At 44.0% G+C, this 71244-nt stretch overlaps 2 long non-coding RNA genes, 3 pseudogenes and 6 gene segments (V, D, J or C); 1 reads left to right on the forward strand and 10 right to left on the reverse strand.

The window, feature by feature from the left end:
- Positions 1–7004: 7004 nt before the first annotated feature.
- LOC115898218 lies at positions 7005–8382 on the reverse strand. The segment is given in 2 exon segments: positions 7005–8112; positions 8272–8382. Coding segments are annotated over 2 exon segments (473 nt in total).
- Positions 8383–10374: 1992 nt separating this feature from the next.
- Positions 10375–12129, reverse strand: LOC104681417. The segment is given in 3 exon segments: positions 10375–10532; positions 11396–11854; positions 11944–12129. Coding segments are annotated over 3 exon segments (708 nt in total).
- A 1865-nt stretch (positions 12130–13994) lies between these two features.
- On the reverse strand, positions 13995–14773 carry LOC115898172. The segment is given in 2 exon segments: positions 13995–14533; positions 14623–14773. Coding segments are annotated over 2 exon segments (630 nt in total).
- Positions 14774–16892: 2119 nt separating this feature from the next.
- LOC115898173 lies at positions 16893–17560 on the reverse strand (the record flags this gene model as incomplete). The annotated part of the segment is given in 2 exon segments: positions 16893–17212; positions 17302–17560. Coding segments are annotated over 2 exon segments (447 nt in total), but the record flags the coding sequence as incomplete, so codon positions are not given.
- A 1590-nt stretch (positions 17561–19150) lies between these two features.
- Positions 19151–26239, reverse strand: LOC115898224. Its single transcript, XR_004057913.1, has 4 exons — positions 26049–26239; positions 25794–25919; positions 24876–25088; positions 19151–19260 (listed from the first exon to the last, which is right to left on the reverse strand). It is a non-coding gene; the product is annotated as an uncharacterized LOC115898224 (long non-coding RNA).
- LOC115898221 lies at positions 20314–30529 on the forward strand. Of its 5 annotated transcripts, none has more exons than XR_004057905.1 (7): positions 20314–20412; positions 24921–25066; positions 25882–25978; positions 26233–27196; positions 27476–27659; positions 28363–28556; positions 29770–30529. It is a non-coding gene; the product is annotated as an uncharacterized LOC115898221 (long non-coding RNA). The 5 variants fall into 5 exon arrangements; XR_004057908.1 differs by having other exon boundaries at positions 26233–26828; XR_004057907.1 differs by lacking the exon at positions 20314–20412 and adding an exon at positions 23965–24443.
- Positions 27191–28348, reverse strand: LOC104681418. The segment is given in 2 exon segments: positions 27191–27863; positions 27974–28348. Coding segments are annotated over 2 exon segments (474 nt in total).
- A 313-nt stretch (positions 30530–30842) lies between the features above and the next one.
- On the reverse strand, positions 30843–31995 carry LOC115898174 (annotated as a pseudogene). Its single transcript, XR_004057877.1, has 3 exons — positions 31755–31995; positions 31402–31660; positions 30843–31288 (listed from the first exon to the last, which is right to left on the reverse strand). The product of XR_004057877.1 is annotated as a T cell receptor beta variable 3-1-like (transcript).
- A 5020-nt stretch (positions 31996–37015) lies between these two features.
- On the reverse strand, positions 37016–40833 carry LOC104681389 (annotated as a pseudogene). The gene is made up of 3 exons (XR_004057904.1): positions 40765–40833; positions 39736–40624; positions 37016–37160 (listed from the first exon to the last, which is right to left on the reverse strand). The product of XR_004057904.1 is annotated as a M1-specific T cell receptor beta chain-like (transcript).
- Positions 40834–44152: 3319 nt separating this feature from the next.
- LOC104681419 lies at positions 44153–44777 on the reverse strand. The segment is given in 2 exon segments: positions 44153–44535; positions 44624–44777. Coding segments are annotated over 2 exon segments (522 nt in total).
- Positions 44778–70745: 25968 nt separating this feature from the next.
- LOC104655107 overlaps positions 70746–71244 on the reverse strand; it is a 780-nt pseudogene continuing 281 nt past the window's right edge. The window contains exon 2 of the transcript XR_004057903.1: positions 70746–71212. The product of XR_004057903.1 is annotated as a T cell receptor beta variable 4-1-like (transcript). The remainder of the gene's footprint in view (positions 71213–71244) is intronic.

The raw sequence follows: 71244 nt of genomic DNA on the forward strand, positions 1-71244 counted from the left end.
AACCAAAAAAGATCACAAGTAGTTATATCTATATCAGATAAAATGTATTTCAAGACAATAACTATAAAAAGAGGCAAAAGTTACTGTATAATAACAAAAAAGCTAGCACAAACATACACATGGAAACTGCCACATTGCCGTTATTGGCACATACTTCTGAGCATGTACCCCAATGCCACCATTTGGAAAAAGTACTTTGGCTGGCATCCCCCATTGGAGTGTTGTTGCCAGTGGAATTGGGAATGCCTCAGTCCCTCTGGTGTAGCAGATGCTTTAACCTCGAGGTGTCAAAAATCAAAGCTCTGGGCCTAATTCCAGCACCACAGGCCTACAACATGCAGCCCAGAAGTACTGAGCTGAATCTTAGCCCCCTGAAATATTCCAGAAATGAAGCCAGTCTACTGAATACAGCTTATGTAACAGTCAAACCCTCAAGGGCATAGAAGAATATAAAAGCAAAAAACCCTTCCAAAATACATCAGCTTAAAAGATTAAAGAAACATCAGCCCACAGAGATGAGAAAGAACCAGTGAAAGAACTCTGGCAACTCAACAAGTCAGAGTGTCTTCTTACCACCAAAAGAACACACTAGCTTCCCAACAATGATTCTTAACCAGGCTGAAGTGGCTGAAATGACAGACATAGAATTCAGGAACAGGATAGAAACAAACGCTATCAAGATTCAGAAGAAAGCTGAAAGTCAATCTAAGGAATCTAATGAATCAAATAAAATGACACATTAGCTGAAAGATGAAATAGTTATTTGAAGGAAGAACCAAACTGATGTGATAGAGCTGAAAAACTAACCTCAACAATGTCAATATCATCAGAAGTATTAGCAGCATAATAGATGAAGCTGAGAAAATAATCTCAGAGCTTGAACACTTGTTTTTGAATCAATTCAGTCAGACAAAAAATAAATAAAAAAAGAAAAATGAATGAAGTAAACCTCTGAGAAATATGGGATTATGTAAAAAGACCAAACCTATGACTCATTGATGTGTCTGAAAGAGAGGGAGAGAGAGTAAGCAATATTGAAAACGTATTGGAGGATATTGAGTACAAAAATTTCCCTAACCTTGCTAGAGAGTTTAACATTCAAATTCAGGAAACACAGAGAATTCTTATGAGATACTATAAAAGACAACCACCCCCAAGACACATAGTCATCAGATGCTTCAAGGTCAACATGAAAGAAAAAATAGTACAGTCAGCGAGAGAGAAAAGGCAGGTCACCTACAAAGGGAACCTCATCAGGCTAACAGCAGGTTTTTCAGGAGAAACTTTACAAGGCAGAAATAATTGGGAGCCAATATTTAACATTCTTAAAGAAATGAAATCCTAACCAGGAATTTCATATCCAGCCAAACTAAGCTTCATAAGGAAAGGAGAAATAAGATCCCTTCAGACAAGCAAATGTTTAAGGAATTTGTGACCACCAGACCTGCCTTACAAGAGGTCCTGAAGGGAGTGCTAAACATAGAAATGAAAGATCACCACCAGCCACCAAAAAAACACACTTAAGTACGTAGACCATTGACACTATAAAGCAACTACACAATCAAGTCTGCATAACAACCAAGTAACAACACAATGGCAGGATCATATCTGCACGTATTAATATTAACCTTGGATGTAGACATGCTAGATACGGCACATAAAAGTCACTTATTATTAAAAGAGTGACAGTTGGATAAACAAGTGAAACACTAAACTGTATGCTGTCTTCGGGAGACCCATCTCATATGCAACTCCCATAGGCTCAACATAAAGCGATGGAGAAAAAATGACCAAGCCAATGGGAAACAAAAAAAAGGGCAACTGCCAGAATATTCCAAATTGGGCAAAATAACATTAAGTGTTGTTTGCATTCGTGCATCCATATCACAGTGATGGACCTCGGCTCACACTGAAGTTCCTGCTGCAGGAGGATGCACAGACTGAAAGCCCATTGTGGGGACATCTGAGAAGAGCTTCAAAAAGGGCAGCTTTTTCTCCTGGTTGAGACAGAGACCTTGGGAAGGATTGCCCACCTCCAGCCTGTGGCTGCCCGTTTTTGTGCAGAGAGCAGCTGACTGTGCAGTGCTGCGGATGCACTGCCACAGAGGTACAGAGGTCTGGCTGGTGCTAGTGGACTCCAGGGTTGGGGGAAAATGCTTGAGCTTGTTTCCAGAGATATTGTACCCTTCCTTGGCATCACCTTTGGTCATGCTGCTAACACTACCTGAATAATGGATCAGCCTCAGCCCTTGTTCTTGGTCTTATTGATAACAGAACATTGAATAATGGTTCCTAATCTGAGCAAATTTCAGGGTGATCTTTTTCCCTGTGTGTCTGTGGTATCTTGGTGTCTGGCTGATCCCCACCTCCATGGGGACTGTTGGAGAGGCAGGCAGAAAGTGAAGACAAGACTTCAGAAGCAGCAGGACTCTGCAGAGGAAAGGAAAAAAACGTCTTGGAGCCCAGACTTTGCAAACTTGTGAAAGGTGGGCCTGCTGTGTTACCCTCCATGCCTACAGAGTTCACCTAGTCCAGGAACTTCTGACTATTCTCATGGAGGCTGTCGCCTGGCAAGAGCTGCAGGGAAGACGAGGTGCAGCAGAGACTCACTGGGTTTAAGCCATAACTCCCCCTTCACTTTCCCATTTTCCTCTGAGACAGTTGCTCTTCTGTCTGCACCTGCCCCTGACACCAAGGCTGACAGGCCAAAATTCTTCAACTGTGGATCTCATTAAAGATGAGAGGTATTTCCTGCATTTGCATAGCTGTAGGTAGTCTAGAAATAACTGAAAACTGCTGCAAAATCTACATAATCTTGAATTCCAGCCCTAATTTTTCTTAACCCTTTCCCTCCTAGGCTGCTTTACAAACCTCTCCAGAGCCCCTTAGATCCCAGTGGACCACAGTGCCATCCTGTGGCCAATAAGTGAAGTTTCATCATTGCTTCTGCAATGGCCCAAGGGGATGCTGGGAAGTGTCTGCAGAGTGAGCTGAGACGTTATTCTAGAAATGTCATCTTGCATGTTTTATGAGCTACTTCCCTAAACCCCAACCCCAACATTAGTTTTAACCCTGACTGTTCCTTTGAGTTATCAAACTTAACATCCCATCCTCATTCTAAATAATTCTTACCCCATAGCTGCAGTTACAGTCTCACTGAATTTTCTCCCTTAAAACTATCTAAAGAGACAGGAATAGAATAGGAAGAATGGAAGGAAATAGTGTTTACTCTAAAGCAGGAATAAAACACAGAAAGTGAAGTGTAACGTTATTTCATTTCCATTACCAAAGATAAACAAACATGTCCCCCAAATGACAATGCCACCATAAAAATAAAGATTAGCAAAAGACTAAGCAGATAATGTGATGACCTTCAAGATGGGGTCAGATATGTATTAATAAAAAGTAAAACTGGGATATAAGAAATAGGATCTCTTGGCTGGGCATGGTGGCTCACGCCTGTAATCCCAGCCCTTTGGGAGGCCAAGGTGGGCAGATCAAGAGGTCTGGAGATTGAGACAATCCTGGCTAACACAGTGAAACCCCGTATCTACTAAAAAAATACAAAACATCAGCCAGGTGTGGTGGCGGGCACGTGTAGTCCCAGCTACTCAGGAGGCTGAGGCAGGAGAATGGCGTGAACCCTCCAGACGGAGCTTGCAGTGAGCCGAGATAGCGCCTCTGCACTCCAGCCTGGGCGACAGAGTGAGACTCCATCTCGGGGGAAAGACCAAAAAAAGTCCCTTGAAAGGCAATAAGCAATCGTGGAAGGAGCGTATCTAACGGGAAAATAAGGCTGGATATAATTAAGACTAGCAAAAGGCCTGCGACAGGAAAGGAATAGCTTGTACCACGCAATGTGCTGATCTGAAGAGCAGAGAGGGAGGAGATGATTCTGGAAGAGGTAGAGGAGTGGCGTGAGATGAGGGTAAGCTGCTGCAAAATAGTATCATACGGAAGCAAATCAGCCAGGGAACTGGGGATTATATGACCTTTCTATCCACCGTCTTCTGTGACAGACCAGAGGAACCATTTCCCTTTCCAGTGACTTGTTCTACAGCCCTTGCTCCATCCCAGTGAAAGGCTCCCAGAATTTCTCTCCTCAGGTTCTCATGGACCAACTCTTATTCCTTCATTGTTGAGCAGAGTGTAAAGGGGAGGTCATCTCTTCGTGCCCTGAAGTCCCACAGTAACTGGCATAGTCCTCTCTCGTGGCTTGATCACAGGCCCCCAAGTCTGTGCCTTTTCATTTCCAGTAGACTGAAAGTTAGGTGTGAGTCATGAACCTTGAACAATGCCTTTATCATAGGGCATGTAAGTGACTGTTTTCAAAATCATTGCTGTTTCTTTCACTGCCTCAGATTATATCTGAACAGAAAAGATGCATAATTGGAATGATTTCTTAAATGAATTTAAACACAAAAATCTTTCACAGTGCCATAAATAATGCAACCAAAATAATTGTTATCCTAAATGGTGACATTGTAGAGTGAAACAAAAAGCAAATAAAATTATATCAAGTATTTGAGAGGAGCCTCAGAAACCCAATCCTTCTTATACGAACATCACCATATGGCCTCCCTCTACCTGACAGACAACAGAGCCATACTCATGCCCTGCATCTGGCAGAAAAACCTTGCTGGAGCCTGTAGAGAGCTGGCAAGGGGGAGCCTTGGTGATTCTGCCCCAGAGCAGAGATTCTCTGGGAGCTCTGGATGACCTCCAGGGACTGAGATGGACGGGGGCTGTACTATGTGTTGGAGAGGAGGACATTTAGGGTGAGTGTGATCTGTGCCACTGAAGAATTTTCTGGCTGTAAAGTTGTTCACAGCCCAGAGCTGCTGCTTGCCCCATCCCTGTTCCCAATGACTGCAGCATCTACATATTCCATGCAAGGAAGGATAATGCGAAAATAATAAACTTGTTTACTCTATCCTTTAGCTACACTCAAAATAGTTGTCATGTTCTGGACTGGTGTGCTTACAAGAGATACGGACCCACAAAGTAAGGGAATTTGGAGATTGAATAGAAATAGTGTCAGCTGAGGTCACCTTAGGTCATGGTTTCTAAAAGCAAGAACAGAGAAGAGGTGAATTCGGTGTCCTTTTGGCCCCTCAAGACACGACGACTTAACAGGAACATCATTTTCTCAGAAAACATTCCAGTGATGTGCTGGAAAACTGTCTGTGGAGGTGGGCACATGCTTAGTAGCACTTACCAAGTTCTGTTGTATCAACAAAGGCACTATGGTGGATTTCAAGCTGTCAACATGGCTTCACTGAAGGGAAGAGTGTGCCTGTTTGTCTCTCGCGAGTCAGAAAAGCTGGCTCCAGCACATCCCTGGACTCCGAAGCACAACTTTCAAAGCTCTTCAGTGCTTACTACTCAACTCCTAGAAATGAGGCATCAGCAACAATATCGAAGCCCATTGTTTTCATAATAGGATGAGAGTGTGACCCTGGGTCTTGGGGTGGACAGAGGGAAGTTTGAGCCCAGAAAGGATTGAAGAGTTCTCTGAAGTTAGTTGCTCAGAGTGCAGAACTCTTAGGGTTGTGCTGGCTGATTTGGAAGCTTCTAGACTTTGATTTGAAATACTTTTATTGACGTGCTCCTTTTTTAACTCAAAGAGATTAGTTACATTCATTTAGAGCAGGGCCTTTATTGCTTCTTGTTTGCTTATTAATAAAACCTTCCCTTTGCTATCCTTCTATGTTCATTCTCAGTGCAGGTGGGAAACCCTGCCCACCTTTTTTACCACTTCTTTCAGCATCAGTGTTTACAGTTGTGGTTAATATTCTGTGCAAGCTTAAGTTTCAGAGCTGGTCCACTGTTAGGACCATTTGTCTTAGGGGTCATGCGGATAAAGGTGGGAAAAGTCGGAGACAGGGTCCAGCAAGGAAGTCCTTGGAATAGCATCCTAAGGTCAGGGAATTCCCATCTGTGCCTGGGACTTATGCACTCCCAGGACACACAGGGCAACTAAAAAAGGAATGATCTGTTGATGAAACAATTACAATGGGTTCAGAACAATCCCTGCCAACAATTATCATTTGCTAGAGAAAGAAATTTGGTATCTGAGCCACCACAATTTCTGATAAGTGAATTTAAAGATCTATAATTCCCCAACCAGCTCTGCAGGACTCGGAGCACCTCTGTCCTGGCTGGGTCTGGGGTATTCTACCTTAACCTTTGTGTACGGGGCTGTCTCTGAGGACTCCCAGAAACCCATGATCCATAATCATGTCAGCTCTAACCACAACTTGAAATTTCATATATGTGAACTGTAGCTTCACTCAAAGAGAGGTGAAGAATTTTTATTACAATATACTTATTTATATTTGCAACAAAAACTATATTGCAATATGTAAAATAACAAACAAAACAAAAGTAATGTAAGCATTATTATTTTTAAAACTCCATCTTCTTGAGTTAAAGACCTCAGGGAAATTATTTCAAATCAAAAGACTAGAGCAACAATTATCAGAGGCTGGAGTGGAGATGGGGTGCTGGGGAGATGTTGGTTAAAGGATACAAAATTTCACTCAAATAGGAGGAAGAAGTTCAAAAGATCTATTGTACAACACAGTGACTAGAGTTAGTAACAGTGGATTGCATTCTGGGAAAATGCTAACAGAGTACATTTCAAGTATTCTCACCACAGGAAAGGATAAGGATTGAGGTACTGCATATGTTAATTAGCTAGATTTAGTCGCTGCACCATGTACATACTTTTTTATTTTTTATTTTTTTGAGACAGAGCGTTGCTCTGTCGCCCAGTCTAGAGCGCAGTGGTGCCATCTCAGCTCGCTGCAAGCTCCTCCTCCTAGGTTCACGCCATTCTCCTGCCTCAGCCTCCCAAGTAGCTGGGACTACAGGTGCCCGCCTCCACACCCGGCTAATTTTTTGTATTTTTAGTAGAAATGGGGTTTCACCGTGTTAGCCAGGATGGTCTCGATCTCCTAACTTCATCATCTGCCCGCCTCAGCCTCCCAAAGTGCTAGGATTACAGGCCCTTGTGCACACATTTTTAAATGCAGGTTACATGGTATACATATGTACAATTCTTATTTGTCAGTATTCAGGTTCTAGAAACCCAATTTCCTAGGGAACCAAGCTGACACTGGAGCAGTAGTGGACGCAAGGTTCAGTCTCCCAGGACAGGAGCAGTGGTAAATGAACACAAAATAAAGAACACTCATTGCTTACACTAGGCAGAAGAAACGAAGTCTTATTGTTATCATGGCTGTATTCATCAAGTAACTGTCACAAAAGCCACAAAGATGTTTAAGTCAAACACGAAGATTGTTTTGCTCTGGTACTGCAGAGAACTTCCAATGTGACAGGGATAGAAGAGGCTTCAGAAGAAGGAATGTTCCTGTGGATGAAGCTTCAGACCTTGCAGATGCCAGATGCCCGAACCCATGCAGGGAAACAGGCCTCTTCCTTGCCCATGCCCAAAGCTTCTGTATGTGGGCAGCAACCTCCCAGGCCCCAAAGAAAACTGCATGTCCCAGCCCTGAAGGCCGAGGCTAAGACACCCAGTGCTTGCCTTAGAGCAGTGAGCTGGCTCTGAAGACTCCTAGAGTCCAGTGGGCCACGATTGCTTCCACCACCCACATTTACAGTTACTGTGTCTTAGGGATGAATCTGTGGTCTCTTTCTGCCCAAAGGACAGCTGAGGTCCAAATCTACTTGTTTCCCACGGGGAGCGGGGAGCGGGGAGCAAAGAGAGGCCTGTTAAAGGTCTCTAGATGCTGCAAGGAGAGAGAAGGATGAGGTTTGTGAACAGGAAGGAGGTGACCGTGCCACGCTGTGGCTAAGCTGCTGGCACAGAGATACACGGCTGAGTCCCCCTGCTGTGTGGGCTGATCTTCAGAGTGGAGACGGATCCCTCAGGCCTCTCTACAGAGAACCGACCACTGGGCAGCCCTGATTTGTCTGGTGCATCCTTGCCTTGGAAGTAAATTAAAAACTCCAGGCCCTTCCCCAGGCTCTGTCGGTACCAATAAAGGGTGGTATGACCTGAAATTGGATCACACCTGAGCACTACATCCTTTCCCTCCTCTGTGACCTTGTTCCTGGGGGACTGGGAGACTCCAGCACCTGTGTGATCTGTGGAGGCACAAGTTAGGAACAGAACAAGGGAAACAATTTTAGTCATCACACGAATCCCACCCCTCCACACACAGACACATACACATACAAACACCCCCTGGCACACACACACACACTCACACACACAATGAGACTGGTTGGTGTCTGAGGACTCACCTGCCCCCAGGAGGCACAGGGCTGCCCAGCAGAGGAGCCTGGTGCCCATGGCAGAGTCAGGGCAGGATGGGAGCTTTACCAGATCAGAGTCATTGTGAGCAGGAGCAGAGGAGGAGGGACGTCCCTGTCCTTACACGGAAGTTCCCACCGTGACATCACTTCCTCTCCCAATCTGCATGACCTCAGGAACACAGGATTTATATTAGAACACACTCGGATGATTACTTTAAATATTTATACGCTCCTTGTAAACAACGTTATTTGCATGGGACATCGCTTTGGGCTCCTGTGCTGTCTGGACCGAGAGGCTTCACGCTGCGTCTCCGAGTTCACCTTCTCATCTCACAGCCGCTCCTCTGTCTGCTGGGCACGCTCTGTAGGATGTGCCAACAGCAACCCCAACACCAGGCACCAAAGTGTGAGCTCATTGTCTTTCCTGCAAGTCGGGGTCCCCCTGCCATCCCCATTCATGCCGCAGCCTCCTCCATTCCCCTAGTCACACGTGCCCAATGGAATGCCCCATCACATGGGTTCCCTCACTAACTGCCTTCATGCCTTTCTTCTGGGATCATTTTCCACCCTCGTTAACTATAATTCAGAAAAGGTACCTTGGTGACAAACTCACAGAATTTTTTTAGTGTTCCATATTTTCTTTTCCTGTCCTATAGATTTTTTAAAATCAATCTGAATCTTCAATAACTGAGGACTATAATTCTGATTTAATGGTTATTTTTAATTCTCTTTCTTGACTTTAACTATTTCTCTCATTCTATTCCACTGAAAGATATTTATCTCTCCCTTTTGACGGCTGTTAAAATCTTCTCTTTGTCATTTGTGGTCTGCAATTTCACCGGGACCTGCCTATTCATCTTACAATTCATCTGAATTCTTGAACAAGGATTTCGGTCTCAAACATCTCAGGAACATTCTCAGCTAACATCATATACACAGTCATCTCAGGCCATTTGCCCTATTTTCTCTTTCTGAAACTTCAATTATATATAAGAAAAAAAATTTCAATAAAACATTCTATACTTTCTGATATTCTAAAAACTTCATTTTTTCCTTGTTCCTTCACTTTTTTATATTTTACATTTAATTTTCTGTGTTTCATTCTAGGTGATTTCTTGAGACCCATCTTTGATATTGCTACTAATCTCTTTAGAAGCCTTGAATCTGCTGTTTAGCTTCCATTTTGTTTTCTCGAGTAATCATAATGATTTCTAGACATTCTATTTGATTATTTCTTTAATGTTTTTTGATGGTTTGGGGCAGTCTCTTTTTTCATGTCCTTGTTTCAGTTCCTTCTTGTATTCATTTAAACGTAGCTCTTCAAACATCCACATCTTATGATGGCAGAATTTAAAATCTTTAAGATGTTCATCTGAATAGTTTATTGCTTCTGCTCACTGTTCCTGCTCGGTTTTTGTTTCAATATTTTTAATAGTGGGAGTGAATTGGTCTGCTGTTAATCTATAAAATTCAGGGAGAGGCCAGGGTTGAGAGTGCAGAACGTCAAGACTCCGTAGCTTTTCAACTGTCTCCAGTCTCACCCCCAAATGCATGGGGTCAGGAACTGTCTGCTGCACTCTGAGCTGCGAAATACCCCCATAGATTAGATTCCTCACATCACAGCCTGCTCTGAGGACAGCCCCAGTGTAGGTTCCAGAAGAGAATTCTGATTTTCTGTTTCTTTTTTATTACGCTTCCTTCAAAAACAGAGCCTGTAAGGCTGTATATGCATGAGGTTTTGTTTTTTTTGTTGTTGTTGTTTTTTTTTTTTTTTTTTTTTTTTCCTGTTCTTCCAAGGAAACCAAAGTCCTAGCATCAAGGATTTGTTCCACCATTAGCCAACTTAAGACAATTGTGGGACAAAAGTAGCTCACTATTTAGGTCCAACTTTTACAAAGAAAAATCAATATTTTTTTATTTGAAATCGTATGCTCTCCTTTGAGTAGAATAAGAGGTCACATTAATCATGAATTAAATCTGCTGGCTAGATCTCCCCTCCAGACCTTCTCTTCCTCAGCTCCCCCTACATTTATATAAGGTCTAACTCCTGTCATACATCCTCCTCTCCATAGTACTCTTAGTGGCTCTGTTTTATTGATGTAAACCTAATGGAGTTTCTGGTACCAGAAGTGGTTCCAAAATCACAAACCTGTGTGCATGGGTTTCTGGAAATGGATCTCCAATCTGTCTAGAGTTGTTGTGGGGAAAGAGTCCGAAGGAGAGCATAGAGACCTGGAGGAGGTCTGGTGCTACAGACACAGGAGGAATCTTACCCATGATAGTGACTCCTCGTTAATTTCAGGGACCTACCTTAGCCCAGCAATCAAACGGCTAAGATTTCTTATAGTTAATGCCAGATCTCTGCCAGGGTAAAATGGATCTAGGGTGCTCCTGTTATTTGTTCATCCATCCACCCATCATTCACTGCATCATTGAATCATTCATTCTCCTTGAAATGGGTCTCCCCCTGTGCCAGGCACTGCTGTTGGAATATAAAGCAGACATAGCCTTGGCCTTCATGGGGTTTAAAGTATCTGGATGATTCCAATTGTGCTAAATTCTACTGACTAACAGACACATGATAGCATGAGAGATTATTAAAGGGAAACTGACCTCAGCTGGGAGCCGAGGGAAGCATAGTGGTGATTATCACTAGGGCTGATCATGCTGAGATCTGAAGCACAGGTAGGTGTTGACCACTACAGAAAGGAAATCTCCAGCCCAGGGCACAGGAAGTGGACTTTGGAGTCTCTCAACATGGCAAGAGTAGAGAAGGGCAAGGAGGTCGGGGAGGAGAAACCCAGCAAGGTATTGGAGGGTGACTGTGAATATAGGAAATGCAGGCTGTGGCTAAGACGACGTTAGGGTTCAATATGAGGAAAATCATAGAGAGGAAAGCATCTGGTTCCCAGGTAGAGATGGGAGTCTAGATGGATCTGAAATACAAATCCTATTTCACCTACGAGGCCTCAGACTCAGGTGAATGACTAGGAAAGTCAGAGCTGAGAAAGCCCTGGTCCCAGCCCAAAAGGACAGCTCAGAGGAAAGACCAGAGGGGGACAAAGAAGACATCTGAGGCCCTGAGACCAGTCCTGGCCTGGCTGAGACTGACTGCAGAGGCACCTGGCACAGACCAAGGCTCCCACTGGCCAGGCACAGTGGGGATCCAAAGTTTCTGGTGGTAGGACCAAGGGCATTGCTGAGTCTGGGGTGGGGATGAGGGCAGAGCCTCTCCTGCCTTTATGTGCAGAGAGGAGACGGCCGTGCAGCACTGTGGCTTCACTGCTGGCACAGAAGTACACAGATGTCTGGGAGGGAGCAGCCGACTCCAGCCTAAGCATGAAATTCTGTAGGTTTGATCTGGAGACACTGTAGCCATCAGGGACTTCTCCTGTGTCAGTGCTACCTTTACCAACTGAGTAATGAATCAGCCTCAGTCCCATGCCTGGGTCTTGTCGATACCAGTACATGTAGTTATGGTTCATATCCTGGGCACACTGCAGTGTCATGCTCTGTCCTGTCTTCAGGATTTGGAATTTTGGGGTCTGAGTGACACCAGCACTCACTGGACCTGCAGAGAAGAACAAAACTGATGCTGCAGCCCCAGTGGGAAGGCGCTGGGCCTTGAAATCCATGCAAGGGGCCCTGCCCAGGACCCACCTGGCCACAGGAGAGAAAAGGCTGCACAGCACAGGAGCTTGATGCGCATGGCAGGTGCTACAGGATGGAGGGGTCTTCTGGGTCTGTGCATTGGTGAAAGGGAACAGGTCTTTCAGGGCATCATTCTGAGACCTCATTCTCCCTCCCGGGGCCCCAGAGCCTTCCTGTCAGGAGAGGCCACGCCCCTTCCCCAGATGGTCAAATTCAAGATAAATTCACCAGTGAAGAGTTTGGATGGGAAGAATGCCTTTGTCTGAATTGATGCAAGTCTACCATCTTTTTAAGATCTTTTGGTAATTAGTTTGTAACTCAATGTATATTTTTTATTCCCATGATGATGTAATTACTTGGCTGTGCACGCTGACCCACGCCTGTAATCTTAGCCCTTTGGGAGGCTGAAGAGAGCAGATCACTTGAGGCCAGGAGATGGACACCAGCCTGACCAACATGGTGAAATCCCATCTGTACTAAAAATACAGAAATTATCCAGGCATCCTGACGTGCACCTGTAGTCACAGCTACTCGGGAGTCGGAGGCACCAGAATTGCTTGAACCAGGGAGACAGAGGTTGCAGTGAGCCGAGATCATGCCACAGCACTTCTACCTGGGTGATAGAGTGAGACTCCATCTCAGAATAATAATAATAATAATTACTCATTAATACACTGATATTGGTTATCTAAGCATTACTATAGTCTAGAATCTTAGAAAAACTCCTCCTGTCTTCCGGGTGTTTTTGACTCCTGTGTCCCAAATACTCCTTCAAATATCCTTTTCTAATCTGCTTAATTGACCATAATCCTGTTCAAAATCCTTTGTCTATATTGGTTTTCTCTGTTATTAGCTTTCCAAATCCCAGGGGCAGGCTCATCAACATTGGAGTTGTCGTTTTGTTCTGTTTCTTGTCAATTTCCTGACAGATGGGACTCCTGACAAACCCAGCTGAGCACCTTCAGCTCCACCCAGGGCTGTTGCTTTCTGTGCCTGGGGTTAGACCGCAGCAGGCAGAACCACCTCACGCTGCTGACTGCCTATGTGGACGATGGTGGCTGCCCAGCACTGCCCATGATCTATAGGCACAAAGGTGTCTTGATGTGTAAGCGACTTGGGGAGACAAGGCTAACTTTAGGGTAAGGAAGAATGTTCTGGATGTATTGCTGCCATTAATTTAGTAATAAATACAAAGGAACCAACTCAAATACCCATCAATCAATGAGTGGATAAAGAAACTGTGAGATATATATATGAAATAGATATAATATATATGAAATAGATATAATATGTATGAAATAGATACAATATATATATGTTTCAGGGACTTACCCAAGCCCAGCAATCAAAGGGGTAAGATTTCTTGTAGTTAATACCAGATCTCTGCCAAGATAAAATGGATCTAGGATGCTTCTGTTATTCGTTCATCCATCCACCCATCATTCACTGCGTCATTGACCCATTCATTCTCTTTGAAATGGGTCTCCCCCTGTGCCAGGCACTGCTGTTGGAATATAAAGCAGACATAGCCTTGGCCTTCATGGGGTTTAAAGTATCTGGATGATTCCAATTGTGCTAAATTCTACTGACTAACAGACACATGATAGCATGAGAGATTATTAAAGGGAAACTGACCTCAGCTGGGAGCCGAGGGAAGCATAGTGGTGATTATCACTAGGGCTGATCATGCTGAGATCTGAAGCACAGGTAGGTGTTGACCACTACAGAAAGGAAATCTCCAGCCCAGGGCATAGGAAGTGGACTTTGGAGTCTCTCAACATGGCAAGAGTAGAGAAGGGCAAGGAGGTCGGGGAGGAGAAACCCAGCAAGGTATTGGAGGGTGACTGTGAATATAGGAAATGCAGGCTGTGGCTAAGATGACTTTAGGGTTCAATATCAGGAAAAATCATAGAGAGGAAAGCATCTGGTACCCAGGTACAGATGGGAGTCTAGATGGATCTGAAATACAAAGCCTATTTCACCTACGAGGCCTCAGACTCAGGTGAATGACTAGGAAAGTCAGAGCTGGGAAAGCCCTGGTCCCAGCCCAAAAGGACAGCTCAGAGGAAAGACCAGAGGGGGACAAAGAAGACATCTGAGGCGCTGTGACCAGTCCAGTCCAGGCCGGGCTGAGACCGACTGCAGAGGCACCTGGCACAGACCGAGACTGGCATTGCCCGGGCCCACTGGGGCTCCAAAGTTTCTGGTGGTAGGACCAAGGGCATTGCTGAGTCTGGGGTGGGGATGAGGGCAGAGCCTCCCCTGCCTTTATGTGCAGAGAGGAGACGGCCATGCAGCACTGTGGCTTCACTGCTGGCACAGAAGTACACAGATGTCTGGGAGGGAGCAGCCGACTCCAGCCTGAGCAGGAAATTCTGTAGGTTTGATCTGGAGACACTGTAGCCATCAGGGACTTCTCCTGTGTCAGTGCTACCTTCACCAACTGAGTAATGAATCAGCCTCAGCCCCATGCCTGGGTCTTGTCGATACCAGTACATGCGATCATGGTTCATATCCTGAGCACACTGCAGTGTCATGCTCTGTCCTGTCTTCAGGATTTGGAATTTTGGGGTCTGAGTGACACCAGCACTCACTGGACCTGCAGAGAAGAACAAAACTGATGCTGCAGCCCCAGTGGGAAGGCGCTGGGCCTTGAAATCCATGCAAGGGGCCCTGCCCAGGACCCACCTGGCCACAGGAGAGAAAAGGCTGCACAGCACAGGAGCTTGATGCGCATGGCAGGTGCTACAGGATGGAGGGGTCTTCTGGGTCTGTGCATTGGTGAAAGGGAACAGGTCTTTCAGGGCATCATTCTGAGACCTCATTCTCCCTCCCGGGGCCCCAGAGCCTTCCTGTCAGGAGAGGCCACGCCCCTTCCCCAGATGGTCAAATTCAAGATAAATTCACCAGTGAAGAGTTTGGATGGGAAGAATGCCTTTGTCTGAATTGATGCAAGTCTACCATCTTTTTAAGATCTTTTGGTAATTAGTTTGTAACTCAATGTATATTTTTTATTCCCATGATGATGTAATTACTTGGCTGTGCACGCTGACCCACGCCTGTAATCTTAGCCCTTTGGGAGGCTGAAGAGAGCAGATCACTTGAGGCCAGGAGATGGACACCAGCCTGACCAACATGGTGAAATCCCATCTGTACTAAAAATACAGAAATTATCCAGGCATCCTGACGTGCACCTGTAGTCACAGCTACTCGGGAGTCGGAGGCACCAGAATTGCTTGAACCAGGGAGACAGAGGTTGCAGTGAGCCGAGATCATGCCACAGCACTTCTACCTGGGTGATAGAGTGAGACTCCATCTCAGAATAATAATAATAATAATTACTCATTAATACACTGATATTGGTTATCTAAGCATTACTATAGTCTAGAATCTTAGAAAAACTCCTCATGTCTTCCGGGTGTTTTTGACTCCTGTGTCCCAAATACTCCTTCAAATATCCTTTTCTAATCTGCTTAATTGACCATAATCCTGTTCAAAATCCTTTGTCTATATTGGTTTTCTCTGTTATTAGCTTTCCAAATCCCAGGGGCAGGCTCATCAACATTGGAGTTGTCGTTTTGTTCTGTTTCTTGTCAATTTCCTGACAGATGGGACTCCTGACAAACCCAGCTGAGCACCTTCAGCTCCACCCAGGGCTGTTGCTTTCTGTGCCTGGGGTTAGACCGCAGCAGGCAGAACCACCTCACGCTGCTGACTGCCTATGTGGACGATGGTGGCTGCCCAGCACTGCCCATGATCTACAGGCATGAAGGTGTCTTGATGTGTAAGCGACTTGGGGAGACAAGGCTAACTTTAGGGTAAGGAAGAATGTTCTGGATGTATTGCTGCCATTAATTTAGTAATAAATACAAAGGAACCAACTCAAATACCCATCAATCAATGAGTGGATAAAGAAACTGTGAGATATATATATGAAATAGATATAATATATATGAAATAGATATAATATGTATGAAATAGATACAATATATATATGTTTCAGGGACTTACCCAAGCCCAGCAATCAAAGGGGTAAGATTTCTTGTAGTTAATACCAGATCTCTGCCAGGGTGAAATAGATCTAGGATGCTTCTGTTATTCGTTCATCCATCCACCCATCATTCACTGCATCATTGACCCATTCATTCTCTTTGAAATGGGTCTCCCCCTGTGCCAGGCACTGCTGTTGGAATATAAAGCAGACATAGCCTTGGCCTTCATGGGGTTTAAAGTATCTGGATGATTCCAATTGTGCTAAATTCTACTGACTAACAGACACATGATAGCATGAGAGATTATTAAAGGGAAACTGACCTCAGCTGGGAGCCGAGGGAAGCATAGTGGTGATTATCACTAGGGCTGATCATGCTGAGATCTGAAGCACAGGTAGGTGTTGACCACTACAGAAAGGAAATCTCCAGCCCAGGGCACAGGAAGTGGACTTTGGAGTCTCTCAACATGGCAAGAGTAGAGAAGGGCAGGGAGGTCGGGGAGGAGAAACCCAGCAAGGTATTGGAGGGTGACTGTGAATATAGGAAATGCAGGCTGTGGCTAAGATGACTTTAGGGTTCAATATCAGGAAAAACCATAGAGAGGAAAGCATCTGGTACCCAGGTAGAGATGGGAGTCTAGATGGATCTGAAATACAAAGCCTATTTCACCCACGAGGCCTCAGACTCAGGTGAATGACTAGGAAAGTCAGAGCTGAGAAAGCCCTGGTCCCAGCCCAAAAGGACAGCTCAGAGGAAAGACCAGAGGGGGACGAAGAAGACATCTGAGGTGCTGGGACCAGTCCAGTCCAGGCCGGGCTGAGACCGACTGCAGAGGCACCTGGCACAGACCGAGACTGGCATTGCCCGGGCCCACTGGGGCTCCAAAGTTTCTGGTGGTAGGACCAAGGGCATTGCTGAGTCTGGGGTGGGGATGAGGGCAGAGCCTCTCCTGCCTTTATGTGCAGAGAGGAGACGGCCATGCAGCACTGTGGCTTCACTGCTGGCACAGAAGTACACAGATGTCTGGGAGGGAGCAGCCGACTCCAGCCTGAGCAGGAAATCCTTTTTGTTTAATCTGGAGACACTGTAGCCATCGGGGACTTCTCCTTTGTCAGTGGTATTCTCAGCAACTGAGTAATGAATCAGCCTCAGCCCCATGCCTGGGTCTTGTCGATACCAGTACATGCGCTCATGGTTCATATCCTGGGCACACTGCAGTGTCATGCTCTGTCCTGTCTTCAGGACTTGGAATTTTGGGGTCTGAGTGACACCAGCACTCACTGGACCTGCAGAGAAGAACAAAACTGATGCTGCAGCCCCAGTGGGAAGGCGCTGGGCCTTGAAATCCATGCAAGGGGCCCTGCCCAGGACCCACCTGGCCACAGGAGACAAAAGGCCGCACAGCACAGGAGCCTGATGCTCATGGCATGGGCTGCAGGACGGAGGGGGTCTTCTGGGTCTGTACATTGATGAAAGGGGAACAGGTCTTTCAAGGGCATCATTCTGAGACCTCATACTCCCTGCCTGGGCCCCAGAGCCTTCCTGTCAGGAGTGGCCACGCCCCTTCCCCAGATGGTCAAATTCAAGAAAAATTCACCAGTGAAGAGTTTGGATGGGAAGAATGCCTTTGTCTGAATTGGTGCAAGTCTACCATCTTTTTTTTTTAGATCTTTTGGTAATTAGTTTGTAGCTCAAAGTATATTTTGTATTCCCATGATGGTATAATTACTTGGCTGTGCACAGTGGCCCACGCCTGTAATCCTAGCCCTTTGGGAGGCTGAAGAGAGCAGATCACTTGAGGTCAGGAGTTGGAGACCAACAGGGTGAAATCCCATCGGTACTAAAATACAGAAATTATCCAGGCATCCTGACGTGCACCTGTACTCACAGCTACTCAGGAGTCTGAGACACCAGAATCGCTTGAACCAGGGAGGCGGAGGTTGCAGTGAGCCGAGATCGTGCCACTGCACTCCAGCCTGGATGACAGAATGAGACTCCATCTCAAAATAATAACAATCATAATAATAACTCATTAATGCACTGATATTGGTTATCTAAGTGTTGCTACAGTCTAGAATCTTAGAACACCTCCTCATGTCTTCCTGGTGTTTTTGACTCCTGTGTCCCAAATACTCCTTCAAGCATCCTTTCCTAATTTGCTTAATTGACCATAATCCTGTTTAAAATCCTTTGTCTATATGGGTTTTCTCTGTTAGCAAGTTTCCAAATCCCAGGGGCAGGCTCATCAACATTGGAGGAGTCATTTTGTTCTGTTTCTTGTCAATTCACTGACAGATGGGACTCCTGACAAACCCAGCTGAGCACCCTCAGCTCAACCCAGGGCTCTTGTTTCTGTGCCTGGGGTGAGACTGCAGCAGACAGAACCACCTCATGCTGCTGACTGCCCTCTCTGTGTAGACGATGGTGGCTGCCCAGCACTGCCCATGATCTATGGGCACAAAGGTGTCCTGATGTATAAGGGACTTGGGGGGACAGGGCAAGACTTTAAGGTAAGGAAGAATGTACCTGCCATTAATTTAGTAATATATAAAAAGGAACCAGCCCAAATGCCCATCAATCAACGAGTGGATAAAGAAACTGTGATATATATAATATAAATATATAATATATATATATATATAAAATGAAATTCTCTGCAGCCATAAAAAGGAATGAATTAACAGCATTTGGAGTGACCTACCTGGATGAGATGGGAGACTATCAGTGAAGTAACTCAGAAATGTAAAACCAAACATCTTGTGTTCTCACTGATATCTGGGAGCAAAACTATGAGGACACAAAGGCATAAGAATGATACAATGGACTTTAGGGACTTGGGGGGGAAGAGCGGGAAGGGGTGAGGGATAAAAGACACAATATGGTGCAGTGTATACTGTTCGGGTAGTGGGTACACCAAAATCTTGCAAATCATCACTCAAGAACTTACTCATGTAACCAAATGCCACCTGTACCCCAATAACATATGGAAAAATAAAAATTAAATTAAAATGTAAAAAGAAAAATATTCTCTCATGGCCTGCAACCATGAACATGGAGTGTTTTTGGTTTTTGGTTTTGTTTAAAAAAAGGAGCTCCAAAACTGTACCTTTGGTGCACAGAGCCCCACATTTGGAAGGATGCTGCACTTAGTTTTAAACTCTGCTGTCATGATCTTCAAATTCTCAACAGTGTTTGGACAAAGGACCTGCCAGTAAGTTTTGCCACTGGTTGTAAATACATTATTTTGTTTCATATTCTGCTCACCTCCCCATGTGCTTGTTTCCTTTCAGCACAAGAGCACAACCAGGGTCTGGGTCACTCAGCATCTATGGAACTTAAGAATAAAGAAAACAGAAATTAAAGTCACAGCATAGGACATCTGGTACTGAAAGCCACAGCTGGGATCAAACAAGCCCATGAATAGGTTCCATATCTGTGCCCAGGACTCTGGTTCAGGAGACAGAGAAACACACAGCACAGTGGCCTGGTGCCCAGGGCAGGGCCAGAACAGGAAGATCGATTTTAGCTCAAGGCTCAGGTTTTACGGGTTGGACACTTGGGGTGAAGTCAAAGAGAACCCTTCTCCCAATAAGACATCGTCTGTCAATGTAAGTCGCTGTGATGATGGTTTGCTTGACCCCAGCATGCTCACTGTGTGAACACGAAGCCCAGCTGCATGTGTGTCTGATGGGAACGCAAAATAATTTCCTTAAAGATAATTAACTTTTGTCAAAAAGTAACATAAATTTGTTTGATTGAATGAGTTGATGAGAAACTAAACGAATGAAAATGAATAGATTTTGTAGAATCAGCTTCTATTAGCTGAAAAAACCTTTTGAGGTCATTTTGGCACAACATCCAACTACAGATAGAATTGTCCCTACCATGGGCCAGGTAGCTCACATGGCTTCAACCCCTTCTAAAACCAGAAAACCTCCCAGGAACTCCTCCCTGCCTTGATTATTTAGCTGTGTATTCAAGGGGATTAATCAGAAGAGGTTTGACATTTGCATTAAAAATTTTTGCGAACAAAATGACTCTGCAGGCCGGGCGCGGTGGCTCAAGCCTGTAATCCCAGCACTTTGGGAGGCCGAGACGGGTGGATCACGAGGTCAGGAGATCGAGACCATCCTGGCCTACACGGTGAAACCCCGTCTCTACTAAAAAAATACAAAAAAAAAAAAAACTAGCCGGGCGAGGTGGCGGGCGCCTGTAGTCCCAGCTACTCGGGAGGCTGAGGCAGGAGAATGGCGTAAACCCGGGAGGCGGAGCTTGCAGTGAGCCGAGATTGCGCCACTGCACTCCAGCCTGGGTGACAGAGCGAGACTCCGTCTCCAAAAAAAAAAAAAAAAAAAAAAAAAAAAAAAAAAAAAAACAAAATGACTCTGCAGTGATAGAGGTCACATGATTGGTCGTTGGGACGGAGAGAGGCATTGCAGAGGGGAGTGAGAGACTTTCTGGGCGAGGCAGATACGTCTTCATAGAGGTGGGTTGCATACGTTAATATATGTTGCTCAAAAATCACTGATCCGTTCATTTAAAAGGTGTCGCGTTTGCTTCATATAATTTATATATCAAAAATGTTGATTTTTAAATGTCTGAGGAGATATGTATGCTACATCCTCTAGTTAATTTTATCAAATGAATTATCAGGCATATATATTTCCATTTCTGTGACTTCTGAGTCCTCAACCTAAGATTCCTTTGCAGAATGTGTCCATATCTGTCTTTGCACATTGGCATGGTGGAAGCAGTTGTCTGAGACCAGCAAAGGAAACCAAAATATCTAGGCTTCTACTATATGCTAGATACTTTATGCCATTAAAGGTTATATAGATCTCTGCTGATGGAGAGTGGTAGTCTCATTTTATAGATAAAAAAATGTTAAAACTAAACCCTTTAAGATCTGGCCTCAGATCTCGATGAGCTGGTGTTAGAGTGGAAGTCACGGCTGGGAGTCATGGTGCCTCTTCAGACCACTTTCCCTACACCACTGTCTCCAGGGTAAACAGATCTCTGACTATGATGCTATTAGAGCCAGCAGGTCTAAAAGGGATGTAGAGGAAAACATTCCAATTTATTGTAGGTTGGCAGCTTTATGAAATATTTTATAGAGCTGTAAACACTGAACTTAGACTGGGCAGGGATGGAGTATCAGTACTACATCCTAATAGCTATTTAATTTGGTCAAGTTATTTAACCAATGGGCCAGTTGTCTCACCTGTACCATGAGAAAAGCATTTGTGTCTTAGGGTTTTCTTCTGACACTTGAATTTCTAAATAACTGAAACTTCCCAAAAGAAGGACTTCTATTCTGTGTATAGTAAAATAACAGTAAATGATGGAATCATTATTTTTTTCTAAGTCTTGCCCATGGAGTAGAATTGAAGTGTGAATGTGCATTAATGTAATCCATGCTTTCGGTTCTGCAGATGACTATGCCACTCATGTAACAGACGGTTTCGTAGAAACAGTGAAAGACCATAAATATGGTATATTCATACAATGAAATATTATTAAGCATTAAAAAGAAGAAAATCCAGCCATTCGTGATAGCATGGATGAAGCTGCAGGACACTGTGCTAAGTGAATAAGCCTGGCACGGAAAGACAAATACTGCATGATTCTGCTTATAGTAGGCTCCCTAAAAGTCAAACTCATGAAAGCAAAGATAAAAGTGGTGATATCCAAGAGCTGGGAGTGGAGAAAATGAGGAATTGCTGTCAGCAGGTATAAAAATTCAGTCAGCAAGATAAGTAAGATCTAGAGAGCTTCTGTACAACCTTGTACTTGTAGATTACAATACTGTATTGTACACTTAAAAATCTATTTAACATAAGGATCTCATGTTCCATGTTCCTACCACATTAAATTAAAATGCTGGCAAAAAATGGGGGAGGTAGCTAAAGAGAGAAAGAGAAAGAAGGAGAAATTTGTAGAATTCAGAAACCAAGTAAAGTACTTTGAATAAGTAAAACTAAAATAAAACAAAATAAATTTAAGCCTTAATACTCTAAAATGAAATATTTTTTATTAAACAGTTTTTGTCATGTTTTATTTTATGTCATAAAATATACAAAGAAAGGGCCTCAAAAACTTCATTGAAGAAAAGATACAAAATAAACTAACTAACGAATAACGATTATTCATGTTACTTTTCCTCAAGGTAGATTGCATTAGTTACAGAAAGTCTACAGTGTAGAAAATTTTATCTTTCTTTTTGCTGCCATGAAGGATGAATGGATATGCTTTAGCCTAGAAGTCATATGTTTCTTGGACTTGTCAAGGTAGAGGTTATAATGGTCACATAGGAGGCATGACCTTCCCCTCCTGCTAACGGGACCTGAAAGGAGGAAGCCAGATGAGGGGACAGATGTACAGAGTAGGGGAGGGTGGAGAGGTGTTGGAGAACACACGACAGCCAGTTATTAAATATGAGACCAGGGGCAGCTGCCTTCCCTCAGATACAAAAACAGGCAAAATAATAAATACTTGTGATTTCAGTGAGCTTTAAAGCAGATCACATATAGAAGCAGCAGGGAATGTCTGGGAAAGAAAACCCTGTAAGCTTGGCAGGGCCTGAGCCCCTCTGGCTGGAAGCACCTGCCTCACAGTTACTTCCTGAATGGGGCAGGAAAGTTTCTGGCGTTTCCTTGGAGAACTGGCCTTTCCCAGTTACTCTCTCTGCAGGCTACCCCTACATTCTGCTACAATCGGCAGGGCCCAGGCTTTGCTACGCCAGGAGATCTTCCTGTCCTACACAGCCCTGAAACTAAAGGTGAGACCGGTGGAACACAGTCCCCACATGCCTACGTCACATCTGCCTTTCCTCTGTCCTCCCTGTCCCAGGCCTGACACTCATTCCCAGTCCTTGCCATCCCAGCTCCTTCATCCTCCACTCCCCATGCAGAGGCAGAGACACTCCCTCCTTGGTGCAAACTGAAGACTCTAGCACCCCTGCCCTTCCTTGGCAGTGAGGGGTCTGTGCTTAACTCCACATGTCCAGGCCCTACTCAGGGAATCCCAAAGGGCGGCTGACGCCATCAGGCAGCCCGTTATCCCCTTCAGCCTTCTCCTGGCCACCCTCCAGTCCTACCCAGGGTTTCTTACAGCACTGTGGAGCCACAGCGCCACCAAGTGGCCAAAAATCCGCAGTCTCATGGATTCACATTTGGCCTAATGAGCTCAAGATTGTCCAAAGAAGGAACAGATGCCCTGCTCTCACTCCTGCAATCCCGACCCTCTCACACACCCCTCTATACTTCCCCAGAAGGGCCAATCTAGAGTTGACCTTAAAGTCCACCTTTAGCTAGCGGAGGCAAAAGTATGCATTAACCAACATTTTGATTGCAAAATAAACAATGTTACAGCACTGCAATTAGTATGCTAGGAGGGATGAGAGAAGCCTGAAAAATACAAGTCACAGATTTAAACAGTGTGAAGATATCAAATAGACCTAGCCTGGAAACTGTATTCAATCGTTCCTTTTGATTAATCAGACCCACGTTTCATATTTGTATTTAAATGAATTATTAGCAAATTTTACATAGTATATTTTAGAAGGAAAATTCTTAGATTTTTATAAATGTATTTCTGAACTTACAAAATCTTGAAATAACCCTTTCAGCTGTAACTTCGGCAGATTCAATTGGCTGTGACATTACCTGTCACTCCACAGAAGTGTCTATGAGCTCCACCAGTGACCCAGCACCTCTTAGTAATGAGACCCAGAGAAACTATGTCCATGTGAATGAGTTTCCACAAGAACACACATGCACACACGTACATGTACACACACACACACATGCACATGCACACACACATTCACACACACTATATCTTTTTTTTTTTTTTTCTTGAGATGGAGTCTCACGCTGTCGCCCAGGCTGGAGTGCAATGGCGAGATCTCGGCTCATGGCAACCTCCACCCCCCAGGTTCACAAGATTCTCCAGCCTCAGCCTCCCAAATAGCTGGGATTACAGGCACACACCACCATACCGGCTAACTGTTTGTATTTTTAGTAGAGACAGGGTTTCACTATGTTGGCCAGACTCGTCTTGAACTCTTGACCTCATGATCCACCCGCCTCAGCCTCCCAAAGTGCTGGGATTACAGGTGTGAGCCACAGAGTCCGGCCACACACAATATCTTTTACTTGCCAAAGATGATAACATTCCATGACTGAGCTCAGCTGACTTTCCTTTCAGTGTTTTAGGCTGATTTCTGAAAAGCATCTTTGATGATGTTCCAGCCTCATCAAATCTCTAAAGATGTGGTTGAGGAAGTGTGGTTATGACAAAGAATATTTTTGCAGGATCATGAGACTGGATAAATATTACTATAACATGATTTTCTTTGCTCCAAAAGAACATTTGCAAATTGCAGCGTTAGACACAGTTACGGTACTTCACAGCACTGCTCATCAATCCAGACTAGAACCACACAACTGCTCAGAATACTGCAGAGGTTGCATGAAATACTGAGGCTATTCATAATCATTCTCCATGATATTTCAGGTAAGAAGAATCCTTTGTGAAGGGAAGACAGTGATTAATCATACTCCAGGACTCAGTATAAGTAGGATTAACTTACTCACTTTACAAACATCAAATAGAACCAATTATATACTTGGCTTTTCCCATGAAAATCAAGGAAAGAGAGTGATACAGTACAGTCCCAGGGAATGTCACAGTAGGAAGTGAAGGGAGAAGCAGGTGTGAGCCTGTCCTTCACAGATGATCAGTACCTGGTAATGTCTTAGGAGAACAAAGGTTCGTCCAGGCCATGGAAATAGTGAGGACAAATGCAGAGCATATAAAGGCTGCTGAGTTTTAGGAAATGTTGAAAGAGCTGTTTGGTCACAGAAGGTAATTGGATCTAAGTGATGAGCATTAGAAAGGCATCCCAGGGAAGTAGAATTTATTGGAGGGAAACTGGAGAGCCTTTACCTGTTTACTGTCAAGGGTAAAATGACCTCATCTGTGTTCTGGAAGGTGCTTGAGTGTGTCCTGAAGAGTTCAGATTCAGGCCAGAAGACCATAGGGAAGACATCAGAACCAACTCCAGGACTCTCACGCCAGGCAAGCAGCTCTTTGATGATATCCCCAACTGGGACTGGCCACCAGTGACGCAAGTTGCTGTAAGTCCTTCCTTTATATTTTCTAGATATTGAAAATTTGGGGAAGGGTGAGAAGAGAGCTCCTGGTGCACAGAACACCACTTCTTACCACCTTCTGCCTTATCTCTATTTTCAAAAATCTTTAATCATATTCTCTCTCCTCCACTTTTCCCAAATCTCAATTTCTTCACCCTAAATTATACAAAGCAAACCCCTGTGATTTTACCTTCAACACTACGCTACTATCGACAATCTTGACTCCAGAATGAAATTCCCTGCCGTTAAAAAGAGAGCGCCAGCTGTCCCATGATGAACATGTCCTCTACCTCTGTATCAAGCAGAGAAGGTGATTCTGCAGTGAACCTACGGGAGCAGCGGCATCTTCTGAGCAGAGCTGCCTGGCCTTATTTCCTTCAGCCCTGAATGGCAGAAAAGCCCGAGGTTGCTGGCTCCAGCATCATGAAATTATTTTTTCTTTCTCCCTGCAGTCCCCAAGTTTCACATATGTCAGGGCTGAGGTTGCTCCACACTAGGGCAGGCAGGTTTGTGCACAGGATGCAGCTGGCTCTGCAGGGCTGTCCCAAACTTCTGGGACAGAGATTCAGGACCAAATCTGCCAGCTCCAAGGTGATCATGTTCAGCTCAGAGTGATAGTCAGGGAACTGGTGCCCTGAGAAACGATCACAGAAGTTTCCTTTTACTCTCTGTAACCCATTATGACATTTTAACAATTACTGGAGGCCCTGACCTGGAGCTCGCTGGTAGCAGGACACACTGTTATGCCCAGAGACAGGGGAGCAGCTCAGTGTCACTTGCTGTCCTCTTGTTTTGATCAGAGATCTTGGAGTTTGGGTGACTCCAGCCTCTACTGGGCCTGTGGGAAAAGCAGATGGAGGATGAGTACAGGAGACAGTGTGGTGGTACCTCCCCAAGGTAAAGTGGAGAACACAGGGGTGGGGGGCAGGCTCAGGATGGGAGTGCTCTCCTGTCTGCAAGGACTCACTTGCTCCCAGGAGACAAAGCAGCACCCAACAGAGCAGTTTGGAGCCCGTGGCACAAAGGGGCAGGCAGCACTGTGTCTGTGCTCAGGGCTTGGTCCTCCTGGGGAACAGCTGAGTTCTCAGCCTCGCTTTTCTTGGTGGGAGGGGCATCCTGTGATGTCACTATCCTATGTCCTCCCCTTGCAGGCCTCCTGAGGTCCACTGCTCTCTGTTCTGCACAGCAGAATCCACTGGGCCTGTGAGGAAGGGGACTGAGGCTGGGGAAGAACACCGGAGGGAGCCTGAGGGTGCCTTGGATGAGGCTTGCTTCAGAGACATCCCACCTGTCCCGACGACTCACCTGGGAGTGCATGGATGCCCCCAGGCTTGACCTCTGTGTTTCTTTGCGGTGCAGTCCTGCAGACCCTGTGTGAAATAGTGCAGTTGAGGAGCCCCCAAGAAACACAGAATTCAGGAGACCTAGGCAAGCTAAGACACGAAGAGAATGGTCAGGACCCACTCTCCTCCCTAAAGGCCAATGTAAAGCTACAATCCAAAGACACTGAACTCTGAGCCTGATGATTCAACGTGCTGGGAATAAAGAGACCAAAAGGAGAAAACATCGTCTTCCAGTGTCAGTGTGGAGAGGAAATCCAGTGAGGAGTTGTGATCTTAAACCAAGGACACTTCAGGTCAAGAGAAGGAGAGTAGATGAGTGAGGAAGCTTCCAGACCATGGTCCACGGGATCTGAACGGATGGGAGTGGACAGAAACAAGTTTGCTTCCTGCAGGATTCAGAGAAGGTGTCTGTGCGGATGTGGAGCTTTGATCAGGGCTGGAATTTATGCTGTAGATTTGAGTTTAAATAAGAAAATTAGAGAATAGACAAGATGGAAGATAGAATAACAGAACTGGTTTGACGTATTTCTCAAATCCATTCCCCAAAACCTGGGTTGTCTACTGTGCTCTCCAGCTGCCTCCTGCCCTGGGACCCTTGCCTGGAAGTTACCTCTATGATTCCCCCAAACCCAGTGCTGCTTGACCTTGGGTGTCAGCAACTTATGACAGAAGGGACCCCTTGGTTCCTGAGAAAGAGAGGCTTGGAGACCACCAGACATAAAGTGTCAGAAGAGCTTGGCTCCTCACAGGACACTGTGTGGCCCATTGCAGGGTATGACTCTGCGGTGACGCAGGTGGTTGTTTAGAGGGTCTTATAAAATCTTAAACTAAACAATCCCCTTATAGCATGCTTGCTTTATTTTACAATTTAAAAGGGGATTTTAAAAAGACTAGATCTGAATGTGTTTATCGTTTTCAAATCAGTTGACAGGGCAGAGTCACATGCTAAAGAAAACCCACACTCTAAATATGAGCACAGTATATAAAGTTGCCACATGGATGAATTAGCAGGTGCTATGATGTTCTGAAGCTTCTGTCGGGGCTCTTGCAGGAAATGTTCACCCGAGCCCTCCGTGGCCCCCACAGCTTCCTGGCAGACCCCGAAGGTTCCTGCACAGGAAAGCGGCGACTCTGCAAGGCTGTGTCTTGGCTGCTGGCGCAGAAATACAGGGCTGAGTCTTCTGGCTGCAGGGCACGTACGTGAAGGTATAAGTGAGAGCTGTCTGGGCATTCAGGTACGAAGCGACTTGGCACACTGTTGTTTTCAGCCCGTTCTTTAAAGTTGTAGACAAACATGAGCTCCAGTGGCTTCTTAGCTTTCTGCTTGTGCCAGTACATAGCATTGTGCCCCAGATGTTGTTCACATTTCAAAGACTTCTTATTTGTCATTCCCATGACCAGGTGTCTTGGTGTCTGCATAACTCCAGTTTCCATGGGGACTGTGGGGGGAATGGGACAAAATTCAGGCAGAGCCCAGGAGGAGGGTTGTTGCTGCAATCACAAGGAAAAAGCTTGGCGATCGAGGACAGCTGATTTGAACCCAACTCACCTGCTCCCAGGAGACAGAGAACCACACAGCAGAGCAGCCTGCAGCCCATGCTAGCCTCGGGTCTGAGATAAGGCCTCTGACTGGGGTCCTCTGGGCGAGGGGCTGGGCTCTGGTCTCCTTGGCCCTGGTTGGTAGTTTTTCCTGTGATGTCACTGCTCCTGACAGCTTCCCCAGACCCAGGGGATATTTATTCCTGGAGGTTTTACATCGTTTCTGGGTCCTGATAGAAGATAGATTTGAATTGTCTGGGCTGGGATGAATGGGCTGGGCAGAAAGGGCAGAGCCAGCTTTTTATCCTCCAAGGGTATTCCTCTGGCAGGGGTTCTTTGCTCTCAGCTGCTTCCTCATTATGTGGATCCTCCCTCTATCTCTGTCCCCGTGTCTTTCAGGATTCCTCTCAAGGACAGACCACTCGCATTCAAGGAATCTCCTTCTCCCCTGTGGGATCACACAAGACAGCGCCACTCAAAATGTCCCTTCCTTCAATGTCTAAGCACGGTAGAGCCCTTTTTGCCCGGTTCTGTGGAGGCAGGATGACTGCATGACCACGGATGCAGTGTGGACCAGTGCCCATCATTCAAGGGTATGACTGTGATGCCAACCAGCAACTAGGCACTGGGGAGGGAGCTGCAGGACACGACAGGGATGAGCCACCCTCTGTCCCTGAAGTGGAGGGCATGGGGCTTGGCTGGGTTTAGGGCTAACATACACAGGATGCTGAAAAAGAACAACGCAAGGTGTGGGGAGCACGGGAAAGGGGAATCAGCTTGAAGCTGACATAATAAATAAACACAAAAGATAAGTACAAATAAACACAAAAATGAAATGATTCGTAATCCCTAAGTGATTTTAACCATCTACCATTATAGTACATATTTGTAACTCTTTTGTAATGACAATTTGATTGTAGGGTTAGGGTTGTAGTTATAAATCAGTTACATAAAAATCTATGTTGGGGGTAGAAAGGCATTACCATGATGAAACTATGGGTTGATAATTTAGAGATTTTCAAACTTGGAGATGTGCTGGGCCAGGAGGAAAGTATTAGATCGCTAATATTCTCATGTGTAAATTGTTTTGGATTATTTTTATGTGGCCCTTAAAGCAAAAAATGTAAAGGCATGTACATCAGAATTTAAGAAAAGTGGTTGAATCGTCTCCTCCTGAACAGGTTCCACCTATGAGAGACCTTCAACCTGCTACGGTTGGATTTATTTCATTCTTAGATGAGAACCTAACATCAACCTGATTTAAAGGCTAACATTGTTACTATTAAAGTTATTATGATAGGAGTCTGCTTCAGCAAGGAAACAATTCTTGGCCTTTCCACCAAAAAAGAAAAAAAAATTGAATTAAAAAAAATTTGATTGCATTGTGTGGCTCTCAATAAGTGGACCAAATTTCAAGGATTTTTTTTTTTTTAATGGAATTCAACCTACCTTGAGTAACAATGACAATGAAAGGCTTGACTGCCCTGAGGTCAGTAGCTAACATAAACCTTTCTCAAAGCACAGGGTGGGTTATAGGTGAGTCTAAGTCATCTGAATTCGGGATGGATCTGAAGAGGAGAATGACCTCAGGCCAGTCAGAGTTGTGAGAAAGAAGAGCGAAGAGTGGAATGGTAAACGTGAAATAAAGTCAAGTAAACATGTCTGTACCAAATAGCAGTACTATATGTGATTGAAGCTAGGACATAACTGACTCCAAGACAGTTGGGATTTAGGACACAGTGTAATAAAAAAGGAACCCAAAAATCATATGTAAGAAACCCATGCCCCCTTTTTTTCCTGAGCCAGATCCTAAATTGTGTATGCAGAGGGTGGCAGACCCGAAGGCTGAGCAGAGAACAAGTTCTGGAAGGCTGAAGACATGGGCAGAGATTTCAGAAGAGCCAGAGCATTCAGACCCAGTTACAGTGGAGTGATGTGGTGAATACACTGTGATTCCCACTAAGACCCTGGGAAGGCCATGCACTAGCAATGATGACCACGTGCTGGGGCTCCCTAAGAGGGAGGGCGAAGCTGAAATAGACCGTAGCAAGTCCTACATTTAACCCTCCCAGAATAAAACCCAACACTTTCCAAGAGACAACGTAATCCAGAGCCTCAAGTGTATATCGTCCACAATGCTTTACATAAACCCTTTCTTTCATGGAGGATATTTAGAAGTCTCCTAATCCTTCAGACCACCCCAAAATCTATCTCCTTTCTGATCCATACTACTTTCAGTGTTCCTGTACCAAAATATCAGTTTCATCATGTTGTTTCACTTGGAGTAGGACCAGTGGCTTACCACTACCTAGGATTTGTTTCCAAAGTCCTTTCATGTCTCCCAATATCCCCTGTCATCAAGCTATCACTTGCTGTTGAGGAGAGTTCAAGAAGACTTTCATCAGAATTGGGAGAGACTTTTGCTGGTCACCCTTCTTGAAGAAAAGGAGTCTACAAGGCACAAGGCTGCCTCCACTGGCTTCTCCTCAACACTTTTCAGTTTACCTATTGCCATGGAATTTCATGCCTCTCCAAATATTTCTCTGTTAAATAAAGTACTCACTGATAATCCAAATTGTCTCTTGATCTTAGAAATGCTTTCCTTCCCCTTCCTTTATGCTTATGCTCATCAACCATTTTTACCAACACTGCGTTTGTGATCATAACGTTAGGTAAAATATGTACCCATATGTGCAGCCGACAAAGAGAAGAAATGGCTTCTCCCATCAGTTAAGATCTTCAGTGCATGGGACAGGCTCCTGTTTTGTTAGCTGAGCCCTGATACTTTGCTGACTTTGTTGTGAACCCCTGCTTTAGCTGATAAACAGAATTCGGAGAGTTCTGTGTACATAAAATGGAGAATTGCCACATCAGGTGCACTAGCCGGCTATACTACGGACTGAAACTCCATCAGAGGCCATCAGGGAGTGGAGACTGGAGCCTTGGGTGCAGGTGCACGCACTGGCCCACAGCTTCCTGGCTGAGCTGGGAGGTTTGTGCACAGGGATGTGGTGACTTTGCAGGGCTGTGTCTTGGCTGCTGGCACAGAAATACACAGCAGAGTCACCAAGCTCCACGGATTTGATGTGAAGAATTAAATGAGCTTTGTCTGGAGACTTAGGTGAGAAGCGATCTGGAACTGTTTCATTTAAAATGGGCTCCTGATTATTGTAGATAAACATTATCTGCAGCAATTTCTTAGAGTCCTGCTTATACCAATACATAGCATTATGGCCCAGATTTTGTTCACATTTAAGGGACTCCTTTTCTCCCGTCTGCGTGACCAGATATTTTAGAGTTTGGGAAACGGCTGTGTCCAACGGATCTGTAAAGGAAAGATGCAGAATTCAGGCAAATCCCAGGAGGTAGCCTGCTGTCGTCATGGTGAAAAGGTTTAGAGACTCCAACCGGATGATGTCACCTGGGCCCAGGACTCACCTGCTTGGAGGAGGCAGAGGGACCACACAGCAGAGGAGCCTGCAGCCCATGGCAGAGTCAGGCAGACCAGGGAAGGCCCAGGGCAGGATTCTGGTGTGCAGTGGTGAGAAGTCTAGGCTGTGCTTTCCACTGCCGCTGAGAGGGGCTGTGCCAGTGAGATCACAGCCTGTAATCATTTCCCCATTCCCAGGCTCTCCTCTAGCATGGCTCCTCCTTTTCACGCCCTGCACTTGCTGCTTTAAAGGAGTTTTTGGAATTTCTGGGAATAGTTGAGAGAGTTGAATTGTGGCCTCCAGGATGTCTCTCTGACAGTCATTCCTGTGCCATCAGCCCCCTCCCTCCCCGCTCCTTACCTGGGATCTGACCACCTCCTCCCTTCCTCTCCCTTTTGTGCTTTTTTCCCAGAGTCAGGCTTTTTTTGGGGATTTCCAAGAAGTCAGGGAAATTCTGAATGCTTTTTAAAAAGGTGAAACATGAGCCTGAAGTGAAAACAAAGTGTGTTTCAGGTGTACATCCTGGAGGTCTGTCAATGCCACCTTCTTTCCTATCTGCAGGTGTTTTGGCATCATCGGATCTTTTGACATCTGGACAAGTCTAGCTTCCGTGGGTCTCTGTAGACAGGGAGAGAAGTTGGAGATAGAAGCTGAAAGGGGGTCTGGCGATGCTGTTTTGATAGAAACATTTGCTCAGGCCTAGGAGAGGAGTTTCCTATCACTGTGGGGAGCTCCTGGTCCAAAGACTCAGAGGACCATCCAGAAGGGGAACAAGAAAAAACTTCTTTCTAGCTTAATTCCCTGATAATTTAGACTGAGGAGAACGGGGCTGTAGGTCACTTTTGGTCTCCTAGGAAGATTTCCCTCAGTTATTATTCTCTGCAAGATCCCCGAGGAACCCCTGGCCAGCCAGACTCACTTCATGGCAGGGCTCAGCTGTACTGGTCTGAGCTGGAGCAGAGACCCAATGCCCAGAGCCTCTCTTATTCCTCTTGGGAAGGGGTCCTCCATCTGTGTCTGCTTGTGGGCTCCCAGTCTCCCCAGCTCATACCTCGTCCTTTCTAATCCCATGCAGGCTCGAGTGCAAGTCTGACAGTCCAGGCTCTTCCTTAGGACAAAAGCGCCTGCACGTCAAGGCAAAATGAATAGTCTGTATTTAACCCTCACACTTAGAGCCTTGACTAGCATTCTCTGCAGACCACATTTTCCCTTGTTGTAAATAAACCCAATCTTTCTCTTAACCCTCTGCCATCCAGAGAATTGTCTCTCCCTCCTCCAAGTTCTCTGAATCTCAGCAGAGTCACAGCTCTGCCTTGTGGTCAAAGTGTCAAACATGTCAAGGCTCAGTCCCATGGTGGACCAAAGGCAGCAGGGCAGGGTGGTAGAGGTCTCATTAGAGACACTTGAGGGGAGACTAGAAGAGCTTCATTCCTCACTCTCTTCAGGAAGCTTCTACCATAATACAAACATACAAACCTACCAACTCAATTGCACATCATCTTTAATAAATATAAAAACTGACTTTCAGAGTTAGTAGATTGGATTGTTGCAGAACAGCACTCCCACCAGAAACAACTAGAAAAGCTTAATAAAATGTAAAATAGAAATGTTTGAAGGCACTTGGAGCTACTGAAGCAGTAAGAGCTTAAGAGATTCGGATCTCATAGAAAATGGATAAATCTAAAAGAAAACCAAAATCCTGCTTTTCCCTTAAAGTCATTTGCCAATTTCATTTTGATGGCTGAGAAGCTGAGAAGAAAGGGAGGACTGACGGGCCAGAGGCTTTGAGGAGGATCCACCACCTTTCTGGCCTAGAGAACATTTACGTTCAGTGTTCCTTCCTCTCAAGATATGTTGCATTGGTTACAGGAAGTCTACAGTTCAGAAAATTACTACCCCCTTTTTTTTCTTTTTCTTTTTTTCTAAGTGTGTGTGTGTGTGTGTGTGTGTGTGTAGTCTAGCTCTGCTGTCCAGGCTGGAGTGCAGTGGCACAATCTTAGCTCACTGCAACCTCCACCTCCTGAGTTCAAATAATTCCCATTCTTCAGCCTCCCAAGTAGCTGGGATTGCAGGTGCCCACCACCATGCCTGGCTAATTTATTTTATTTCTAGTACAGACATGGTTTCTCCATGTTGACCAGGCTGGTCTCGAACTCCTGGGCTCAAGGGATCCACCTGCTCAGCCTCCCAAAGTGCTGGGATTACAGGTGTGAGGCACCACGTCTGGCCAGAAAATAACACTTTTTTTTTTTTTTTTTGGTCTCAGTGAAGGATGAATGGATATGCTCGGCCTGGAAGTCAAGTGTTCCTTGGACGTCTCAGGGAAGACATTCTACTGATTATGTATGAGGCATGATCTTCACAACTTGCTAATGGGGACCTGGAAAGGGGAAAGCAGGTGAAAGGACATAGCTACAAAGAAGGGGTTGTGCAGAGGTGTTGGAGAGACACACTTAAGCCAGTTTTTATTTTTATTTTATTTTATTTTGACACAGAGTGTCACTTTGTTGCCTAGGCTGGAGTGCAATGGCATGATCTCGGCTCACCACAACATCTGCCTCCTAGGTTCAAGCAATTCTCCTGCCTCAGCCTCCCAAGTAGGTGGAATTACAGTCATGCACCACCACACCGGGCCGAGTTTTTATATTGTTAGTAGAGACGGGGTTTCACTATGTTGCCCAGGCTGGTTTCGAACTCCTGAGGTTGGCCTCCCATAATGCTAGAGTCACAGGGGTGAGCCACTGCACCCAGTCTTCAGCCAGTTATTAAATATGAGACCCAGGACAGCTGATTTCCCTCAGATACATAAACAGGTAAAATAATACTTATCCTGCAAGATTTATGTGACTATTAAAGCAGATCACACGTAGAAGCAGCAGAGAGTGCCTGGGAAAGGCCTGTCAGCTCTCCAGAGCCTGAACCCTTCTGGCTGGCAACATGTGCCTCACGGTCACTTCCTGAGTGGGGGCAGGAATGATTCTGGAGCTTCTTACGGTAACTGGCCTTTCCCAGTTACTCTCCCTGCAGGCCACCGCTGCCCCCTGCACCCTTTGGCAGGCCCCAGGCTCAGCTCCCCCACGCCTCTGTCCTGCACAGCCCCGAAACTAAAGATTTGGTGGGTGGAGAACAGGCCCCACATGCCCACATCACACCTTACTTTCCTCTGCCTGCCTGTCCCTGCCCTGGCACTGATGCCCAGCCCTTGTGGCCCGAGCTCCTTCACCTTCCACTGCCCATGCAGACACAGAGACACTGTACTCTTTGGTGCAAACTGAGGCCTCAGGCACCTCTACTCTTCTCTAGCAGTGGCGAGTTTGTGTTTAACTCAAGATCCACTCTGAATCAAACCACTCCCCTGAAGCCAGCAGGCAGCCAAGCATACCCTTCAGCCCTGCTCTCCTGGGTCACCCTCCCACCCCTCTCCGGGGTTCCCTGCAGCATTGTGGAGCCACAGCGCCTCCAAGTGGCCAACGTTCCACAGTCTCATGGATTCACAGCTGACCTGATGAGCTCAAGATTGTCCAAATCGGGAACAAAGATGCCCCATTCTCACCCCTGCAACCCCCATCCTCACACCCTCTATGCTTTCCCCAAAAGGCCAATTTAGGGTTGATCTTCAAATTCACCCCGGGCCAAAGGGACACATGAACCAATCTTTTGATTGCAAAATAAATAATTGTCGCACTTAGAGAGCAGCCAGAATTAAACAGACCCTTAATTAAACAGCGTGAGGATGTCAAGCCCACCTAGCCCAGAAACACTGCACTGTTCCTCGGATCCTTTTGCTCAATCAGACCCAATCTTTTCATATTTTGTATTTAAATTAATATCACTAAATTTTACATCATGTGTTTTATAAGAGAGGATTTCTTGATTTTACAAATTTATTTCTGAATTTGTAAAATTTTAAAATAAACAACCCTGTCAGCTATGACTTAGCCAGATTCAGTTGGCTGTGACATTTCCTATAACTCCCAGGGGTTACAAAAGTGCCTATGAACTCTACCAGTGATCCAGTGATGCTTAGTAAATGCCACCCACAGAAACCATTTGCATCTCCACAAGAAAACACACTCACGACTGGGCGCGGTGGCTCATGGCTATAATCTCAGCACTTTGGGAGGCCGAGGTGGGTGGATCACGAGGTCAAGAGATCAAGACCATCCTGACCAATGTGGTGAAACCACATCTCTACTAAAAATACAAGAATCAACTGGGCATGGTGGCGCACGCCTGTAGTCCCAGCTACTCAGGAGGCTGAGGCAGGTGAATCGCTTGAACCTGGGATGGCTTGAACCTGGGAGGTGGAGGTTGAAGTGAACCAACATCGTCACTGCACTCCAGCCTGGCAACAGAGCAAGTCTCCATCTCGAAAAAAGAAAAGAAAGCAAACACACTCACAGTCGCAAGCTCACAAGCACACACACACAACACATTTTAATGGACAAGTCTGCTGAAGTTCAATTACCAGCACAGCTACTTTTCCTCTCGGTGCTTTAGATTGGTTTCTGAGAAGGACCATTGTTGATGTTCCCAGTCTCACCGAATCTCTGAAGATGTGGTCATGGAAAGTGTGTGTATCATGAGAAATATTTCTCAGCAAGATCGTGAGACTGGATAAATGTTACTAAAACATAATGATTTTCTTTTTTCCCAGAAGAACATTTACAAATTCTGGCTTTAAACACAGTTTGGGTACTTTAGAGAACAAATCATCAATTACGACTGTGAAGACAGAATTGCTTAGAATATTGCAGAATTTGTGGAGAAAACTGAGCCTCTCCCTGAAGACTCTCCAGTCTATTTCACATAGAAGTCTCTTGTAAAGAGAAGATAGTAATTCGTAATATTCCACAGGTCTATATAAGTGAACTTCAATTTATTCATCTTATAAACATCAGGCAGTTCCCATTTTATTCTTGGTTTGGCCTATGAAAACAAAGAGAGTGATATCATGAAGTGCCAGAGAATGCCAGGGAGAGAAGTGAAGAGCAAGACAGGTGGGAGCCCGTCCTTGACAGATGGGCAGTGTCTGGCCCTGTCGTGGGAAAATGAAGGTCCTTCTGGGCCATGGAAACAGTGAGCGCCAATGCAGAGGATGTTAAAGGCTGCAGAGTTTTCCAACATCTTCAAAAACTGTTCGATCACAGACGGTAATCAGATGTGGATGACAACTGTGAGAAAGCATTCCCAGGAAAGCAGAGTTTATCTTGGGGAGAAGCTCAGAGCATTTTCTCCTTCAAAACCAAAGTCAATTTGACCTTCTCTGCATTTTGGGAAGTACCTGACTTCCCTGAGGTGTTAAGATTAGGGCCAGAAGTCCAGAAGGAAGACATCAGGACCAACTTCAGGGTTCTTACACCCGACAAGAGGCTGTTTGGTGTTTTTCCCAACTGGAACTGGCTGCAACGTGATTCCAGTTGCTGTCAGTCCTTTCTTCATATTTTCTAGGTGTTGAAAACTTTTGGAGTGGGGAGAAGAGCGTTCATGGTGCACAGAACACCACTTTTCATTGCTTTCTGCTCTATTTCTGTTTTCAGCCATCTTTGACCAGGTTCTCTTTTCTCGACCTTTCCCAAATCTCAGTTCCTGCTTCCTCAAGCATATAAAGCAAACCCCGATGACTCTACCTTCTTCACTATGCCATTTTCAACAGTCTTGACCCAAAATGAAATTCCCTGCTCTGAAAAAAGAAGGCCCAAGCTATGAAACCACAAAGTTTCCTCTACCCCGGTAGCGTACAGTGGCCGGTGAAGTCGGTGATTTCTCAAAATAAATAAATAAACAAATAAAACAGAGACCAATCCTAGACAGACAGAGATATGCGACCTTTTAGACAAAGAATTCAAAATAGATGTTTTAAGAAAACTCAATGAAATTCAAGATAAACAAACATGTCCCCCAAAATGACAATCAATGTTACCATAGAAATAAAGATTAGTAAAAGACTGACCAGATAATGAGATAGGCTTATTATTTCCAAAGTCATCTTGACCTTCAAGAAGGGATCAAATATGTATTAACTAGTGAAAATTGGAATATAAAAAGTAGGATCATCTGCAAGGCAATAAACAATATCTCATGTGGAAAGTAAGGATGGATATAATTAAGACCAGCAAAAGGCTTGCTATGTGAAACGAGTAACTTCTACAATGCACATTTGCTGATCTGAGCAGTGGAGAGGGAAGGGATTATTCTGGAAGAGGTAGAAGAGTGATGTGAGATAAGGACTCACTGGTGCAAAATAGTATCATTAGCAAACAGAACCTGCCAGGGGACTGGGGCTTGTATGACTTTTCTTTCCACTGTCCTCTGTGAGAGCTCAAATGCACCATTTTCTGTTCCAAGGATTTGCTCCCACAGCCCTCACTCCACCTTTGTTAGAAGCTGCTGGTATTTACTTCTCTGCGGTTTCCCATGGACAGACTCCCACTCCTTCTTTGTGGAGCGTGGTCTAAAGTAGAGGTTATCTCTCCCTCCCTCCAAATCCCACAGTAATTGGCATGAACCTCTCTCACAGCATGTGCCACCTAATTCTGCATCTTTTCATTCCAACTGGATTGAAAGTTAGGTGTGGATCTGAACCTTAAACAACATCTTCATCATAGGATGTGTAAATGACTGCTTTCACTGTTCTATCCGTGAACAGAATAAATGCACAATTAAAATGATTGTTTAAATTAATTTAACCACAAAAACCTTCCCAAATGCTGTAAACAATGCAACCACAAAAGAATTGCTCTCCTAAATTGTGAGATTGTAGAATGAAACAATAAACAAAGAAAATTATGTCAAATATTTGAGAGGAGCCTCAGAATTTTAATCCCTCTTGTACAAATATCATTTGACACAATGCCTCTCTCTACTGAGAGAAAGAACCAGCCTCTGGTAATTACTGCTCGTCTTTTGATGTGGCTTAATTTCCCTGAGGTCTTTAACTCAAGAAGATGGGGATATTTTCTTTGTAAGAATGCTTATATTACTTTTTGTTTTCTTTATTTTTCACATATATTATTTGTTATGAATATAAGTAAGTATATTGTAATAAAATCTTCCACCTCTCTGCAGGTGAAGCTACAGTTCACATTCCATTAGAGCAAGGCCTTTATTTCTTCTTTTTTTGGTTATTAATAAAATATTCCCTTTCTGCCCCTGTATGTTCACCCTCAGTGTAGGTAGGAAACCCTGCCTGCCTTTTTTACATCTTCTTTCAGCAACAGTGTTTACAGCTGTGGTCTGAGTTCTGTTCAAGCATAAGAATCAGAGCTGGTCCACTATTGGGAGTGTGGGTCTCACAGGTCATGTGGATGAAGGTGGAAAAAGACGGATACAAGGTCTTTGGAAGTCTTTGAAATAGCATACTAAGGTCAGGGAATTTCCATCTGTGCCCAGGGCTTCCACACAAGGTGACAGCAAGGAGTGATTTGGTGATGGCAAAATTATAATGGGTTCAGAACAATCCCTGCCAAGAACCATCATTTGCAAGAGAAAGAAATTTGGTGTCTGTGGCACCAAAATATCCGATAAATGAATTTGGGGAACTATAATTTTCCAAGGAGCTATGCAGGACCATGCCCTTCTGTCCTGGCTGGGTCTGGAATATTCTATCTTAGCCTTGGTGTACAGGGCTGTCTCTGAGGACTCCCAGAAATCCATGATACATAATCATGTCAGCTTTAGTCACAGCTTGAAATTTTGAATATGTGAACTGTAACTTCACCCAAAGACAGGTGAAGGATTTTTATTACAATATAATTATTTATATTTGCAGCAAGCCCTATATTGCAAGATGTAAAATAACAAACAAAACAAAAGTAATATAAGCATCATTATAGAGAAAATTCCCCCATCATCTTGAGTTAAAGACCTCAGGGAAATTACTTCAAATCCAAAGACTAGAGCAGTAGTTAGCAAAGGCTGGAGTAGAGATGGACTGTTGGGAAGATGTTGGTCAACAGATACAAAATTTCACTCAGATAAGACGAAGATGTTACAAAGATCTATTATACAACAAATGACTAGAGTTAGTAGCAGTAGATTGTATTCTGGGAAAATGCTAACAGAGTACATTTCAAGTATTCTCACCACTGGAAAGGATAAGGATTGAGGTACTGCATATGTTAATTAGCTAGATTTAGTCATTGCACTACGGACATACATTTTTAAATGGCAGGTTGCATGGTATACATACATACAACTCTTATTTGTCAGCATTCAGGTTCTAGAAACGCCATTTCCTAGGGAGCCAAGCTGACACTGGAGCAGTAGTGCACGCAGCTTCAGTCTCCCAGGACAGGAGCAGTGGTAATGGAAAACAAAATAAAGAACACGCATTGCTTACACTAAGCAGAAGAAACGAAGTCTTGTTATCATGACTGTATTCATCAAGTAACGGCCACAAAAGTCACAAAAACGTTCAAGTCAAACATGAAGAATGGTGTGCCCCTGTATACAGAAAACTTCCAATGTGACAGGGATAGAAGAGGATTCAGAAGAAAGAATGAATGTTCTTGTGGATGAAGCATCAGACCTTGCAGATGCCAGATGCCCAACACATGTAAGGGAAGAGGCCTGTTCCCCGCCCATGCCCAAAGCTTCTGTATGTGGGCAGCAACCTCCCAGCCCCGAAGAAAACTGCGTGTCCCAGCCCTGAAGGTCGAGGCTAAGACACCCAGTGCTTGCCTTAGAACAGTGAGTTGGCTCTGAGGACTCCTGGAGCCTGGTGGACCACGATTGCTTCCACCACCCACATTTATAGTTACTGTGTCTCAGGGGTGAATCTGTGGACAGCTGAGGTCCAAATCTATTTCTTTCTCCTGGAGAAGGAGGAGCAAACAGAGGAGCAAAGCCTCTGTTAAGGGTTTGCAGGAGTTGCAAGGAGAGAGAAGGATGAGGTTTGTGAGCCAGAAGGAGGTGACTGTGCCACGCTGTGGCTGAGCTGCTGGCACAGAGATACACGGCCGAGTCCCCTTGCTGTGTCCGCTTGATCTTCAGAGTGGAGACGGATCCCTCAGGCCTCTCTGCAGAGAACCAATCATGGGGAAGCCCCGATTTGTCTGCTGCATCCTTGTCTTGGAAGTAAATTGGAAACTCCAGGCCCTGCCCCAGGCTCTGTCGTTATCAATAAAGGACATTATGATCTGAAATTGGATCATATCTGAGAGCTACATCCTTTCCCTTCTTTGCTACCTTGTGTCTCAGGGACTGGGAGACTCCAGCACCTGTGTGATCTGTGGAGACAGAAATTGGGAACTGAATGAGAAAAACAACTATAGTCATCTCTCTCTCACCCATCACACACACACAACACACACACAGACACACACACACACACACACACAATGAGACTGCTTGGCATCTGAGGAATTACCTGCCCCCAGGAGACACAGGCTGCCCAGCAGAGGAGCCTGGTGCCCATGGCAGGGTCAGGGCAGGATGGGAGCTTTGCAAGATCAGAGTCACTGTGAGCAGGAGCAGAGGAAGAAGGACATCCCTGTCCTTACACGGAAGTACCCACAGTGACATCACTTCCTCTCTCAACCACGCAATGACAGGAACAAAGAATTTATATTAGAATACACTTAAATGACTTCTTTAAATATTTGTGAGTTCCTTGCTTTTTGCTTGTTTGTTTTTTGAGACAGAGACTTGCTCCATTGCCCAGAATGGAGTGCAGCAGTGTGATCTCGGCTCACTGCAAATTCTGCCTCCTGAGTTCAAGTGATTCTCCTGCTTCAGCCTCCCGAGTAGCTGGTATTACAGACTCACACCACCATACCAGGCTAATTTTTGTATTTTTAGTAGAGATGAGGTTTCACCATATTGCCCAGGCTGGTCTCAAACTCCTGACCTCAAGTGATCTGCCCACCTTGGTCTCCCAAAGCACTGGGATTACAGGTGTGAGCCACCACGCCCAGGCTATAAATTCCTTTCTAGGCCGGGTGTGGTGGCTCACGCCTTTAATCCCAACACTTTGGGAGGCCGAGGTGGGTGGATCATGAGATCAGGAGATGGAGACCATCCTAGCTAACATGGTGAAACCCTGTCTCTTCTAAAAACACAAAAAATTAGCCAGGCATTGTGGCAGGCGCCTCTAGTCTCAGCTACTGGGGAGGCTGAGGCAGGAGAATGGCTGGAACCTGGGAGGCAGAGCTTGCAGTGAGCTGAGATTGTGCCACTGCACTCCAGCCTCGGCGACAGAGAGACACTCAGTCTCAAAAAAAAAAAATTCCTTTTTAACAACATCAATGCATATATCATTGCTTTGGGCTGCCATGCTGTCTGGACCCAGAGGCCTCACACTGCATCTCTGAGTTCATCTCCTCATCCCACAGCCGCTCCTCCATCTGCTGGGCATGTTCTCTAGGATGTGTCAACAGCTCCACGAACACAGGGCACCAACAGGTGAGCTCATTGTCTTTCCTGCAAATCAGGGTCCCCTCTGCCATCCCCATTCATGTGCCAGCCTCCTCCATCCCCCAGTCACACGTGCCCAACGGGACTGTCTCATCACATGGGTTCCCTCATGAGAGGCACCTCATCCCTCTCTTCTGGGACCACCTGCCATCTTTGTTAGCTATAATTCAGAAAGGATACCTTGGTGACAAACTCACAGTGTTTTTTCTTTCTCTACCTATAAATATAGTTACCTCAATCTCAGTATTCAATGAACGAGAATTATAATTCTGACTTGATGCTTATTTTTAATCTCCTTTCTTGACTTTCACTGTGCCTTTCAGTCTATTCTTCTGGGAGATAGTTATCTTTTGGGCTACTTTTAAAATCTTCTCTTTGTCATTTGTGTTCCACAATTTTACTATAACATATGTATTCCTCTACTTCATATTCATTTAACTTGTTCAAACAGAGGATTTAGGTCCTAAAACACATCTTGAAAATTCTCAGCTAATGTCTCATAATTATCACCTATCATTCTCTCCACTTTCTCTTTGTGACACTTCAATCATGTGTAAGAACAATGGGAAGTTCCAACAAAATATTATATATATCCTAATATACTAGAACCCACAAGATTTTTATTCCTTATCCCTTACCTTTTCTTGTTTCCTATTTAATTTTCTGTGCTGCATTCTAGGTAACTTCTTCAGATCTGGCTTTGACCTCAGTAACAATCTCTTTTGAAGCATGTCATCTTTTCTTCATTTCCACTTTGTTTTCAATGATAATCTTAATCATTACTGTATTCTCTTTGATTATTTGTAATGTTTCCTTGATGATTTCTGACAGTCTCCTTTTTCTTGTTCACATATCAATTTGCTCCTGTATTCCTTCAAATATAGCTCTTTAACTTTTATATCTTTTAATGGCAAAATTCCTTGTCTTCATACATTTCAACTGCTTATTGTTTCTACTCATTTTTCTTCATTGGTTCTGGTTTTGTCTTAATAGCGGGTATATTTACCTGACATTAATCTGTGGGATTTCAGAGGGGCCTGCACTGAGAGTGCAGAACGCCCAGTCCATAGCTTTTCCAGCTGTCTCCAGTCTCATCCCAAATGCAGGGGGCCAAGAATTGTCTGCTGCACTCTGAGTTGCCAAATACTCTCCTGGCTTTGCTTCCTGGGGTCAGAACGTACTCTCAGGACAGCCACAATGTTCCCTCCAGAACACAGTTCTTAATATTTGTTATTTTTCATGATACCGTCTCCATAAATTAGCACTTATAAGGCTGTGTAGTCATGACTTCCCCTACCTGTTCTTCCAAGAAAAAATTATATAAATACATTTTCAATAAAAAAACTACTTAGTCTAAAGATATTCCCTCTTCTTTCCTTTTTGGTACTTAACCCAAAACTTTAAAAAATAACTTAGATATTAGAATTATATAATGTAGACTTTACCCTCATTGAGTTTGAAGAGCATGTGATATTTTAAATTGGAAATTCCTAGACGAACTGACAAACTGGCTTACACAATGAATGGTCCAATGCTTGTTCAACAAGCAAGTGCCCTTTGACAAGCTCATAGCAGAGCATCTCAAGCACAGTTAACTCTAGATCTCTGCCAGGAGATCTAGACTACAGCAGACCTGTAGTCTTCCTATTATTGGTTCATCCACCTGCTCGTCACTCAATCAGCCTGTCATTCATTAACTCATCCATTATCTGTGAAATAGGTCTCCCTTCATGCCAGGAACAGCTGTTGGTAAATGTAACAAGCACAGCCTTCGCCTTTATGGAGTTTAAAATTGAGTTGAGCAGAAAAATATCCAGACAAGTAACTGGACAACTCCAACTGTGCTCAACTCTATTGACTAACGAGCACATGTTACCATCAGTGCTTATAACAGAAAAATTGATCCCAGCTGGGAGGCAAGGGCATGCTTCCCACAGGAGGGCTGATCATGCTAAGGTCTGAAGCACAGGTAGGAGCTGGCCACTGCAGACACGAAGGCTCCAGCCCAAGGCAGAGAAAATGGCCTTTGAAGTCTCTGTGATGGGAAGGAAGGAGGCACAGAAGAGGAACTCCCCTCATGGCTGCAGTAGAGAGAGGCGGGGAGGTGAGGGGAGGAGAGACACAGCAAGGCCTTAGAGGGTGACTGCCCATATGGGAAATGTGGGCTACAGAAGAGACCACATGAGCGTGGGGGCTGGGGGAAACCCTAGAGAGAAGAAGCAACGTGGTCCCCAGGGAGAGACGAGAGCCTAGATGGATCTGAAATACAAATCCTGTTTCATCATGGGGGCCTCAGAACCATGATGATGGGGTTTCAAGGTCCCTGGTGCAGAGAACTCTGCTCAGGGCATCACTGAGTTTGGGGTGAGAGAGGAGGGCAGAGCCTCCCTGCCTTTATGTACAGAGAGGAGACGGCCGTGCCGCACTGTGGCTTCACTGCTGGCACAGAAGTACACAGATGTCTGGGAGGGAGCAGCCGACTCCAGCCTGAGCAGGAAATCCTTTTTTTTTAATCTGGAGACACTGTAGCCATCGGGGACTTCTCCTGTGTCAGTGGTATTCTCAGCAACTGAGTAATGAATCAGCCTCAGCCCCATGCCTGGGTCTTGTCGATACCAGTACATGGAGTTATGGTTCATATCCTGGGCACACTGCAGTGTCATGCTCTGTCCTGTCTTCAGGATCTGGAATTTTGGGCTCTGAGTGACACCAGCATTTGCAGGACCTGCAGAGAAGGACAGAGCTGATGCTGCAGCCCCAAAGGGAAGGTGCTGGGTCTTGAATTCCAGACAGGGGCCCTGCCTAGGACCCACCTGCCCACAAGAGAGAAAAGGCTGCACAGCACAGGAGGCCGATGCTCATGGCAGGTGCTGCAGGACAGAGGGATCTTCTGGGTCTGTGCATTGATGAAAGGGGAACAGGACTGTCAAGGGAGTCATTCTGAGATGTCATTCTCCCTGCCTGGGCCCCAGAGCCTTCCTGTCAGGAGAGGCCACACCTCTTCCCTAGATGGGCAAATTCACAATAAATGCACCAGTGAACAGTTTGGATGGGAAGAATGCCTTTGTCTGAATTGACACAACCTTACAAGTTTTTCTTAGCCTTTTTGTAAGCAGTTTGTAACTCAATGTAAATTTTATCCCTGTGATGATATAATTCCTCATTCATACACTGGTGTTAGTTACCTAAATATTTCTCTAATTTAGACACTTACGGACACTCCTCTTGTCTTCCGGGTGTTTTTGACTCCTGTGTCCCAAATACTCCTTCAAGTATCCTTTTCTAATTTGCTTAGCTGACCTTAATCCCGTTTAAAATCTTTTGTCTATATTTGTTTTCTCCGTTACCAAGTTTCCAAATCCCAGGGGCAGGCTCATCAACTTTGGAGCAGTCGTTTGTTCTGTTTCTTGTCAATTCACTGACAGATGGGACTCCTGACAAGCCGAGCTGAGCACCTTCAGCTCCACCCAGGGCTGTTGCTTTCTGTGACTGGGGTGAGACCCCAGCAGGCAGAACCACCTCACGCTTCTGACTGCCCTCTCTGTGTGGATGATGGTGGCTGCCCAACGCTGCCCATGATCTGTGGGCACAAATGTGTCTTGATGTGTGAGGTACGTGGGGAGAGGAGAGAGGAGGCAGGCTCCAGGATAAGAAAACGTGCTCTCATTTTATTTGAGGTGTCATATTTCATAGGGAATATTCCCTTGGTCAGGATTCTCACCACTAATTCAGTAACAATTTAAAAAAAAAGAAAAAAAAAAAGACCGGGCACGGTGACTCATGCCTGTAATCCCAACACATTGGGGGGCTGAGGTGTGCGGATCATGAAGTCAGGAGTTCAAGACCAGTCTAACAAACATGGTGAAACCCCGTCTCTACTAAAAATACAAAATAATAATAATAATAATCATAATCATAAATTAGCTCGGCATGGTGGTGCACACCTGTAATCCCAGCTACTCAGGAGGCTGAGGCAGGAGAATCACGTGAACCCAGGAGACGAGGTTACAGTGAGCCGAGATTGCACCACTGCACTCCAGCCTGGGCAACAGAGCAAGACTCTGTCTCATTAAAAAAAAAAAAAAAAGCTCAAAAACTATATCTTAGTGCACAGAGCTCCACACTTTAAAAGACCCCTGTTGCTGTAACATTGTCATGATCTTCAACTTCCTTACAATATTTGAGCAAAGGAGCTGCCAGTAAGTCTCATTGACTGTCCTGAGTACATGGTTTGGTTTCATATTCTGCTCACCTCCTCTTGTGCTGGTTTCCTTTTAGCACAAGCATATGACTGGAGTCTGAGTCACTCAGCATCCATGGGGTTTATGCTGAGTCACTCAGCATCCAAGGACACAGAAATTGAAGTCAGAGCAAAGGACCACCTGGTGCTGAAAGTCACAGCCAGGATGTAACAAGTCTATGAGTGGGTACCCTGTCTGCCCAGGCTAGACCAGGAGACAGAGAAACACACAATCTAGGAGCCTGCTTCCCAGGGCAGAAAAGGGCATTTCCTAGCTCAAGGCTTAGGACTCATGAACTGGACAGTTAGGGTCAACACAAAGAGAACCTTTCTCCCAATGTGATGTCATCTCTCAACAAGGTCACTATTACTGTGTTTTGTTTGGCCCCAGGGCACTCAGTGTGTGGACACAAAGCTCAGCTGCATATGTGTCTGATGAAACTCAAAATATTTCCCTTAAAGATGATTAATTTTTGCCAAAATATCATGATAAAATAATTTGAGTAAATGAGCAGACAAGAAAAGAGATGAATGAAAATGAATAACCAAACTTTGTAAAATCAGCCTGTACCAGCTTGGAAGACCTTGTGAGGTTGTTTGATCACAACATCCATCTCCAGATAGAATTGTCCCTAATGTGGATCTGGTAGCTCACTTGGCTTCAACCCCTTTTACAACCATATAACTTTTCAGGAGCTCCTCATTCTGTTAATTATTTAGTTATGTATAACCAATCTGTTCATTTAAAATTTGTAATGTTTATATAACTTATATATCAATAATACTGAGTTTTAAATGCCTGAGGTGGGATATATGCTACATTCTCTAGTTAATACTTTCAAAGTAATCATCACACATATATATTGCCATTTCTGTGACTTCTTGAGTCCTCACCCTGAGATTTCCAGGCAAAATGTGTCTTTATCTGCCTTTGGGCATTGACACAGTGGAAGAGGCTGCCTGAGATTAGCAAAGGAAATAAAAATAGCTAGATTTCTACTATATACTAAATATTTTATGGTATTGGCTGGGTGCCATGGCTCACACCTGTAATCCCAGCACATTGGGAGGCCGAGGTGGGCAGATCATGAGGTCAGGAGATTGAGACAATCCTGGCTAACACTGTGAAATCTCGTCTCTACTAAAAATACAAAAAATTAGCCAGGCATGGTGGTGTATGCCTGTAATCCCAGCTACTCAGGAGGCTGAGGCAGGAGAATCACTTGAACCTGGGAGGTGGAGGTTGCAGTGGGCCGAGATCACACCACTGCACTCCAGCTTGGGTGACAAAGTGAGACTGGGTATCAAAAAAAAAAAAAAAAGAAAGAAAGAAAGAAAAGAAAAAGAAAAAGAAAAAAGAAATTCTAATTTTGTATAGTAAAATAACAATAAATAATGAAGTTATTATTTTTTGAACTCTTCTCTATGGAGCAGAATTGGACTTCGAATGAATGTGCGTTCATATACTCAGTGCTTGCTGTTCTGCAAATGACCCTGCCGCTCGTGTGACAGATGGTTTCACAGAAACAATAAGATACTATATATTTAATATTCAGACCTTAAATGTGGTGTATGCATACAGAGGAATATCATGAAGCATTAAAAAGAAGAAAATCTGGCCATACCTGACAATGTGGCTAAACCTGGAGGACATTATGCTGAGTTGAAAAAGTCAGGTACAGAAAGACAAATACTACATGATTGTGCTTATATGAGGCAACCTAAAAGTCAAACTCATGTAAGTGAAGATGAAAAATGGTAATTTCCAAGGGCTGGGAAGTGGGACAAATGGGCAGCTGCCGTCAGTGGCTATAAAATTTCAGTAAGGAAGGATGAGGAAGTTTTAGAGATCTACTGTCCAACCTTGTGTCTGCAGATTATGATACTACATTGTACATTTAAAAATCGGTTTAGGGCCGGGCGCAGTGGCTCATGCCTGTAATCCCAGCACTTTGGGAGGCCGAGACGGGTGGATCATGAGGTCAGGAGATCGAGACCATCCTGGCTAACACGGTGAAACCCTGTCTCTACTAAAAATACAAAAAATTAGCCGGGTGCGGTGGCGGGTGCCTATAGTCCCAGCTACACGGGAGGCTAAGGCAGGAGAATGGCGTGAACCCGGGAGGTGGAGCTTGCAGTGAGCTGAGATCATGCCACTGCACTCCAGCCTGGGCGACAGAGCAAGACTCTGTCTCAAAAAAAAAAAAAAAAAAAAAAAAATTCAGTTTAGGGGTGGAGCAAGATGGCCGAATAGGAACAGCTCCAGTCTCCAACTCCCAGTGCGAGCGACACAGAAGACCGGTGATTTCTGCATTTTCAACTGAGGTACTGGGGTCATCTCACTGGGGAGTGCCGGACAATTGGTGCTGGTCACGGTGCTGCAGCCCGACCAGCGAGAGCTGAAGCAGGGCGAGGACCAGCGAGAGCTGAAGCAGGGCGAGGCATTGCCTCACCTGGGAAGCGCAAGGGGGAAGAGAATCCCTTTTCCTAGCCAGGGGAACTGAGACACACAACACCTGGAAAATCGGGTAATTCCCACCCCAATACTGCGCTTTAAGCAAATGGGCACACCAGGAGATTATACCCACACCTGGCCGGGAGGGTCCCACAGCCACTGGAGCCTCCCTCATTGCTAGCACAGCAGTCTGTGATCTAACCGAAACGGCAGCAGCGAGGCTGGGGGAGGGGCGCCCGCCATTGCTGAGGCTTAAGTAGGTAAACAAAGCCTCTGGGAAGCTCGAACTGGGTGGAGCTCACAGCAGCTCAAGGAAACCTGCCTGTCTCTGTAGACTCCACCTCTGGGGACAGGGCTCAGCTAAACAACAAAAGGGGAAGCAGCAGAGGCCTGTGTAGACGCGAACGACTCTGTCTGACAGCTTTGAAGAGAGCAGTGGATCTCCCAACACGGAGGTTGAGATCTGAGAACGGACAGACTGCCTGCTCAAGTGGGTCCCTGACCCCTGAGTAGCCTAACTGGGAGACATCCCCCACTAGGGGCAGTCTGACACCCCACACCTCACAGGGTGGAGTACACCTCTGAGAGGAAGCTTCCAAAGTAAGAATCAGACAGGTACACTCACTGTTCAGCAATATTCTATCTTCGGCAACCTCTGCTGCTGATACCCAGGCAAACAGGGTCTGGAGTGGACCTCAAGCAATCTCCAACAGACCTACAGCTGAGGGTCCTGACTATTAGAAGGAAAACTATCAAACAGGAAGAACACCTATACCAAAACCCCATCAGTACATCACCATCATCAAAAACCAGAGGCAGATAAAACCACAAAGATGGGGAAGAAGCAGGGCAGAAAAGCTGGAAATTCAAGAAATAAGAGCGCATCTCCCCCTGCAAAGGAGCGCAGCTCATCGCCAGCAACGGATCAAAGCTGGTCAGAGAATGACTTTGACGAAATGAGAGAAGAAGGCTTCAGTCCATCAAACTTCTCAGAGCTAAAGGAGGAATTATGTACCCAGAGCAAAGAAACTAAAAATCTTGAAAAAAGAGTGGAAGAATTGATAGCTAGAATAATTAATGCAGAGAAGGTCATAAATGAAATGACAGAGATGAAAACCATGACACAAGAAATACGTGACAAATCCACAAGCTTCAGTAACCGACTCGATCAACTGGAAGAAAGAGTATCAGCGATTGAGGATCAAATGAATGAAATGAAGCGAGAAGAGAAACCAAAAGAAAAAAGAAGAAAAAGAAATGAGCAAAGCCTGCAAGAAGTATGGGATTATGTAAAAAGACCAAATCTACGTCTGATTGGGGTGCCTGAAAGTGAGGGGGAAAATGGAACCAAGTTGGAAAACACTCTTCAGGATATCATCCAGGAGAACTTCCCCAACCTAGTAGGGCAGGACAACATTCAAATTCAGGAAATACAGAGAACACCACAAAGATACTCCTCGAGAAGAGCAACTCCAAGACACATAATTGCCAGATTCACCAAAGTTGAAATGAAGGAAAAATCTTAAGGGCAGCCAGAGAGAAAGGTCGGGTAACCCACAAAGGGAAGCCCATCAGACTAACAGCAGACCTTTCGGCAGAAACTCTACAAGCCAGAAGAGAGTGGGGGCCAATATTCAATGTTCTTAAAGAAAAGAATTTTCAACCCAGAATTTCATATCCAGCCAAACTAAGTTTCATAAGTGAAGGAGAAATAAAATCCTTTACAGATAAGCAAATGCTTAGAGATTTTGTCACCACCAGGCCTGCCTTACAAGAGACCCTGAAGGAAGCCCTAAACATGGAAAGGAACAACCACTACCAGCCATTACAAAAACATGCCAAAATGTAAAGCCCATCGAGGCTAGGAAGAAACTGCATCAACTAACGAGCAAAATAACCAGTTAATATCATAATGGCAGGATCAAGTTCACACATAACAATATTAACCTTAAATGTTAATGGACTAAATGCTCCAATTAAAAGACACAGACTGGCAAACTGGATAAAGAGTCAAGACCCATCAGTCTGCTGTATTCAGGAGACCCATCTCACGTGCAGAGACATACATAGGCTCAAAATAAAGGGATGGAGGAAGATCTACCAAGCAAATGGAGAACAAAAAAAAAGCAGGGGTTGCAATCCTAGTCTCTGATAAAATAGACTTTAAACCATCAAAGATCAAAAGAGACAAAGAAGACCATTACATAATGGTAAAGGGATCAATTCAACAGGAAGAGCTAACTATCCTAAATATATATGCACCCAATACAGGAGCACCCAAATTCATAAAGCAAGTCCTTAGAGACTTACAAAGAGACTTAAACTCCCATACAATAATAATGGGAGACTTCAACACTCCACTGTCAACATTAGACAGATCAACGAGACAGAAAGTTAACAAGGATATCCAGGAATTGAACTCATCTCTGCACCAAGCGGACCTAATAGACATCTACAGAACTCTCCACCCGAAATCAACAGACTATACATTCTTCTCAGCACCACATCGCACTTATTCCAAAATTGACCACATAATTGGAAGTAAAGCACTCCTCAGCAAATGTACAAGAACAGAAATTATAACAAACTGTCTCTCAGACCACAGTGCAATCAAACTAGAACTGAGGACTAAGAAACTCAATCAAAACCGCTCAACTACATGGAAACTGAACAACCTGCTCCTCAATGACTACTGGGTACATAACGAAATGAAGGCAGAAATAAAGATGTTCTTTGAAACCAATGAGAACAAAGATACAACATACCAGAATCTCTGGGACACATTTAAAGCAGTGTGTAGAGGGAAATTTATAGCACTAAATGCCCACAAGAGAAAGCTGGAAAGATCTAAAATTGACACTCTAACATCACAATTAAAAGAACTGGAGAAGCAAGAGCAAACACATTCAAAAGCTAGCAGAAGGCAAGAAATAACAAAGATCAGAGCAGAACTGAAGGAGATAGAGACACAAAAAACCCTCCAAAAAATCAATGAATCCAGGAGTTGGTTTTTTGAAAAGATCAACAAAATTGACAGACCGCTAGCAAGACTACTAAAGAAGAAAAGAGAGAAGAATCAAATAGACACAATAAAAAAGGATAAAGGGGATATCACCACGGACCCCACAGAAATACAAACTACCATCAGAGAATATTATAAACACCTCCACGCAAATCAACTAGAAAATCTAGAAGAAATGGATAATTTCCTGGACACTTACACTCTTCCAAGACTAAACCAGGAAGAAGTTGAATCCCTAAATAGACCAATAGCAGGCTCTGAAATTGAGGCAGTAATTAATAGCCTACCAACCAAAAAAAGTCCAGGACCAGATGGATTCACAGCTGAATTCTACCAGAGGTACAAGGAGGAGCTGGTACCATTCCTTCTGAAACTATTCCAATCAATTGAAAAAGAGGGAATCCTCCCTAACTCATTTTATGAGGCCAACATCATCCTGATACCAAAGCCTGGCAGAGACACAACAAAAAAAGAAAATTTTAGACCAATATCCCTGATGAACATCGATGCAAAAATCCTCAATAAAATACTGGCAAACCGGATTCAGCAGCACATCAAAAAGCTTATCCACCATGATCAAGTGGGCTTCATCCCTGGGATGCAAGGCTGGTTCAACATTCGCAAATCAATAAACATAATCCAGCATATAAACAGAACCAAAGACAAGAACTACATGATTAGCTCAATAGATGCAGAAAAGGCTTTTGACAAAATTCAACAGCCCTTCATGCTAAAAACGCTCAATAAATTCGGTATTGATGGAACGTACCTCAAAATAATAAGAGCTATTTATGACAAACCCACAGCCAATATCATACTGAATGGGCAAAAACTGGAAAAATTCCCTTTGAAAAGTGGCACAAGACAGGGATGCCCTCTCTCACCACTCCTATTCAACATAGTGTTGGAAGTTCTGGCTAGGGCAATCAGGCAAGAGAAAGAAATAAAGGGTATCCAGTTAGGAAAAGAAGAAGTCAAATTGTCCCTGTTTGCAGATGACATGATTGTATATTTAGAAAACCCCATCGTCTCAGCCCAAAATCTCCTTAAGCTGATAAGCAACTTCAGCAAAGTCTCAGGATACAAAATTAATGTGCAAAAATCACAAGCATTCTTATACACCAGTAACAGACAAACAGAGAGCCAAATCATGAATGAACTTCCATTCACAATTGCTTCAAACAGAATAAAATACCTAGGAATCCAACTTACAAGGGATGTAAAGGACCTCTTCAAGGAGAACTACAAATCACTGCTCAGTGAAATAAAAGAGGACACAAACAAATGGAAGAACATACCATGCTCATGGATAGGAAGAATCAATATCGTGAAAATGGCCATACTGCCCAAGGTTATTTATAGATTCAATACCATCCCCATCAAGCTACCAATGAGTTTCTTCACAGAATTGGAAAAAACTGCTTTAAAGTTCATATGGAACCAAAAAAGAGCCCGCATTGCCAAGACAATCCTATGTCATAAGAACAAAGCTGGAGGCATCACGCCACCTGACTTCAAACTATACTACAAGGCTACAGTAACCAAAACAGCATGGTACTGGTACCAAAACAGAGATATAGACCAGTGGAACAGAACAGAGTCCTCAGAAATAATACCACACATCTACAGCCATCTGATCTTTGACAAACCTGAGAGAAACAAGAAATGGGAAAAGGATTCCCTATTTAATAAATGGTGCTGGGAAAATTGGCTAGCCATAAGTAGAAAGCTGAAACTGGATCCTTTCCTTACTCCTTATACGAAAATTAATTCAAGTTGGATTAGAGACTTAAATGTTAGACCTAATACCATAAAAACGCTAGAAGAAAACCTAGGTAGTACCATTCAGGACATAGGCATGGGCAAGGACTTCATGTCTAAAACACCAAAAGCAATGGCAACAAAAGCCAAAATTGACAAATGGGATCTAATTAAACTAAAGAACTTCTGCACAGCAAAAGAAACTACCATCAGAGTGAACAGGCAACCTACAGAATGGGAGAAAAGTTTTGCAATCTACTCATCTGACAAAGGGCTAATATCCAGAATCTACAAAGAACTCAAACAAATTTACAAGAATAAAACAAACAACCCCATCAAAAAGTGGGCAAAGGATATGAACAGACATTTCTCAAAAGAAGACATTCATACAGCCAACAGACACATGAAAAAATGCTCATCATCACTGGCCATCAGAGAAATGCAAATCAAAACCACAATGAGATACCATCTCACACCAGTTAGAACGGCAATCATTAAAAAATCAGGAAACAACAGGTGTTGGAGAGGATGTGGAGAAATAGGAACACTTTTACACTGTTGGTGGGATTGTAAACTAGTTCAACCATTATGGAAAACAGTATGGCGATTCCTCAAGGATCTAAAACTAGATGTACCATATGACCCAGCCATCCCACTACTGGGTATATACCCAAAGGATTATAAATCATGCTGCTATAAAGACACTTGCACACGTATGTTTATTGCGGCACTATTCACAATAGCAAAGACTTGGAATCAACCCAAATGTCCATCTGTGACAGACTGGATTAAGAAAATGTGGCACATATACACCATGGAATATTATGCAGCCATAAAAAAGGATGAGTTTGCGTCCTTTGTAGGGACATGGATGCAGCTGGAAACCATCATTCTTAGCAAACTATCACAAGAACAGAAAACCAAACACCGCATGTTCTCACTCATAGGTGGGAACTGAACAATGACACCACTTGGACACGGGAAGGGGAACATCACACATCAGGGCCTATCATGGGGGGGTGGGGAGGGATTGCATTGGGAGTTATACCTGATATAAATGATGAATTGATGGGTGCTGACGAGTTGATGGGTGCAGCACACCAACATGGCACAAGTATACATATGTAACAAACCTGCACGTTATGCACATGTACCCTAGAACTTAAAGTATAATAAAAAATAAAAAATAAATAAAATAAATAAAAAATAAAAAAAATTCAGTTTAAAAGATAGCTTTCGGTTATTAAACTAAAAAAGCTGGCAGAAAAAGGTGTAGGTGGCTAAGGAGAGAAAGAGAAGAAGAAAAGGAAATCTGTATAATTCAGAAACTGAACAAACTACTTCGAATAAGTTAAAAAAATTAATGCAAACCTTAATACTCTAAAAGGTAAGAAACATATTTATCATTCTTTAAAGCTTTTCTTTTTATTTTCATTTGTTCTTTTTTCATTTTGTATTTTTTGTCATAAAATATCTATACAAAGAAAGGAGTTCCAAACATATATCAAATAAAATAAATAAAATAATAATGAATGAATAATAATTTTTCTTGTTACTTTTCCTCAAGGTAGATTGTATCAGTTACAGGAAGTCTACAGTGCGGAAAATTTCATCCTTCTGTTTTGCTTCAGTGAAGGTGAATGGATACGCTTGGCCTGGAAGTCATGTGTTCCTTGGACTTGTCAGGGAAGAGGTTATAATGGTCACATATGAGGCATGACCTTGCCCTCCTGCTAACGGGACCTGGAAAGGGGAAGCCAGATGAAGGGACAGATATGTAGAGTCGGGGGAGAGGGCTGGTGCAGAGGTGTCGGAGGAAAACACCTCAGCCAATTACTTAATATGAGACCCAGGACAGCTGCTTTCCTTCAGATGTATAAACAGGTGAAATTATACCTACCTTACATGATTTCAGTGAGCATTAAACCAGATCACATATAGAAGCAACAGGAAGTGTCTGGGGGAAAAGCCTGTCAGCTCACCAGGACCTGAGCCCCTCTGGCTGGCAGCACCCTCCTCAGGTCACTCCCTGAGTGGGGGTAGGAAAGTGTCACCCAATTCCTTGGGGTACTGGCCTTTCCAGGTACTCTCTCTGCAGGCCACTCTTGCCTTGTTCACCCATTGAAAGACCCAGGCTCAGCAGCTCCATGCAGCATTCCTGTCCCGCACAGACCCTCAACTAAAGGGGAGGTGGTTGGGCACAGTCCCCACATGCCCACATCACACTTCACTTTCCTCGGCCCACCCTGTTCCTGCCCTGACACTGATTCCCAGCCCTTGCCACCCCAGCCCCTACACCCTCCACTGCCCGTGCAGAGGCAGAGACACTCCCTGCTTGGTGCAAACCCCGGCCCTACCTTTCCCTGGGCAGTCCCAGGCCAGAACCTACTCTAATATCCACCTAGTCTCCTGATGCCAGCAGGCAGCCAGCCATTCCCTTCCATCCTCCTTTCCTGGCCACCCTCACACCCCCCCCCCCCCAACCCCCGCCAGGGTTCCCTGCAGCATTGTGGAGCCACAGCGCCCCCAAGTGGCCAACGTTCCACAGCCCCATGGATTCACACCTGACCTGATGAGCTCAGGACTGTCCAAGTTAAGAATAGGGATGCCCCCACTCCAACCCCTGCAGACCCCATTATCTCACACACACCCTCTCTATTGCTTTCCCGGAAGGGCTGATTTAGGGTGGAACTTCAAATTCACCCTTGGCCAGTGGAGACAAAAGGACACATCTTGATTGCACAATAAATTACTGTTACATTATAGCAATGAGCATCCTAAGATGGAGGAGAGGAGCCAGAATTATACAGGCCACAGGACGAAACAGTGTGACAATATCAAGCCAATCTGGGCTGAAAATACTACATTGCAGAGCTCCCTTTGATTAGTCAGACCCACATCTTTTCACACGTTGTATTTAGTTTATTCACAAATTTTAGTTAGCACATTTTATAAAGAGGATTTGTTGATTTTACGAATTTATTTCTGAATTTATAAAATCTTGAAATAAACTATCTTATCAGCTATAACTTAGGCAGATTCAGTTAGGTCTGCTATTTCCTATCCTTACCTAGGAGTGCTTAGGAGCTCTGCCAGTGACCTAGCACCTCATAAAATGCCACCAGGGGAGAAACTATTTCTCTGTGAGTGAATATCCACAAGAAAACACACACACATTCACACTCACAAACACACACACACACTCACAAACACATATCTTTTCATTGTCAAGGATGATAAGATTCCATTACTGAGCAAAACTAGTCTTTTTTTTTTTTTTTTTCAATGTTTTAGGTTGATTTAGGTTGATTTCATCAAGGGTGATTAACAAGCACCTTTGACTCTATTCCACCCTCACCAAATCTCTAAAAATGTGGTTGTGGAAAGTGTGGTTATGGTGAGGAAGTTTTTTGCAGGATTATGAGTCTTTATGAATATTACTGCACCATTAATTTTCTTTCTTTAGTGATTCTTCAATCAGCACAAATAACATAATTTTCTTCACTCCAAAAGAACATTTGCAAATTCCAGCATTAGATATCCTTTGGATATTTAACAGCACTGGTCATCAATCCTGACTGTGAAGACACAATTGCTAGGAATATTACGGAAGTTACATGAAATACCAAGACTATTCATAATCATTCTGCATGATATTTCAAGTGGAGTCCCTTAATCACACTCCAGGATTCTGTATAAGAGGGCAATAACTTATTAGTTTTATAAACATCAAAGAGTATCAACTATATGCTTGGCTTTTCCTATGAAAATAAAGGGAAGAGGCTGATACAGTACAGTCCCAGGGAATGTCACAGTAAGAAGTGAAGAGGAAGGCAGATGTGAGCCTGTCCTTGACAGATGATCGGTGTGTGGCCCCGTCTTAGGAGAACAAAGGTCCTCCCAGGCCATGGAAATAGTGAGGACAAACGCAGAGGACGTAAAGACTGCTGAGTTTTAGAAAATGTTCAAAGAGCATTTGGTCATAGAAGGTAACTGGATCCGGGAGGTGAGTGTCAGAAAGGAATCCCAGGGTTGCAGAATTTATTTGGGGGAAACTGGAAAGTATTTGCCCCTTTAGGAACAAGGGTGACTTTACCTTCCTCTGTGTTTTGGGAAGTACCTGACTGTGGCCTGAGGAGTCGAGATTAGGGCCTGAAGAAGGAAGACAGCAGAAGTAGCTCTAGGGCTCTCCCAATGGCCAAGCGGCTCTTCGGTGATATCTCCGACTGGGACCGGCTGCCAGGTGATTCCAGTTGCTATAAGACCTTTCCTTAATTTTTCTAGGTATTGAAAACTTTGGGAGGGGGGAAAAGAGAGTTCGTGGTGCACAGAAAACCACTTTTCATCACCTTCTGCTCTATCTCTATTTTCAGTCATCTTTCGTTTTCTCTATCCTTGACTTTCCCAAAATCTCAATTTCTTCTCCCCAAGTCGTATAAAGAAAACCCTGTTATTCTCCCTTCTACACTATGCTGTTATCAACAATCTTGACCACAAAATTAAATCCCTTGTCCTGAAAAAGAGCACGCCAGCTGTTAAATTACAAACATTTCCTCTATCCCTGTAGCTTACAGTGTCGGCAAAGAAGGTAACGTTGCAGTGAACCTGCGGAAGCAGCATCGGTCCTCTGAGCAGGCTCTCTTGGCCTTGTTTCCTCCAGCCCTTGTTTCCTCCAACCCCGAACTGCAGAAAGCCCCAGGCTGTGGGTCCTGGCATTCTAAATTGCCTTTCTTTCTCCCTGCAGTCCCCAGGTTCTCACAGATATGTCAGGGCTGAGGTTGCTCCACATTGGGCCCGGGAAGTTTGTGCACAGAATGTGGTTGGCTTTGTAGGGCTGTGCCAAGCTGCTGGCACAAAGATAAAGGGCCGAGTCCCCCAGCTCCAAGGCGCTCACATTCATCTCAGAGCGAGAGTTAGAGAACTGGCGCCCTGAGAATCGACTAGGGAAGTTTCCTTTTTCTCTCTGTGTCTCACTGAAGTATTCGAAGAGGAACTGAAGGCCATGTCCTGGGGTCTGTTGGTACCAGAACACACTCCTGTGCCCAGAGATAGGGGAGCAGCTCAGTGTCACTTGCTGTCCTCTCATTTTGATCAGAGATCTTGGAGTTTGGGTGACTCCAGCCTCTACTGAGCCTGTGGGAAAAACAGATGGAGAATGAGCACGGGAGACAGCCTGGTGGTACCTCCCCAAGGTAAAGCGGAAGACACAGGGGTGAGGGCAGGCTCAGAATGGGGTGCTGTCCTGTCTGCAGGGACTCACCTGCTCCCAGGAGATAAAGTAGTGCCCAACAGAGCAGCATGGAGCCCGTGGCACAAAGGGGCAGGCAGCACTGTGTCTGTGCTCAGGGCTTGGTCCTCCTGGGGAACAGCTGAGTTCTCAGCCTCACTTTTCCTGGTGGGAGGGGCATCCTGTGATGTCACTATCCTATGTCCTCCCCTTGCAGGCCTCCTGAGGTCCACTGCTCTCTGTTCGGCACAGCAGAATCCACTGGGCCTGTGAGGGAGGGAGACAAAGGCTGGGGCAAGAACACAGGAGGGAGCCTGAGGGTGCCTTGGATGAGGGCTGCTTCAGGGACACCCCACCTGTGTCAAGGATTCACTTGCTCCCAAGAGACAAAGGCCTTCCCATCAGAGGTACCTGGAGCCCATGGCCCGGTGGGACAGAGCTGGTCAGATGTCACCCTGTGAGGGATACTGGTCCTCTGAGAGCTGGGGTTTTGGGCATCGCATCTCTGATTGGATGTTAGGCTGTGATGTCACTGCCCTGATGTCATCTCTGCAGGTTCCCATGCACCCTGCCTTCCTTGTTATGCCCCTGGCTTACCTGATCCAAGACCTCTGCTTTGTGCTGTAAATACCCGCACATACCATGTGGGGCTGGACTGGGCTGCTCTGAGCTGGAATGAGGTTAGGCTGCATGTCCCCCCCACCCCAAGTTCCTTTGCTTTTCCTTCCAGGCAGTTTTTCCTCTGTCTGTCCCTGCCGGGGGCATGCAGGTTGTCCCATCCCAGCATGGGACAGCCCATTTTCATTCTCCCTTGCAAGTTCACAGAGACTTCCTAACCCACGCAGAGCTGAAGTGCATGGCTCCCTGAAGAGAGGCACACCTGCAATTTTATGTATCTGCCATCACATTTTTAGTGAGCACAAACATCAAGCAAGGCTGCTCCTTAACCCTCCATGTCCCAGGCTCCTGGCTCTGTGCACACCCCAGAGACATTTGGAGCTCAGTCGTTCCACAGCACCCCCGTGTGGCCCACTGCACAGTAACCAAGATTTTGTCATTGTTAACCGACTGAATATTTATGTCCCTCCAAAATACAACCCCCAGGGAGACAATATTTGATGATAGGGTCTTTATAGAGAAAACTATGTTTACATGAGCTTATAAAAGTGGAGCTCTGCTCCAGTATGATTAATGCCCTCTGGGATGAGGCACTTGATGCCTGGCTTGTTCTCTCTCCACCATTTGAGGATTCCACTGGAAGAGTGTGCTCTGCAAGCCAGGAGGAGGGCCCTCACCAGAGACCCACATGCTGGCATCCCCTTTTCATACTCTGGAGTTGTGAGAAAAAAAAAGATTTGTGTTTAACCCATGCAGTCTGTGCTATTTGCTGTGGCTGTCTGAACTGATGGATACAGCCTTTCTAACATGGTGCATGGGACATGTTTAAATTAGGAACAATTTCACCATCTTGACTATTATACTTTTTCTCTAGGGGAACTAAAAGAAGCCCCCACATTTTAAAATTTATGTCCTTCAAGATCACTTGTTGCATTGTAAAAAGGGGAAAAAGTGATAGAGAAGAAATTTTACCTTTGAGAAAATTCTGATGAAGGAGATGATGCAAACCTGGCCTAGCTCATGTAGGTGTGCTGCGGGAAGAACTGTGCCAGAAATCACACCAAGTCATCCTGTCTCCCTCGCTGCAGGCAGACTCTCAGGGATTTGTGGGTGATTGATTATTAAAGTTCTTTTTTCTGTGATAACTCCAGCCAGCTTGCTCGAAGCAGACCTTTCAGACCACTCTGTGCTGAGTGCCAACGAATCAGCTTATCCAAAAATAAAGAAAACAATATCCACTGTTGCCATGCTGCTGGGGAATTTGTTTCTTTCCCATCCATATTCTCTTTTTTAGAAATCCTCCTTTTGCTGATTTCACTGACAATATCCTCTTGCCCATTTTCCCATATATGAGTAAAGATATGTGCAGAAAATGATTAAATTTCTAAGTTTCTATTTGTGATTCTATACTTAGTAAGCTAAGAAGGAGAGGCCAGACTGAATTTAAAAAAGAAACATGAGACTTGGGAAACAGAATCCGAGAAAGATTCCATTATAGAACCACTATCCTTCACTTGCTACTTCTGATTTAGTTCATTTCCAATCCAAATTTCTTTAAATATCGACATTTGACATATCTGTTACCAAATTTTAATAATAGTTACTTATATAGAGCAAATCTAGATACTGTCATTATGAAGTATTTCTTGATTTTTAAGTCCAAAGGCAAATGACCCCATGAGCAATCAATGAGAAGAGGTTCCAATCCAGCTGCATCTGACATTAGCAGTCACTAGGCAATGTGCCAGTGAGATATGATCAATAACCAGTACCTCTTCTAAGATGCCATCAAGAAAATACCCTACTGTGAGGGCCGGGCGCGGTGGCTCAAGCCTGTAATCCCAGCACTTTGGGAGGCCGAGACGGGCAGATCACGAGGTCAGGAGATCGAGACCATCCTGGCTAACACGGTGAAACCTTGTCTCTACTAAAAATACAAAAAAATTAGCCGGGTGCGGTGGTGGGCGCCTGTAGTCCCAGCTACTCGGGAGGAGGCTGAGGCAGGAGAATGGCGTAAACTCGGGAGGCGGAGCTTGCGGTGAGCTGAGATCCGGCCACTGTACTCTAGCCTGGGCGACAGAGCGAGCTCTCTGCCTCAAAAAAAAAAAAAAAAAAAAAAGAAAAAGAAAAAGAAAATACCCTACTGTGGGAGTATTCATGGATATAAAGCAGTTAAAATTCTCTCAAGTTCAGATGGCAGTGTTCTACAACTTAATGCTTTTTATGGATTTTCTGCATACCTAACTCTCCAAAACCTTTCATAACAGAAGCTGATTGTCTGATGTGGTTTCTGATCCTAGGGAAGGTAAAGCTACTACACAAAATCATAAAAATATAAACTATCAGTAGAAGTCACGTTAAGAAAAACTATGTTTTTTTTTTTTTTTTTTTTTTTTTTTTTTTTTTTTTTTTTTTTGAGACGGAGTCTCGCTCTGTCGCCCAGGCTGGAGTGCAGTGGCCGGATCTCAGCTCACTGCAAGCTCCGCCTCCCGGGTTCACACCATTCTCCTGCCTCAGCCTCCCGAGTAGCTGGGACTACAGGCACCTGCCACTTTGCCGGCTAGTTTTTTTGTGTTTTTTAGTAGAGACGGAGTTTCACCGGGTTAGGCAGGATGGTCTCGATCTTCTGACCTCGTGATCTGCCCGTCTCGGCCTCCCAAAGTGCTAGGATTACAGGCTTGAGCCGCTGCGCCCGGCCTAAAAACTATGCATTTTTTGCTTTAAAAGGAATGCCTAAAATTTTTCTGATTCAACTAAATAAAATTGCTAGAATGCTGGTCAATTCTTTACTAGAAAAAGAAACAAAACAGATATCTAGATTGCTTCTGAGACGCCTCATATCCCATGATGGATAGCCATTATATTTCAGAGAAGAGAAGGCTTAGATAATATTATAAGGATGTGTGAAATACCAGAGCACTCGATCTGACTCCCGTAAAATTGCAAACTGGTAGCATCTCCTGGCTCCTTCCCCAGGGAAGCCTGATCAGACAAGATAGAACTAAGAAACCAGAAACAAACTGAAAACCATGAGAATCTTCTGGGAAGACTGAAGCTATTTGGGGCCAGAGTATGAAGAGATGAATGGTGAGCCCAAGACTGCAGTGAGATAACAAACCGTGGACATTGGTTAAGCTCTGCCTTGTCTGCCTTCCTCCTTGCGTGGAGACAATCTGATCTACATTTAAATTTTAGAAATCAATAGCAGGAGCCAGGCGCTGTGGCTCATACCTGTATTCCCAGCACTTTGGGAGGCAAAGGCGGGAGGATCACCAGAGTTCAAGAGTTTGAGAGAAAACTGGCAACATAGCAAGACCTCATCTCTACCAAAAATGTAAACAAAAAAGTTAACGAGTGGTGGTGGTGTGTGCCTGTAGTCATAGCTACTTGGGAGGCTGAGGTGGGAGGATTCCTTGAATCTCAGAGGTCGAGGCTGCAGTGAGCCACAATTGCACCACTGTACTCTAGCTTGGGTGACAGAGTGAGACGCTGTTTCAAATAAAAGACAAGTTTTGCAGAGATAGAAACTTTAGAGGAAAAAGTAACCAATGTAACCCCAGAAAATATAAATTGATTAGTAGCAGCTGCCCAGTTACCTGGGTTATCATTAAGTGAGGTCAAATAAGTAAAAGAGAAACACAGAAATGTCAGGTGTTAATCAAATAAACTACAATTAAAGTTAAAATATTAATGGAAAGGACAATAAGAAAGAGAGAAGTCTGAGAAGCATGGTGACTGCAGGTCTCAGGAAAAGCTTCCCAGAGAAAAATAGGGAGCTAAGTAGAGATCTTGGCTACCTTGTACCAAGCAAAGGGGCTAAATGATTACCTGGCACACAGTTGTGTTAATGATTTGAGAAAGTGTGTGGAGTAATTACAGATGAGAGAATCTAAGTTGAAAGCACAATATTAGGGAGTTGCATTTTCCATTGGAATGTGTACTAGGTTTTCCCTCTTACTTCAGTTTATAGAATTTCGGCCCAAATGAATCCATTTTCACCTCCATGGCCTTGCTCATGTAGCCCCTCTATAACCACAATTGGGCATTATCATAGAACCCCACTTCTGCCTCTGGCTGAAATCTAGTGTTGCTGACTTGGTGAAGACATTGCCCACTTTTCCCACCCTCTAAGGCAGAAGGAAACCCTTCCTTCACAGAAACTCGAAAGCCATTAGCATGTACTTCTTTCTAGAGGTGATTAAATTTCTCTTTATGAGAACTCTTGTTTGTTCCTTCCAGCCTCAGAATTCTGTGAGAGCACAATCATATAAAGGGACATGTAGATAGCACTAGCCCTGCGCAATATACACATAAAACAAGATTTACTGGGGAAAACTCACAAGCAAGAAGCAAGAACGCTGACTCAGTTATTCACCCCATCCTTAGTCCCTGCAGAGACGTGCTTGGATAGGCATAGCTCCATGCATTGTGGAAAGTCTGCCAAAAGAAGGATCCATCACCATTCTGCCATATGTATTATGGAGAGAGTGTGAGGTGCATATTTAAGGTCTACTCAAGGTAGAATACATAGCAGGGGTAGCTTCTGAGCTGGCAAAATTGTCTCTTGTTGATTGGAGATTAGAGGTATATCCAAGCCAGTGTTGCGAGGACTAGCTAGAACCCTTTACATATCTCAATCTGACTGAATTAATTACCTGCCTAATACTGATAGGGGTGAAGGTAGAGAGAAAACATAAAAGGAGAAAAAAGGGTACTCTCATTTCATAGGGATTGTGTTCAGGTACCATCAAGAAAGTGGAAAGGAAGATTTTCAGACCAAGGAAAAAGTTTCACAATACATATATTGGACTAGAATCCTGTATCCTGATTATATAAAGGATTCCTATAAATCAATATAAAAGATACATAATTTAACTTTTAAAACTGGGCAAAAGCATTAATAGGTATATGAAAAAGACATATCTGCGAATGGTAATAAAAACATTAAAATGTACTCAACATCATTAATCCTTAGAGAAGTGCAAATTAGGACTCCAATGAAAGATTAATATTATGCCAATAAATTCAACAGGAGACAAAATAAACAAATTCCCCAAGAAACACAATTACTCACTCAAAAAGAAGTAGATAACTCGAATGTCCATAGGGATATTAAAAAGTACACATAGATGTAGTTTTAAAAATTGAACTCATAATAATTAAAAGCTTTTCCAGAAAGAAAACTCCAGACCCAGCTTACTTTATTGATGAAATTGACCAAGTTTATCAATTTACAAATTGTAAGGAATAAATAGTACTAATATTAACATAGAAGCAAAAATCCTTAACAAACATAAAGTAAATTTAACTCACAGTGTATAAAAAGATTAATATCCAATCAGTAGGTGAGATTTGCCCCAGGAATGCATTAGTGGTTCTATATTTAAAAAGCAATGAATGTAAGTCACCATATTTAAAAATTATTTAATTCGATGCAAAAATTTTTAACAAAATATTGGCAAACTGTATCCAGCAGCACATCAAAAAGTTTATCTACCACAATCAAGTAGGCTTCCTTCCTGGGATGCAAGGTTGGTTCAACATACACAAATCAACAAATGTGATTCACAACATAAACAGAACTAAAAACAAACCCAGATGATCATCTCAATAAACACAGAAAAGGCTTTTGATAAAATTAAACATTCCTTCATGTTAAAACCCCTTCAACAAACCAGGCATTGAAAGTACATACTTCAAAATATTAAGAGCTATCTATGACATACCACAACTAATAACATACTGAAGCAGCAAAAGCTGGAAGCATTCCTGTGAACAAGACAAGGATGCTCATTCTCACCATTCCCAATCGACACAGCAGTGGCAGACATAGCAAGAGCAATCACACAAGAGAAAGAAATAGAAGACATTCAAACAGGAAGAGAGGAAGTCAAACTGTCTATACCTAAAAAACCCTATGGTCTCTACCCAAATGCTCCTAGGTTGGAAAAATTACTTTAGCAGAGTTCAAGGATACAAAATCAATGCACAGAAATCAGTACTATTTCTATACATCAGAACATCCAAGCTAAGAGGCAAATCAAGAATGCAATCCCATTCATAATAGCAACAACAACAAAAAATACACCTAGTAAAACAGCTAACCAGAGAGGTGAAAGCTATCTACAATGAAAACTATAAAACACTGCTGAAAAATATCAGAGGCAACACACAAAAATTGAAAGACCATTCCATGCTCATGGACAGGAAGAATCAATATTGTTAAAACGGCCACAATGCCCACAGCAATTTACAGATTCAATGCTATTCCTATCAAGCTACTAATGTCACTTTTCACAGAATTAGGAAAAAATTTTTTAAATTCGTTTGGAACCAAAACAAAACAAAACAAAATCCTGAGTGGCCAAAGCAACACTGAGCAAAAAGAACAAAGCTGAAGGCATCACACTACCCAACTTCAAACTATACTACAAGGTCACAGTAACCAAATCAACATAATACTAGTACAAAAACAGACACATAGACCAATGGAGCAGGTTAGCGAACCAGAAATAAAGCCATCCACCTAAAACCAACGATAACAAAACCAACAATAACAGGCAATGTGGAAGGGACTCCCTACTCTACAAATAATGCTGAGAAAACTGGCTAGCGCATGCAGAAGGTTGAAACTGGACCCCTATCTTTTATTATATACAAAAGTCAACTCAAGATTGATCAAAGACATGAATGTAAAACCTAAAACTAAAACAACTCTAGGAAAAACAAACAAAAAAAAAACAAAACCTAGGAAATACCATTCTGGACATAGGACCTGGCAAGATTTAATGATGAAGACTCCAAAAGCAATGGCAACAAAAACAAAATTTGACAAATGGAACCTAATTAAACTAAAGAGCTTCTGCACAGCTAAAGAAACTACAAACAGAGTAAACACACAATCTACAGAATTGGAGAAAATATTTGCAATCTATGTATCTGACAAAGGTCTAATATCCAGCATCTATTAAAAGCTTAAACAAATTAACAAGCAAAAACTAAACATCTCCATTAAAAAATGAGCAAAGGACGGCCAGGGCACGGTGGCTCACGCCTGTAATCCCAGCACTTTGGGAGGCCGAGGTGGGCAGATCACGAGGTTAGGAGATCGAGACCATCCTGGCTAACATGGTGAAACCCTGTCTCTACTAAAAATACAAAAAACTAGCCGGGCATGGTGGCAGGGCGCCTATAGTCACAGCTACTTGGGAGGCTGAGGCAGGAGAATGGCGTGAACCCGGGAGGAGGAGCTTCCAGTGAGCTGAGATCGCACCACTGCACTCCAGCCTGAGTGACAGAGCAAGACTCCGTCTCAAAAAAAGAAAAAAAAAATGGGCAAAGGACATGAATAGACACTTTTCAAAAGAAGAAATGCATGAAGTCAACAAGTCTATGAAAGAAATGTTCAATATAACTAATCAGTAGGAAAAATGCAAATGAAAACCACCATGAGATACCATCTCACACCAGTTAGAATAACTGTTATTAAAAAGTCAAAATATCATAGATGCTGGCAAGATTGCAGAGAAAATGGAAAGCTTATACATTGTTGGTGGGAATGTAAATTAGTTCAACCGCTGTAGAAAGTAGTCTGGAGATTTTTCAAACAACAACAACAACAACAGCAACAAAAAACCCTACCATTCAGCCCAGCAATCCAATTAATATACCGAAAGAAATACAGCACTCTACCATAAAGATACATGCACACGACGTTCAATGCAGCACTATTCACAATAGCAAAGACATAGAATCAACCTAATGCCCATCAATGTGGACTGGATAAAGAAAATGTGCTACATATACACCATGAAATACTATGCATCCATAAAAAGAACAAGAACATGTTCATTTCAGCAACATGGAGAGAGTTGGAGGACATTGTCCTAAGAGAACTAATCCAGGAACAGAAATCCAGATACTACACATGTTCTCACTTATAAGTGGGAGCTAAACATTGAGCACACATAGACACAAACAAAGGAACAGTAGACACTGGGGCTTACAGAAAGGTGGGGGGTGAGAGGAAGGTAGGGATTAAAAAACCACCATTTGGGTATTAAACGGATTACTTGGGTGGCAAAATTATCTGGATACCAAATACCCATGACATGCAATTTACCCATGTAACAAACCTGCACATGTAGCCCTTAAAACTAAAATAGAACTTGGAAAGAAAAAATTTTTTAGAATCATCTTAATAGATATAGAAAAATTATTTCACAAAAATTCAACGTTCTGATTAAAAACTCTTAGCAAACTAGGAGCAACAACAACAACAAAAGTCCTCTACCTTATAAAAGGCATTGATGGAACATCTACAGCTAATATCATACTTAATGATCAAAAACTGAAAAAATGACTGAATGTTTTTTCCCAAAGATTAGGAAGAAGAACAGGATGCCCATCCTCATCCCTTCTTTTCAACATGGCCATGGAGCTCCTAGCAAAGCACAGAGGGTAGGGGATGATGTTAAACAGTCTTTATTCACAGAGGACCCAAGCACCTATGTGGAAAACCCTAAACAATGTACAAAATCCTACCAGAAATAATAAATGAGTCTAGCAAAATTTTAGGATACATTTTAAATATACCAAATTAAACTGTATTTCTATGTAAATGTGAAAGCAAGAAAAATTTGGAATTAAGGAATGCCATTAAAAATATTATCATTTGAAAAGTGTTCATGTTCTTTGCCCATCTTTAAATGGGGTTACTTGTTTTTTGCTTGTTGATTTGTCTAAATTCATTATAGCTTCCGTATATTGGGAACAGAAAACCAAATACATGTATACTCTCACTTATAAGTTGGAGCTAAACATTGAGCACACATGGACATAAACATGCAAAGAATAGACACTGCGGATTACTAGAGGGAGGAGTGGAGAAGGGGGCATGGGTTGAAAAACTACCTATTAGGTACTATATTCACTACCTGGGTGCAATATACCCAAGTAACAAACCTGCATATGTACCCCCTGTATCTAAAATAAAGGTTGAAATTTAAAAAATATATAGCATCAAAAATACTAACTACTTAGGGACATTTTAATAATATTTGCCCTGGGTTTCAGGAGACATTGAAAGAAAGCTGAACACGTCCTCTTAAGACTTGACAAAATACTCCACATTTTGGTTGTGGTGGTGTTGCTGGAGTGACTGCATTTGATAAAATGCATATAACTGAACACTTAATACTACATAGTTCACTGAGAGTAACAAAAGTATATCCCACTCTCCAGAGTTAACAATCATTAATATTTCTGCATTTATTCTTTCAACTAGCACTTTTCTAAAACGACTTATGTAAATGTGATTAGACGTTCACAGAGCTCACTACACAGTTGTTACAAACGAAGGTCACGTATTCACGGGTATCCGAATGGTACTAATTCTGGGCCTGAACATACCAGCATCCCTGGAAGTCCAGCCTCACCCAGGGCTTGATTTCCTTATGTTCCTAAGGAGCCCCAGAGTTGTTTACTGTTCACAAAATACGTTGCCCCTTCGGTTGAGCTCTGTAAGGGTTGCCTCATGGGTGCTGCTGGCCAGAGTTTCCCAAGGGTCCTGCCTTTCTTCCCACCTGCCTGAAACACTGGCCTTCCCTGCTGCTGCCAGGGGTAGGGATTGGGGAGGGAAAGGGTCTTTTGCTGCAAATAAAGTCCCCAGTACTCAGGTTTCTGCATTGCTAAGCTTGAGAGCCAGATTCTGCCTGTGTGCTCAGACTTTTGTGGTTCTTTAAGGACTGTGCTCCTGAATCAGGGCAGATCTGTCAGGGAAACCCCACAGCAAAACTCCCTTCCCATTTTCCCCATAACCTCCCCACCGCATCAGGGTGGCTGGGTCCGGAGGCTTTAAAGTATCAACTCATCTACTGCTACTGTAAGGGAAAAAGCAAAATAAATAAAAGAGGCTTAATTTTTCCTGTGAAAAGTAATGCAAGAAACTCCTCCTCACCCCTTTTCTAAGAGCATTTAGTTTCAAAGTCTTGAAATTCTAAATTCTTCCTTTGTCTCTTTGAAATGTGTGTAAATCCTATTAAAATCTATATAAATCTCTTGCCAGTTTTATGACCCAGGAATGTCTTTCCCAAGACATTCCTTTCCCAGGCTTTCCTGGGAACCATATTTTGAGATGTAATCATCAAGGAAGACAGAGTGCCTGTCACCCAGTTTTTGTGGGAGGGTAGGACCCCAATTTAGGATCCTAACTTAACTTAGGCAAAAGGCTAATTTTGACAATTAACTTAAAAGGTTGCTTCCCCCCAAGTTGCAAAGCGACCTCATTTCATAAAACTGTGAGAAGAATATCTTCTCTTTTGATATAGCACAGATGACCGTATATCTTGAGATAGGGAGCCTTTTGTCTCTATCATAAATGAATGAATGAATTAGTGAATGAAAAAAGACGTAAACAGAACAGCCAGGACCCACTCTCCTCTCTAAAGGCTAATGTAGAGCTCTGGAGGAATCAGGCTCTGAGCCTGATGATTTAACACACTGGGAATAAAGAGACCGTAGGGGAAAACATTCCTTCAAGTGTCAGTCTGGAGAGGAAATCCAGGGAGGGGCTGAGACCTGAAAGCATCAAGGAGACTTCCAGCTGAGGGAAGGAGAGTGGATGAGTCAGGAAGCTTCTAGACCATGATCCACAGGCTCTGCAGCAAGGGGAGCAGACAGAGGCAGGTTTGCTGCCTGCAGGGTTCAGAGAAGGTGTCTGTGCACATTCGGAGCTTTGATCAGGGCTAGAATTCACAGTCTAACTTTCAGTGTAAAAACGAGAAATTAGAGAATAGACAAACTGGAATATAGAACAATAGAAGTGGTGAAAATTCATACATATTTCTCAAACATATTTCCCAAAGAGTAAGTCTACTACTGTCCTCTCTAACTGACTTGAGGACTGGGACCCTTGCCTGGAAGTTCGTTCTCTGATTTCCCAATGCTCTGCTGCTTGACTCTGCATGACAACAACCTATGATGGAAGGGAACCCTTAGTCCCAAAGAAGAGTCATGAAAACTACTGGACATGAAGTGTCAGGAGAACATAGCTCCTCACAGGACAGTGTCTGACCCAGTGCAGGGTGTAACTCTGTGGTGACACAGGTGATTATTTAGAGGGTTCTTCTACAATTTTAAGCTAAACAATCCTTACAGCATGCTTGCTTTATTTCAGAATTATTATTATTATTATTATTATTTTATTTTTATTTTTAGATGGTATCTCACTCTGTCGCCCAGGCTGGAGTACAGTGGCGCAGTCTCGGCTCACAGCAACCTCCACCTCCCAAGTTCAAGCGATTCTCCCGCCTCCTAAGTAGCTAGGATTACAGGCATATGCCACCATGCCCAGCTAATTTTTGTATTTTTAGTAGAGACAGGGTTTCACCATATTGGCCAGGCTAGTCTCAAACTCTTGACCTCATGATCTGCCCGTCTCGGCCTCCCAAAGTGCTGGGATTACAGGCCAGGCCTGAGCCACCATGCCCGGCCTATTTCATGATTTTAAAAAAGCATTTTTTAAAAGTAGATCTGAATACGTTTATCTTTTTTTCAAAGCAGTTGACAGGGCAGTCACACTCAGGCAAAAGAAAACCCACACTCTAAATATGTGCACAGGATATAAAGTTGCCACATGGATGAATTAGCAGGTGTTATGATGTTCTGAAGCTTCTGTCGGGACTCTTGCAGGAAATGTTCACCCGAGCCCTCCGTGGCCCCCACAGCTTCCTGGCAGGCCCTAAAGGTTTCTGCACAGGAACACGGTGACTCTGCAAGGCTGTGTCTTGGCTGCTGGCGCAGAGATACAGGGCTGAGTCTTCTGGCTGCAGGGCGCGTACGTGAAGGTATAAGAGAGAGCTCTTGGAGCATTCAGGTGAGAAGCGACTGGGCACACTTTCATTTATAGAGAGTTTCTCATAGTTGTAGATAAACATGAGCTCCAGTGGCTTCTTAGCTTTCTGCTTGTATCAGTACATAGCATTGTGCCCCAGATATTGTTCACATTTCAAAGACTTCTTATTTGTCATTCCCATGACCAGGTGTTTTGGTGTCTGGGTAACTCCAGTGTCTGTGGGGACTGTAGGAGGAAAGGGACAAAATTCAGGCAGA

The sequence above is a fragment of the Rhinopithecus roxellana genome, chromosome 6 (genome assembly GCF_007565055.1).
Source record: "Rhinopithecus roxellana isolate Shanxi Qingling chromosome 6, ASM756505v1, whole genome shotgun sequence".
NCBI lineage: Eukaryota > Metazoa > Chordata > Mammalia > Primates > Cercopithecidae > Rhinopithecus > Rhinopithecus roxellana.